The sequence below is a fragment of the Uloborus diversus genome, chromosome 1 (genome assembly GCF_026930045.1).
Source record: "Uloborus diversus isolate 005 chromosome 1, Udiv.v.3.1, whole genome shotgun sequence".
Lineage (NCBI taxonomy): Eukaryota > Metazoa > Arthropoda > Arachnida > Araneae > Uloboridae > Uloborus > Uloborus diversus.
In genome coordinates this window covers 256,946,910-257,018,998 of record NC_072731.1, presented here as the reverse complement: position 1 = coordinate 257,018,998, position 72,089 = coordinate 256,946,910, and the positions used below count along the sequence as shown (strand labels likewise).

The 72,089-nt window shown below is 32.7% G+C and overlaps 1 protein-coding gene across 2 annotated transcripts; it reads left to right on the top strand.

The window, feature by feature from the left end:
* The first annotated feature begins 21,202 nt into the window (after positions 1-21,202).
* On the top strand, positions 21,203-67,124 carry LOC129234243 (methionine synthase reductase-like). 2 transcript variants are annotated; one of them, XM_054868224.1, is made up of 14 exons: positions 21,203-21,366; positions 24,334-24,484; positions 32,670-32,727; positions 35,782-36,076; positions 38,614-38,757; positions 41,152-41,237; positions 43,465-43,618; positions 46,967-47,147; positions 47,958-48,000; positions 49,806-50,007; positions 53,027-53,148; positions 53,227-53,319; positions 63,135-63,370; positions 66,987-67,124. In XM_054868224.1, the coding sequence occupies exons 1-14, from the start codon at positions 21,214-21,216 to the stop codon at positions 67,064-67,066; spliced, it is 1,998 nt and encodes a 665-aa protein (XP_054724199.1). In that variant the 5' UTR covers positions 21,203-21,213; the 3' UTR covers positions 67,067-67,124. The 2 variants fall into 2 exon arrangements, with proteins under 2 accessions (XP_054724199.1, XP_054724198.1); XM_054868223.1 differs by having other exon boundaries at positions 32,670-32,787.
* Positions 67,125-72,089: the final 4,965 nt, after the last annotated feature.

The window sequence follows — 72,089 nt, the reverse complement described above, 5'->3', positions numbered from 1 at the left end:
TTGCTTTCAACTTCGAAAACGTCATTTTTGAACTGCTTTATACCTAGGCTTGCTAGATTTCAGAAATGTTCAACCGGGACACCAGAATGCCCCCCCCCCAAACGTCGCTATTATTCAATAGGGTACACACCTGTGGATGATTTTTGGTACATTCTCAATGCTATGAATAAATGATTACTAATTATAAACTTAAAACAAGGGTAATAAAAAATGACATAAGCAGATAAAATTTTAACATTTCACTTTTAACCTAAGATATAAATATTCATATTTTATTTCAGTTTAAAAAACAACACTTTGAATGAGGAATAAAAAATTGAACAATATCTAGATAAACTTTTCATTTTAGAGGGCGCTTTCATACAGCCTTTTTTGGTTTCAATCTTATTGTAAAAATCCTCACAAGCTAATATGGTATTAATTTACAAGTGAATGTTACAAATGATAAAGTTTTTATCCTAAATAATCCTCCGCAATTCATTATTTTCAGATCTTTGTGATCATTGGTAATCAAATTTGTCTTTTTCCGGGACGTGAATTAAACCGGCCGGGGCCCAGAAGTTTTGTCTGAAAACCGGAACGTCTGGCAAGCCTATTTATACCTCAAAGATTTAGCTGTTTACAAAAAGCCTACAGTTCTTTCTCTCTCTCTCTCTCTCTGGATAACTAATTTCTAGAAACAATGCATTCAAATAAATAGTGTAAGATAAGACTACGCAAACTGCTGCTATTTTTAACCCCCAACACACGAAGGAAGGGGGTCATAAGTTGGACGTGTCTGTGTATCTATGTGTCTGTCTGTGGCACTCAAGCGCCTAAACGGAAGGACCGATTTTGAAAAAAAAAATTTCGAAAGGAGAGTTGATCGAGAGTGTTCTTAGCTAGGTTGCCGTCTTTGGATGACACTAATTAACGAAGATATTCATTAAAAACCTCTAAAAGGTTTTTCGCCATTTTTGCGATGAAAACATAGTTTAAAATTTTTTAATTTTATGCCAAAATCAAGAGAATTTTTTTCTACGTCTGATAGAATGTGTTTGGAACTTCCATGTTTCATACAATTCGAATTATAACGGTTTTTTTAAAAGCAGATTTTAATAACGGCTAAGCCTTTATTCACGCGATTGATCACCCGAATTCATTGTTGGCCGACAAGGAAACAAAACGCAATGATTTAAAATTTTAATCTGTTGCCAGTTTCTATTTGATAGCAAATAAAATACTTGCTATTGATTTTTAATTATGTAAGGCTTTTAAAAGGATTTTCAATTTTCCCTCTTGATTCTACAGTTGCAACTCAATCGGGGTTTTTTTTAATTTTTAATTTTATTGTTGCTTGTTTGAATAATTAAATTAAGTGCATCCCCCCAAAAGAACATTTTACGTTGTACACCTCCAGATTTCAACTAGATAACGATTTCCCCCCCCCCCCCCCTTGTTTACTATTGAACATAGTCGGTTTCAGTTTCTCCTTCCTCCCGCCTTGACCAATGAGAGCATTTTCCCACTGCTGATTGCTCCAATGAGCGTTCTCCCCCTTCAAGTTCTTAATTTGTTAGTTATGCTTATTGATACTGATGTTCTGGGCACTTTGACGAATGTCTTTGCACTTTTCTTCCGGCTTTGCCTTCTCATAATGGTTTGTTTTAAAACATGGGCCTAACCCGTGCTATGATGATTTTTAAGTATTGGACTGTGCAGTTTAATATTATAAAACCTATCCATGAAGTTCCTATCTGAGACCAGGTATAAGAGGTATCCCCTATACTCCTAATGACGGCCGCCTGCGGCGGGCGCGCCATCCGAATGAAGTCGGTTTCAGTGAAATAATTCCTCATACCGAGTGCTGTATTACTCAGGAAAAAATATTTGTTTTAACTTACTCACCTTGGGGCACTCGCCAAAAGAAAAGGTTGTTCGAAACCAATTTGCGTTATGTTTACAGTAAAAATCAAATCAACTACAGCTCATACTGCTTATGAAATAGAATTTGAAAATTAGAAACTTTTCCAATGTTTACTAATTTGTGCGAAAATAGTTTTTTTAATGAAATAAAAAGCGCATTTAAGCAATTTTCAACTTTCACTAATTCCTCACTAATTTAAACTTTACAAGTTATAATCAGTATTTACTTAACGTTATCACGTTTATTTCTTATCTTCTTGATCTTTTTCATTAAATATATTTATCTATTTTATTAATTTTAATTTCCTTTTCCATTATTAGAAAATGATGCAATTGTAGGATAACAGGAAATATCCAACGTTGTTTAGCACAAATAAACAAATTAGAGAATACACGTGTTTCGGGTTTTTAAGGAACCCCTTTTTCATTTCAAAGGTGTGAGCTTCTAGATGTAAAGACACCTAGTTTTTACGGAGTTTGCTGCTTTATTGCAATTGTAGAATGTTTCAAAACAAAGGAACCATCAAGATATCAAGCTTTGTTCGTTATAATATATGTCAACGGATCGCGCCTATTGTGTCACTACCCAACATTGTAAAAAACGAGCTGATGTGTGCATCACATGACTTCCTTTTACTCCAATTTAATGTCATTTCCCCATTATTGGCATTTTTAATGTGATTCAACAGTTTACTCTCTAAATATCACCAACAATGGTCAAATTAAAACCAGATTTTTAAAAAAAATCGCCAAATTTGTCACCAATTTGGCGACAAAACTTGGCGACCGAAATACTGGCGATGTATCGCCAAGTGTCGGCCAAATGATAACACCACTTGAGTTTACATCGAAATTAAAAATGATTTCCCCCCAAAAGGGGGCAAAAGACCCCTTTAGAAACACCCGAATGCAACCAAAAGGGAAGGTGCACAACTAGACCCCACTAGGAGTCTACGTACCAAATTTCAACTTTCTAGGACATACCGTTCTTGAGTTATGCGACATACATACGCACATACGTACATACAGACGGCACGAGAAAACTCGTTGTAATTAACTCAAGAATCGTCAAAATGGATATTTCGGGTGTCTGTACGTTCCTAGGCACTTATCCACGTGTGGTCGAGTCGAAATAAACTCAACATTCATTCGGGGGTGAGTAAAAGGAAATTAAGATCGATTTTTGAGTGAAAATTTTTTCGCGAATACAATACTTCCTTTTACTTCCTTTTACAAAAAAGGAAGTATTGTATTCGCGAAAAAAATTTCATTCAAAAATCGGCCTTAATTTCCATTTTGCTCACCCCCGAAAGAATGATGAGTTTATTTTTCAACCCGATCACACGTGGATATATGCCTAGGAACGTACAGACACCCAAAATATCGATTTTGACGATCCCCGAGTTAATTACAACGAGTTTTCTCATAACTTCTGAATATACGTAAGTATATGCGTATGTGTGTATGTATGTCGCATAACTCAAGATCGGAATGTCCTAGAAAGTTGAAATTTGGTACTTAGACTCCTAGTGGGGTCTAGTTGGGCACCTTCCTTTTTGGTTGCGTTCGGATGTTCTAAAGGGGATCTTTTGCTCCTTTTTGGGGGAAATCATTGTTAATTTCGATGTAAACTCAAGTGGTGTTATAATTATGCGGAAACTTGGCGATATATCGCCAGTCTTTTGATCGCCAAGTTTTGTCACCAACTTGGCGACAGATTTGGATATTTTTTTTTTTAATTCTTTTTTATTTTTAAATCTGGTTTCATTTTGTCCACTGTTGGTGATATTTAGAGAGTAAACTATTGAATCACATTAAAACTGCCAATAATGAGAAAATGACATTAAATTGGAGTAAAAGAAAGTCATGTGATGCACACATCAGCTCGTTTTGTAAAAGGAAGTAAAAATGTGTTAGGTTACCCGTATTAATGGGCGTAATGTTACACGAATTCTGAAGTGTTTAGCACCATTGTTTTAAAAATTGAAACTGTTAGAGGAACCTGAGACTATGGTTTCAGTAGAATTCAAAGCGCATGCGCAGAGCAGATAAACTCTTTTTAGCAAAGCAAAAACTGTCCTGGTGGTCGAGCGGTAAAAGCGGCCTTTTCTGTAGGACTCGCGTTGCGTTTTCGGACCCTATTTGGGTCATTTCCTCTCTTAGTGCAATAACAATGTCTCGTTTGTACGTCAAAATAAATAAGTAACTGGTGTATATTGGTTGTTAAAAAGCATGAACTTGATAAATCCTTCAAGAAAGTCAGATGAAAGCTTAATTTTTACTTGTGTGTAACCTTTCAAGCGATTTCTCTGCAAGCATACAGAAAATACTGGTATATTCCTTACGCAGAAATGAGTGAGACGTTAAGCTATAGTTACATTACCATGGTGTAACCTTCCACAAACAATGTGTAACTGAACACCAGTTATATCAGTTAAGTTACTCCAGATCACTGGAGGCAGCTAAGCTGCCACCGATTTTATGGAGTAAGGTTACATAAAAGTTTTTATGTCCTTTTACAAAAGAAGGAAGTATTGTATTCGCGAAAAAAAATTTCACTCAAAAATCGGCCTTAATTTCCATTTTTCTCACCCCCGAATGAATGTTGAGTTTTTTTTTTCGACGGAATCACACGTGGATATATGCCTAGGAACGTACAGACACCCGAAATATCCATTTTGACGATCCCCGAGTTAATTACAATGAATTTTCTCGTGACGTCCGTATGTACGTATATATGTGCGTATGTGTGTATGTGTGTATGTATCTCGCATAACTCAAAAGCGGTATGTCCTAGAAAGTTGAAATTTGGTACGTAGACTCCTAGAGGGGTCTAGTTGTGCACTTCTCATGTGGTTGCATTCGGATGTTCCTAAGGGGGTCTTTTGCCCCTTTTTGAGGGGAAATCATTGTTAATTTCGATGTAAACTCAAGTGGTGTTATAATTTGTCGGACACTTGCCGATATATCGCCAGTCTTTTGTCGCCAACTTGGCAACAAAGTTGGGGAGGGGGGGTGAGCAATCACGATTGCTTATTGCTTTCACTTGACTGTTTTTGGCGTGCTATCATTTTATTTTCCCACCGCCAGCCTCCGCACCATCACCGTCGACCGGCTCCTCACGATGCTGCTCCTCTAGCGAAAGCCGTCTCCAGGTTGCATCCATGTCCTACACACACGCGCATACATACACAACTACACACGCACACACACACACACAAACACACACATACACCTACACACACATACCACATACATACAGACACCCACACATACACACACAAAAACATACACACAGCTACCCACACATTCATGCCTGCCCACAGACACAAACACATATGCCCACATACACATACCCCGCCCCCACGCACACACATTCATACACACAACTACCCACACACTTATGCCAGCACACAGACACAAACACACATGTCTACACACACATACACATACCCCCTACACACAAACACACATACCCCCCCAACCACACACAAACACACACGCCTACATACACACACTCGTGATTGCGAAAAACATAATTTGAATTCAAGATGTCAAAATTCAAATTAATTTTTCTTTTTTTTCTTTAGCTTATTTTTAATTTGGTTTCAATTTGGCCACTGTTGGTGATATTTAGAGAGTAAACTATTGAATCACATTAAAATTACCAATAATGTGGAAATGACATTAAATTGGAGTAAAAGGAAGTCATATGATGCACACATCAGCTCGTTTCAGTGAATTTTGGATCGCATAGGTTTAACGAGCTGATGTGTGCATCACGTGACTTCTTTTTACGCCAATTTAATGGTAATAGTGCCTTAGAGTAAGTAAGGAAACACTAAATATTTTCGCCCCTAGTATCTTGCGAACCGGAGCAAAAAAACGTTTGACACAGATTTATTTCCCCATTATTGGCAATTTTAATGTGATTCAGTGGTTAACTCTTTAAATATCACCAACATTGGCCGAATTAAAAACAGATTTAAATTTTTTTTTTTTAGTCGCCAAATTTTTCGCCAAGTTGGCGACAAAACTTGGTGGCCAAAAGCTTGGCGATATATCGCCATGTGTTTGACAAATTATAACACCACTTGAGTTAGCATTGAAATTAACAATGATTTCCCTCCAAAAAAGGTGTAGAAGAGTAGAAGACCCCCTTAGGAACATCCGAATGCAACCAAAAGGGAAGGTGCGTAACTAGACCCCACTAGGAGTCTACGTACCAAATTTCAATTTTCTAGGACATACTGTTTTTGAGTTATGCGAGATACATACGCACATACGTTCATACATACGTGCATACGAACGTCACGAGAAAACTCGTTGTAATTAACTCGGTTATCGTCAAAATGGATATTTCGGGTGTCTGTATGTTCCTAGGCGTGTGTTGCACGTGTGGTCAGGTCGAAAAAAAACTCAACATTCATTCGGAGGTGAGCAAAATGGAAATTAAGGCTGATTTTGAGTGAAAGTTTTTTCGCGAATACAATACTTCCTTTTTTGTAAAAGGAAGTAAAAATGAGTTGCGGCTGACAAACACTTGTGCAGATAAAAATTCATAGCTATTTCTTCTGTAGCTGCCTCCCCCCTTCCCACACACACACACACACACACACTTTTTTTTTTTCTTTTGTTTATCTCCCTCTGCAACAAAACATTCTCAATTTCAGCACATTTTTACCCAAGTAGTATAACTTTCATGTTCTATACCGGTTGGGACAGGCTACCGTGCCTAATGAAATTTCTACACAGTTTAATATATTTCTAACTTGTTAAAAATGAAAGAACACTTCCTTTTCAGAAGAAAGAAAAAAAACTCAGACGAATCACCATCCGTAACTTTGAGACACCTTGATTTTCAAATTTACAAAATATGAATCTTTCGATTTAAATCCATAGATTTCGAAGTAAAAAAGAAAGTACGACTCTGTTCTTTTCGATGATATCTTCGCTTCGAATTGCAGCTTCATTATTTATTCTATTCTATTATATTCAATACATTTTTTTTTCGGCTAATGTATTTTCATTTTTCTTTCGCTTGGCTTTTATCATTTTGAAGACTGATCAGGAAGATTTATTTCCAAGAGGTTCCAGGGAAGAAAAAAAAAACGTTTCCTGTGAGAAAACTTATTTATTTCTTGAAAATGAGAAAATTTCCACTGAGATCAAAACGCAAAATATCTAGGATTTAATGCTCTGTTCAATTACTTTTGTTGATGTTTGAAAAAAGAAATAAAAAACTTTCCGTGAAAATTCAATCTCTTATTATAGCTGCAATAAGTTGCAAGAACTTAATGTATAATAATATTCTTAGTATTCTTCGGAGAAAACGGTTGTAGTTATTTTTAATCCTCGGCGCAAAAGAAAGGGGGCTATTATTCTAAAATGATAATTTTGAACTTCATCGTGGAAGATAATTTTTGATTTTCATAATTATACATCTTTTTGATTTATTTCCGAGAACTTGAAAAGATAATATTTCCAGCCTTTTTTTTTTTTTAATCAGTTAAACAAGAAGCTCTGTCTAGAACTATACGAGCCTACTTTCCCGTATACCCATACTACTTTCTAGTAACTGATCAATATTCTCAAAAATAGCTAAAATCGCAAATTGTTTCAAACATATTTTTGCTAATTTCTAGGAATAAAGTATTCCTCACACATCTAATAAAAAAAGCACCTTTTAAACAAAGCAGCTAATACACTTTTTTCCATTAAATAAAATTCTTTAACAGCTTTCAAAACGAAAAAATAATAATTAAAATAATAAACTTATTAAAATAAATACATCATATGAAAAAAAAATCTTTTCCTTTTCCCCTGTTGCCAAAAATAATTTTTAAATGAATTAATGCAATTACCAAAATAAATAAAAACAATAAAATGTCAACTTAAAGAAATAATTTTCATTGTCAAAAAGAAAAAAAAAATCGTCTGCGTATATCTTTATGTAGAAACATGAATGACTTCGAGTTTATTCGCAGAAAACTGAATGCCTAAATTAAAACTTTAGCGTCATATCAACAATAATTATTTCACAGTTAAAACAATAGCTGCGGAGTCGGAGTCAATCTCATTTTGGGATAAAGGAGTAGGAGTCGAATGTCCAAAAATCGGAGTCAGTCATCTGTCCTCCGTGTATAAATTTTTGACAAAGCTACGAAGTCAGAGTCGAAGTCGGGGAGTCGGAGTCCGATTAATTATCGGGCACAGGAGTCGAGTCGGAGTCAGGTGCCCCTAAGTTCTCGGAGTCGGAGTCTGGAGTTTCGCGTCAAGAGCTGTTTCCAGCAAAATTTGTTTGAAGTAAATCCGCCTTCAAGTACGGAATCTACATTGCCTTTCAGTTTCCCGTAGGCGCTAATGTTATGGGATTTGAACTGTTCAAAATTGAACGGAAAATTGTTCAAATCAAAAAGATATTTTATATACAAGTTTTTCATCAAAAGTTTTTTCCTACGAAGTTTGTTTGAAGCAAATTCGCCTAACAGTTCGGAATTGCCTTGAATTTCCCCGTAGACGCTAATGTTAAGTTTTTTTGAAATGTTCAAAATTGAACAAAAAATAGTTCAAATCAAAAAGTGAAATATGGCAATGAGGTGTACTTGCCGAGATCTTTCGAACAAAAAAAAGTTTGTTCGAATCGGACTATTCATTCAAAAGTTATTCGGGGGGGACAGACCGACAGACAGACAGACCTACAGACCGACAGACATTTTCCCCCATCTCAATACCATACTTTACAATTTTTAATTTTCCAATATTTATTTAATTACTTTACTTATTTTTTTTTTTATTTATTTATTTTTTTTTTCGCGATATTTTTAAGATGCATTAAGCCTTCTTTCATGCTTTTTTCTTCTTTTTCTGACTTTTACTGGGAAAGTAGGCTAAAAAGTACTCGACATCATTCCAAGTATTTTCAGAGAAGAAAAAAAAAAAATTCCGACAGAAAAAAAATGTAAAAAGTAATCGTATAAAGTAAGAAATATTTAATGATTAAACCATTTCTGCGAACTAAGTTCAGGTTTAGTCGGGCAGGTGGCAGGTTACTTTTGTAAATATTTTCGTTTTTGTACTGTTGGGTCTTTTTCGCGAATTTTAATAGACTGTGTTTAGTTCTTTGGTGTTTTAATGCAAATTTTGATTGTGTATCTTAATGTACTTCGCTGAAAAAATTTACGCTTCGTTGTAATTTGATTTTTCAAGCTCATGTGCATATGGGGCTAATTCGCAACTCTAGAGCTCAAATACGCTACCTTGCGGTGATTAACAGTACTAAAGAAAAAGGTAAACATTCCATTCCACGTGTTTTCTTTGAGGTAAATTACAGGCTTCAGACAGTTTGTGGTACAATGTTATTTCAGAAGAATAGAAAAGAAAGCTTCTCACAAACACGATGAAAAATTGCTGTCATTCACAGTTGCGGCATTTGTTTGTTTTAAATTTTTCATGAGCCATTAGACAGTGGCTGCAGCGCCCCCTACAGTTTATTGGAGTTGCGAATTGTCCCTTTGTTGTGGGGCAAGTTTTTCCGAGGAACAACTTGTCCCAGAAAAAAGGAGTAGCCTTCGCCAAGGAACTTCTTACTCCTATTCATCTGTATCAACAATGCAGTTAACAAAAACACTAAATGTATATATTTGTTACCGTGAACGACCAAAATTGGTGAATGTCGACTTTCACCGGTGATTCACCTCAAATATTCGGCCTTTCTCATATAGACAGATAGAGAAATATGAAACTTTAGACGATCAAAATATCTTTCATACTTTGATATCAAATTGTGAAATTTTCAAAGGATCATATTTTTTGTTCAGAGCTTGATTACGCCACCTTGAGGTGGTTTGAGAAAGTAGCCAAAGAGGCAAAACAATTCAATTTTGCTCAGCAGATGTCTCATTAGACAGATTCAATTCTACGCAAATGGATCTAACTGTGCTTTAGCTTTTCAATTTCCATTAACCAGAGACTGCAGCTCCTCCCAAGGGCGCCCATATGCAAAATTGTAAATAGGGCTCAGATATTTCCCCCATGATTTAGCAGGATATTTTACCATGAAAACTGATTTCAGTACAGATTAGAGTTATTAAAATTTGACATTTTTACTAAATTATTCTTTGACGGCTGAAGAAGAAATGTTTTTACATTTTTGCACAGAAAAAAGTACTAAGAGCAAGAAAGTTCTGAATTCTAGGGGGGGTTGAGTCCCCACTTGTCCCCCCCCCCCTATAGGTGCCCTTGGCTCCTCCTTTTCGAGTTTGGCCTTGTTGAATCTGTGTGGGGCTTTCATTGTCGGAGGTATAAATTAAAAATGCAATTAATCTTCTTTTTCGTAATCTAGAGAATGATGGTTGCAACAGTTGCTGAAAATAGGAATTAGAATATCATGCATGCACAATAAAATTCCAATTATCTACGGAATAGGATACCACTGTAATCCCGGAATAGCGAATTTCGTGGATTATCGTTTGATATTGCACAATAGGTTGAAAAAAAAAAGAAACTAGTACATACAAAAGCAAGGAAAAAAAAAAAAAAAAACAGGAACACTGACATATATTGAAATTCTCGAATAACGATACAAGAGATTAACGTTTAAACCAGTACACTAAAAACGGTAACTATACGATGTAGAGAATGTTCGTAAATGCAAAAAAAAATCGCTCATTATTGCAAACGGACCCAGAAAACCATGCAAACAGATCAACTAAATCAAATACAAGAACTTAATTAAAATTAAAAATTAAAAAAAAAAAAACGACTGAGCACCACCACTCTAATGTGGCGGTGGACTGAGTCGCAAATGAAGAATCAAGAGGGAAAATTGAAAATTCTTTTAAAAGCCTTATACTGTTAAAATTAATTACAAGTATTTTATTTGTAACAAATAGAAACTAGCAACAGATAAAAATATTAAGAGCCATTGTTTGTAAGGATCAGGCAGGTTGTGATTGTTGGGATTTTTAATTTTCTTTATTTTCACATAGGTTGTTTCTTGTCATGAATGTAATGTAAATCCGAAATTTGAGCTTTGTCTGAATCACCGTTTTTGAGAAAACAATTTTTTTTTGTTTAGGGGGCGGGGGCGTGGCACATTTTTGCTGGTTTTTCAAATTTGCAGATTTTAATGTGCTTGTTGCTTGAAGCGCCCTTATAATGACATGGATTTTTTAATTCCATATTACTATATGGTCTTGTTAGATACTGTTATAGCTGTCAAATCGGTGACACTACGAGGGCGACGCCCACAAACTTCGTTTAAAAATGACCGAAAATGATTTTTTTTCTATATTCAAGGCCAATTTTCTCAAAGCGCCTTCATGATGACACCAACATTTTTAGATAATTTTCTAGCCACACTTACATACATCAAAAATATGTATCAAAATCAGTGTCACTATAAGGGCGCCAGAAGATATTGGAACTTTTATTCGATAAATTTCACAAAAACACAAATATTTAAAATCTAACTACAACTGTCGCCCTCATAGCAGAGATCTGATATTAAATTTGGTTGATAACCAACATGTTTGTCTAACATTTGCACAAAAAAAAAAAAAAAAAAAATCGGTGCCACTCCTATTATTTTTGGAAATATAATCGTTCAAAGTTAGTACCTTATGGCGTTTTTTATATTTATTTATTTAATCTTTTCACCCCCAGATAGATTTTTTGAAAATATTTATTTTTAATTTAATACAAAAATGTGTATCTTTTAACATAAATAGCTTTGGGCAGTAAGAGCGTCTTTTTCTTGAATAGAAAATGCCCGTTTTGATATAGGTACAGGCGGATGTATTGTGCATAATATATCTAGATTATCATACCAATACTCATCTTGTTTTTTCAGCCAAACAAATCTATTTATTCCAATTGTTCTTGACATACATTTGACCTCAACTTGCAAATGGATTTTATACGAAAGATGTATAGAGAGAAGCTCTTACAAACATCTTATATAAATGCTTCAAATTTTCAACTAATAAATACCCCTGCATTGCTAAAAGTTCAATTTAATGAAATTGGATGGTCCCTATCTTTACGAACTCAGTTCAAGTTCACTTCAAAGCAGAAGGAGTATTTATAAGAACAACTTACGATTGGTGAAAATACTGGGAAAAAACAACATCCCTATCAAGTTGCACACTAGATGAGAAATGCCGTTCGTAACGGGGAAAAACTGTTCGTTGCTTCAGAGTATTGTACTATGAAGCAAATCCTATCCCTTTTTTTTCGATGGAAGAAACAAAAAAACGAATGCATTCTCAATACATCAAATGGGAATATTGAAGAAAGCGAACATTCAGAATCTGAAACTGAATTTGAGGATAACGTAGACCAAAACGAAGAAAACAGTAAGAATCAAATCAAACCAATTTCAGAAAGACGGTCATCTCTTATTGGAAACTGCTAATTTTGTAGCACTAAAGCATGGGAAAACATGGTATCCCAGAAAAATAGTAGAAGTTGACCATTTGGCAAGTTTAGGTCAAATGCATGTCAAGAACAATTGGAATAAATAAATTTGTTTGGCCGGAAAAACAAGACGAGTATTGGTATAATAGTCTAGACATGTTATGCACAATAGATCCACCTGGTACCTATATCAAAAAGGGCATTTTCTATTCAAGAAAAAGACTCTCTTGCTGCCCAAAGCTGTTTATGTTATAAGGTACACTTCTTTGTATTAAATTGAAAATAAATATGTTTAAAAAAAAATCTGGGTGTGAAAATATTAAATAAATAAATATTAAAAAACGCCATAACGTACTAACTGGGAACGATTATATTTCCAAAAATAATAGGAGTGACACCGATTTTTACTTTCTTCTATATCTAATATATAGAAGAAAGTATTGGATTCGTGCAAATTTTCGAATTTCGAATTTTGACGGATTCGAACGTTTTGAGGTGTGCTGAGTCCATTTCGACCATTTTTGGAAAATGTCTGTCTGTCTGTGTGTGTGTGTGTATGTATGTATGTGTGTGTGTGTGTGTATGTATGTGTGTCACGTCTGTGTGTGACCAGTTTTTTGTGGCCGCTCTACAACAAAAACTACCGCATGAAATCGAACGAAATTTTGTACACATATGTGCCTCTATGTGAACTTGTGCCCATTAGTTTTTGGCGCGAATTCCTCCAAGGGGGGTGGAGCAATGGGACGTTTTTCGAGTTACGCGTGCTTGCTATTCCTCAGGAAGTAACTGGCGGAATCAAACAAAATTTGGTCCATATGTTGGTATTAACAGGAACAGGTGCTAATTCAATTTTGGTGTCAATAACTCCAACGGGGGTTGAGCTATAGAACGTTTTTTGTCGTCAATTGTGACTGCTGTATCTCAAGAAATAATGAACGGAATGAAAGAAAAATTTATCGGCAAGTAGCCCTTAGTGGGTATATGAACTGATTTTATTTTTGTGTCAACAGCTAAAAAGGGGGGTAGCGCAATCAATCACCCGTTCTTTTTTTCCATTTTGAGTGCCCTATCTCAAGAAGTAATGCTACGTTCTGGTTGAAATTTGGAATATATGTGAATCCATATGTAAACAGGCTTTGGTTCTATTTTGACGCCGATCGCTCCAAGAGGTGTTGATTTTTTTTTTTTTTTTGAATAAAAATAGCTTTATTAATGCAACAATAAGAAAGATAAATCGTAATAGATTGTCGTCTGCGTATTTCTCGTGATTTTAATTGTATGGAAATGATCGGAAATATTATCTCAATGATTTAAAATTTTTAACTGTTGCCATCTTATGTTTGTTAACAAATAAAATATTTGTAATTCATTCAAGCAAGGCTTTTAAAATAACTTTCAATTTTCGCTCTTTGCTTTGCTTTTGCAATAATTCAGACATTGGGATAGTCGTCAAGTTTTTGCATGTGTCATTTTGTTTTTGTTGGGAATATTGCTTCCTCGTCAAGCATGGGGAGGGATCAGAAAAAAAAAAAAAAGAAAAATATAGAAGAAAGTTTCGTGATGGCCACAACATACTAGTAATTGTATGGAAATGATCGGAAATATTATCTCAATGATTTAAAATTTTTAACTGTTGCCATCTTATGTTTGTTAATAAATAAAATATTTGTAATTAATTCAAGTAAGGCTTTTAAAGTAACTTTCAATTTTCGCTCTTTGTTTGTTTTTACAATAATTCAGACATTGGGATGGTCGTCAAGTTTTTGCATGTGTAATTTTGTTTTTGTTGGGAATATTGCTTCCTCGTCAAGCATGGGGAGGGATCAGAAAAAGGAAAAATATAGAAGAAAGTTTCGTGATGGCCACAACATACTAGTTTTTTGTGCAAATGTTAGACAAACATGTTGGTTATCAACTTAATGTAGTACCAGATATCTGCTATGAGGGCGACAATTGTAATTAGATTCTAAATATTCGTGTTTTTGTGAAATTTATTGAATAAAAGTTCCAATATCTTCTGGCGCCCTTATAGTGACACCGATTTTGATACATATTTTTGATGTATGTAAGTGTGGCTAGAAAATGATCTAAAAATGTTGGTGTCATCATGAAGGCGCTTTGAGAAAATTGGCCTTGAATGTAGAGCAAAATTCATTTTCGGTCATTTTTAAACGGAGTTTGTGGGCGTCTCCCTCGTAGTGTCACCGACTTGACAGCTGTAACAGTATCTAACAAGACCATATAGTAATAAGGAATTAAAAAATCCATGTCATTATAAGGGCGCTTCAAGCAACAAGCACATTAAAATCTGCAAATTTGAAAAACCGGCAAAAATGTGCCGCGCCCCCTAAACAAAAAAAGTTGTTTTCTCAAAAACGGCGAGTCAGACAAAGCTCAAATTTCGGATTTACATTATATTTATGATAAGGAACAACATATGTTAAAATAAAAAATATTAAAAATGTCAACAATCACAAATGCTTTAAACTGCCTGATTCTTACAGACAATGGCTCTTAAATCATTGCTTTTAATTTCTTTGTCGGTCAACAATGAATTCGATTACCAATCGCGTGAACAAAGGCTTAGCCGTTATTAAAATCTGCTTTAAAAAAAACGTTATAATTTGAATTCTATGAAACACAGAAGTTCCAAACACATTCTATCAGACACTTAAAAAAATTATCTTTATTTGGGTATTAAATTTTATAATGTATAACTATGTTTTCAAAGCAAAAATCGCAAAAAACCTTTTAGTGGTTTTTAATTAATATCTTCGTTAATTAATGTCATCCAAAGATGCAACCTAGCTAAGAACACTCTTGATCAACTCTCCTTTCGATTTTTTTTTTTTTTTCCAAAATCGGTCCATCCGTTTAGGCGCTAGGGTGCCACAGACTGACACACAGATACACAGACACGTCAAACTTATAACCCCCTTCCTTTGTGTGTCAGGGGTTAAAAATTAGGTTACAACAAAATTAAACTAAACACCAGGCTATTTTTTTTTCGAACAAAAACTGGTCCGGTCACTCGTTTACAGGCATAAAGAGTGTAGATGTGAAAATTGGGTTTCAAGTACTCAGTTTTCATTAACATATTAAAGTTAAACGAATCTGCAACAACAATATCTGCCTACAGATAATCGGGAGTTTGTCGTAATGATTTACACTAACTTCTTTTATGGATCGTCTGCGAAATATCGTATCATTTATAATCAAATATTTTTTTCTGTTATGATTGAAGACTGAACTACTTATTATAGCGTATTAGCTACTGAAACTGTCAATTATTGCATGTCATTTTATCATTATTACTCTATATTTACTTTATTTTACTGTGCTAATATGTTATAATGTTACTATACTTATTAAATGTCCCTAAATATCTGTATTGCTATTTAAAGGGTACTAACTGAACCTTGAAATACAATTTATCAATGCTAAAACGTAAAATAAGTTTAGTTTGTTGTAAGTTTAAGAGAAACATCTGATTATTCAAACGATATTGTTAATCAGTCTTTAAATAAACACTTGCTTTATTAATTTTTTTTATCTGAAATTATACCTTTAACAAGTTACTTGTCTCGAAACATTGTTAATCTTGAAATCATCATCGTTCGCCATCGTCGGTTTAATATCGGAACAACTTGCCCCAAGGCGGGGCAAGTTGTTAGTTTTTGGTTTTAGGTACTATAAAATTAATTATAAAAACATCTCGCGAAATACAACTCAAAAAACAATCTTGAAATCTTAACATCAACGGGCATATCATACTTTAGTTTAATTTCGGAGAGATAATTCTAGAATCATGTTTCCATAGCAAATTTTGAGCTTGTTTGATAAACGGAACTTTTAGCCCCGCTCTCCCCTACGCAATAAACTTTTTTGTTCAGTTATTAAAAAGAAAAAAATATGTCTTTCTTTAAGTGAAGCGAGACCTAATTCCAGGCTCGGCGACAGGATTCTCGGGCCCCTGTGCAATTAAGAAGTCCAAGCCCCTAGCAATACAAAAACTAGAAAAATAAACCAATCACAAAAGAACATAAAAACAGCACTTAAATGCGAGCTTGAAAGAAACAGGCTTAGCATCGTGTTGTTTACCGTTCAGTAGGATTGAAACCTGTGGAAAAGGACGGGGAAGGGGTATTGAACGGTACGGGCCCGTGAGAAAGTTAGCGACCAGCTGTAGGCAGGCACCATATTGTTCATGGAAATTTGTCACAGCCGCGCCACCACTCTCAGTTTTTACAATTGGTTAAGAATGAATAAGCTAAAAGAATCATCTTCTGCACATAAACACGTCACGTTGATAAAAAGAGCAGCTGTAAAGTATTCAAACTTAATCTGTCATTTTAATTTTAACAACGAGCACACATTTTAAACAATAGAATTTTTAATTTCGTCGGCCTCTTTGAGTCCGGGCCGCTGTGAGTCACGGGCTCCTATGCATTTGGCCCCCCTGCTACCCCCCTTGTCGCCGGTCTTGCCAAATTCCTAGGAATAATATATACACATTTTCAAGCCTTTTCCAAGTCCGTTAACAAAGGGGGGGGGGGGGCGCTGCTCGCCTAATTTCCAGAAAAGGGGCTGATATTAGTGATGTAAAAAACGTTTAATCTTTGCGTTAAAAGAAAAAATATAAAATGAACAAACGAGAAGGGCAAAAAGTACTTTTTCTGTTTAATCTAAAAATGGGATGTAGCTTTGAAATATTATTTCGGAATATCTGACACTTTTTTGCTAAGTCTTAAGATTACTTTACTAAGGACCGCCGAAAGTTTAAAACATTTTTTAACGAAAAAAAAAAAGTGTATTCAGCGCATAAAAGAAGCCCAGAAAAAAATAGAGGAATAAAAATGGCTTCATATACAGCTGCCGATATATTTCCATTTTCTTCTCCAAAATCAAAATATCGCAACTAAAAACAGATCAAATGGGAGAAAAACACATAGTTCTCTTAAATACATTTCAAATAGAACAATTTTTAAACGAAAGAGAGATTTAAAACATCGTGATGAACCAGTGGTTCTAAATGTATGTAAAAACAAAAGAAAGTTTAATCAAGATATTCAAATGACATGTCATTAAAAATAAAATAACGTGGAAAAAAAGGACATATCACTGCAAACACTGTCTCAGTTAAAAATTTTGTTAAGTTTTACCCTTTACCCACCTCCATCTAAAATGTTAAAGGGTTTTTCTAGAACAGCAGAAGTTTGCATTTCAATTAATTAAACTAATTGTGTGGACATTGAAATTTTCATTAGAGAAAACCGAACAAACTAAATGTTTTTGAAAAGGAAGTTTTTGGTAGGACATAGTAGAGTGGAAGAAGTTACCAGAAACCATAAGCTAGTCCTCTTCTTTTACGTCACCAAAGATAACCTATTTAGCACCTCAATTTGGAAAATTACCGCAAGGAGACTCTTAACATCAACGAAGATCGTTTAAAATTTCGTTTTTGGAACCTCAATTTTTAAAAATCGCCGGGGGAGAGTCCCCGAACCCCATTTATCAAAGAAAAGTTGCATTTTTAAGACTTCAATTTCAAAAAAAATCCGGGAGAGAGGACTTTTGAACCTCTCGAACCGTCTATGCAAATTCTGTGAAAAATGTTTAAAATTTTGTTATTCAAGGCTTCAATTCCAAAAAAATCACGGAATTGCGCTCCCGAACATCATCTCAGATTATCTCCGGGCACATACAGGAAAAATTTACGGAAGAAAAAAAAAAGAAAGAAAAGGAAGGAAGGAAAAGGATTACACTACACATGCTGTCTTAATATGTGAATTGGAGAGTAGAGACTTTATTTTCATTTCTCTCATCTGAACCCTACGCCGTAGTGCTTAATTGAACTAAAATGAAGTTTCATTGTTTATGAAAATATCGAAGAGAAACGTGTGTGTTTCGAGAGAACATAAAATTTCATAAATGTGAACTTGATAATGTGATGTATTTATGAGAGATCAACTCTTCAATGTAATCTCAGAAATAATATTATGCATTATAATATGCTATAAACGCATGCGAGAATTTCGTGGTTTCAAATTGGAAAATTGTTATTATGTGTTAGTTGGTTTTTTACATACATTTCTCTATTTTACAGATACTTCTCTTTTGAATCATTCACATGCAACTCTTAGGGATTAAAAATATAGTTTAATTTTTTATCTTCAAATTATTTCAGACGATTACTGGAGAATTAGTCTTACATTTGAAATTTGTAATCTTTTATAAGTGCATGAACTAAAATATATTTGAATACATTTTAATTTGGTTTTTATGGTTAAATTACAAAATATTTTATCAATTGTACATTGATTGTATTTTTATTCAGTTTCATAAACATTATTGCAACACTTCGGAAGCCAAAAAGGCTTTTTTTTTGTTGCTTACAGTAGTGGTGTCAACCTTATTTTGACTGAGGGCCGAATCTTATTTTAAAATAACTTCCACAGCCAAGCATAGCATAAAATTTTATTAAAAAATTGATTTTTTTCCCCTTTAAATTTCATGGGAAAACACGAAAGAGCAAGGAAAGTTATTTACTGAATCATTCTTGTCATTACTACATGCTTATTTTATCAGTACGAAGTTTCCACATGAATATTTTAGAAACCAATTTCTGACCATTAGGCTCCAAATTCTGCAACAATCATTCTTAATACCGAATAAAAATTAGTTGTTTTTGGAAGGTTCCAGGGTGTATTTTTTTATTTGTAAAATTGAACACAGAAACAGGCCACAGGTTGGGCCCCAGGTTACAGAGCTTGCAATTTAACTTTTAGAAGATAAACTACAGTTTTTTTTCTAGAAGTGCACTAATTTTTTTTTTTTTAAACAGCTCCTTGTTTTTATTGAATTATTGTTTGTTATTTTGCAATTTTTATTTTTTTTTTAATTTGTGTCACAATTTTTTCCTATGCAGTTTTATTATTTTGTTTAGGAAAATATGTTGGAAAATTCCAGAGTGAGGAAAATGGCCCTCTCCCTCACCCCTTGCTGAGTGTTCTAGAATCTCAGCCATTACAAACCAAAACTTCATGTGTTAGATTGATGTTTGACTTAATTTATCCTGATTTGTTGTGAATAAAATTGAAGTTCAGTCTCTTCCCTCAGAAGGTAACTTTTGATGTTCCTTAATGGTCTACTTCATCATCCTTGTGAATGTTTTATAACTTTTTTTTTTGCTTCAAAACTAATATTTTTTAGATCTTTCCTTATAAAAATGTAAGCTTTTCATTTTAAAGTTTGTCTCAGCATTTTGTCTCATTTAAATCCCTGTACTGTACGTGACATGTTTGAGTATAAAAGTCTGGCACAATGCTTTCTATATCCAATTTAAATGTTTCTTATTAACTATGTTGGCATTTAAGTACAGTATAGTCTCAAAAATCTAAAGTAATTGGGGCTCATGCCAACACGGATCATCCGGAAAAATCTTCTAAATTAAAACTTGACTCTTTTTTGATGGCATAAGGAAGAACACCTTTTACGTCCTTGCACAAAGAAAAAGAAGTACCTATTGTCTTCACGAAAAATTTATCACTGAAATTTCAACATAAATTTTGCTTTTTAACTACCTCTAAACAAATTTTGACTTTTTTTCACGATGTTAGTACATATTCATGTGTGCAAATTTGTAGGCAACCAAACATGCATTCGACTGTGCCCAAAATCATTTCAATGAGTTTTGTCAAAAGGTCTGTATCTATATGTGTTAGTTTAGTAAGACCCCATTTGGAGTATGCTGTGCAGGTTTGGTCGCCTTATCTGAGGAAAGATATTTGTGTATTGGAAAGGGTTCAGAGAAGGGTAACTAAACTAGTAAGGGGACTTTCAGATTTAGATTATGATACCAGACTTAATAGGCTTAATATGTATAGCCTGGAGCAAAGGAGGATCAGAGGGGACATGGCTTCAGTTGTTTAAATTTATCAAAATGAATGATGTTAATGGATTAAATTTTTACACAGAAAGCAGGACAACGGGTCATTGTTTTAAGCTAGTCAAATCTCAGGCTTACCTGGAAATTAGGAAAAACTACTAGGGCTGTGGGCACTTGAAACAGCTTACTGGAAGAGGTGGTAATGAGCAAGAAGGTGGATAGCTTTAATTAGGCCATTGATCTTTATTGGGGACTAATAAATTGACTAGGATCAGCCTAGCTGGGCCAAGAGCCTGTTGCTGGTCATCACATTTGTATATGTACTTGCGAGCGAATGTCTGTAACTTGCATGACATAAAACAGCTTGTTGCAGAAGGTGTATACGACTTGTGCAGTGTCAAGTTGTGAACCTTCTGTTTTGACTCCAATCAGTTATTCCAAAAGGCATATTTGCATTCTTTGTGGCACATTAATGTAAATTTTACGTATCAAGTTAGTATCTCCAAGGCATCTCTTAATCCATATTTTGTAGTCAATTACTATTACGCGTTACTTAGGGAGTTTTATTGACACCAACCTTTCAATGCATTTTCATTATTTGCTGTATGTAGTTAAATAAGTATAACAGTAGCGAAAGTTTTTTTTTTTTTCTTTTCATTTTTTAATGAAAATCCTTTTTTTTTTCTTTTTTGGTACTAAAAATGTTCCTGAACACATTAAGTAAGCACCTAGAACTAAGCGGAACCTCGCACTTTTGAGACCCTGTTACTGTAATATTGGAATATTATAATGAGAAAAATTCATTGTTTTAATAATTGTTTTAACCCGTGAATGTTGTGATGTCCCATTATTCAGTGTCACATTTTGATACAAAGTTACTTTTGTATTCTGTGAAATCATTAAATTTTATTGTTATAAATAACCATATACACTCACTTCAAATGATGTTTAATAACTTTATTTTTTTCTCTTTTTCAGTAGTGTGCATCCGACTTTAAATGGAATATCGAAAAAAAGCTAAAAATCGCTTCCTCCTTGTTTATGCATCACAAAGTGGCCAAGCCAAAGCTATTGCTGAAGAAATTGCAGACACTGCTCCTGATTATGGCTTAAAGGCAGATTTGTATTGCATGAGTTTATGTGACAAAAGGGTAAAAGTTTTACTCTATTTCTTCCACATGATTCATTATTTAGGAAAAACAAAAATGATTATAAGTTGAGCCAGGATTATATGCAATAATGTCATCGAAAAATGCATTAAAAATTTCTAAAATGTGCACTAAAAATTCAAAAACAAATGCATTAGTAAGTTTTTAGTTGCACAAATTCAACTTTTTCAAATTTAAATAAAAACATGAATATGCTTTCTACTCTTACATTCAGGGCTCAAAATTAACTGATCTGTTAGTCCAGGACCACAAAAACATTTCATCGGACCAGCAGAATATAAATTTTAGTGGTTCATGGAACTAGTGAAGTTTTATTTCATAGACTAATAATAAAAGTAGACCGATCTTTCCCAGAATTGCTGATGAAAAAATTGGTTCATGGATACATCATGTGACTGGTGGAAGGCTTGGTGAAAACTTTGGCAGCATGGTTGCTAGATGGCAACATTTAGTTTGGCACTCGACATGTATTTTAAGACGTAATGTGTTTTCGTTATAATATTTTTTCCAGGTGCAGAGATTGAACTGTGTTTCTTTTAATTATGCATTATTTTTTTATCACAGTTTTCAGTAACTTTTATTTCATTTGGAACTGCTACGTCAGCGTTAGCGTGAACGTAATGGCGTAAACGTTTTGCGTTAACGCAAAAATGTACTAATCGGTATCTTAAATTGAAATTTTAGGTAAAAATCTTACCGTTTGCTGATTCTTCTTGGTCGCTTGCATCTTTAATTGCTTATAGAGTTATTGAAATTGATTAAAGAAAATTCACAATAGGATCTGAACGAAAAACTCACTATATTAACAAAATATTTCCAACTTAGAATAACAAATTTACAAATTGGACTCCATAAAAGATCATTCTTCCGTGTTCCATCAATTCTATTTATTTTATTTCTCGCGGGCGTTGATCGTCTGCTACGATCAACGCCCCCTGTTGCTAGGATATCCACCAGTCACATGGTTTGGTTTATGAGCAGCCAAAGGGTTGCCATAGCTCGGTCTACTCTTATTATTAGTCTATGTTTTATTTGCATACCTGACAACTCTACTGGTTTTTCCAGGAAATTCCTGGATTTTGAGCATTTTTCTTACTGTGCATATGATGCAAGGAGCATTTGTTTGTGCTAAGAAGGGTAATAAGAAATCCCTATTCTTCCTTAAATAACAATGAAAAATCCGTCGTAATCATCTACTGGATTTTTTAAACACCTACTGGATTTTTTCACAGTAGATGTTGGCAGGTATGTATTCTGCCGTGCTTAGCACAAATGTGGTATCTGCAATTTTCATCGAAATTGAGTTACGGTCACCAGGTGGTCCTTTGTCGCATATTTCACCTAAATACAACGTTTTATGGTCATTTGTCAATGGGAAATATTTTTTAAAAATTTCTGAAAAAGTTGCATCCAAATCAAATACATGGAGGCACACAACTTTAAACGGCTATTTCTCCTTTTGAACTCAGATGCAGATACCACTTTTGCGCTTAGCACGGCAGTATTCCTGTTTTCCTTTCAAAAATTTTAAGCATCATCATTTTTTTGAAACTTTTAAGAGAAAATTCGTATCTTGAATTAAAAACTCTTTTCTTGAAAATTTGTATCTGGAATTTGAGGTTTTCTTTGTAAGAAAAAGCATAAAGAAATTTCTACAGTATTATAACATATTGCTTTTGCCAGTCTATTGGCTTTCCCCCAATACAAGAACAGTGATAAGATTTTGTTCACTTAATTCCTATACATAATGGTGAACCACAAGTTGCCAGTTGTTTCCTTCGCTTCTCCATTCACTCAGACATGTCTATGGAAAAATACTAATTTGTCATGTTGATTTTGTTTTGTATATTTTTGCTTCAGTTTGTCCTTATTTTAAACCAAAATGCTAGAATGGACCACTAAAAGTTTGTACATACCAGTGAAATTTTATAGTTACATGGGACCACTGACTTATTTTTCTAAATTTCTATGCCTGCTTGCATTTTTTTTATTTTTGGCAATAAATTTGAATTTTTGATGATAGTGTATAGTATACAAACAATATTATATGCACAGTAATTGCATGCAGAAAAAATCAAGCTACCTGAGAGATATGCACTGGTTGCCCAATTTTTTTCTTCGTTAAAAAACCAAAGTTTTTTTCTTGTTTTTCTTTTATGAAACAGAATCTAAAAGTAAGTAAAGAACCTGTAATATGCAGTTATTTTGAAAATTAATATTTTATGCAGTTATATGCAATAGCATAAGAAAAACATTAATACATATTATGCTTCACAAAATTCATTATGCTCTTTCTTTCGCTACTTATTTAAGGGTTTTTTTTTTTTTTTTTTTTCTAAATAAGTAAAATATTAAGTTAAAGATTGCACTATTCATGTAGTTTCCTGGTAAGCATATAATTTTAGAATTTGCAATGAAAGTGAATTAAATATTTTTCAAAAAAAGTTTTCAGATAATGAGCAAAATATTTAGGTAGCATATATTAGCTATATACATGTTTTCAGATTAAAATATTTTTATCATCTTTCATAGTGTTTTCCCCAGACATTTTTAGGAGGGCATACAACCTGCCCCCCCGTCAAGCTACCTTAGATGCACCCAGTGGCGTAGCTACATTTTCTGCTGCCCAGGGCAGTTTCCCAATTTGCCGCCCTGTGGGAAATAGTTACATTAAAGAGTCAAAAGTTTTTGAATAAGATTTTAATAAAGAAGAAAATAAACTTTTTTTTTTCCTTATTTTTCTTGTAGAAGAAAAAAAAAATTCAGAGCCCCACCGAAAAATTCAAAAAGTTAAGTCAAAATTTGGAATTTTAGGCCAAGTTTTCCTAATTATTCAAACTTTCCCCTTAGCCTAAGTTTAAACGAGTTTGTTGGTATTGAATGTTTATTGACATATTTATTGCATACAGTTGTTATTTTACCTAACCAAGTATTTTTCTTATTTTATAGTTTTGCATTGAAAGAGAAACGTGTGCTGTGTTTGTTGTAGCTACTACTGGCGACGGTGAAGCACCTGACACTGCCCAGAAATTTGTGCGCCGTTTGAGTCGGCATACATTGAGAAAAACCTACTTAGAGAATCTCAATTATGCTTTATTAGGTACTTTTTCATTGACATTTTTGTCTTGATTTCCTTTTTTTTCCCCTTTCAAAAATACTTTTTTAAGTATAAAATTCTCCTAAAGTCTTTTATTTAAGATTTCATTTTAGAACAACAGTATCAGTTCTTTAAATGAAAATCTTTGTTAAATATGTAAAAAAATGTGCTGTGCTAATGTTTCTAGTTTGGATAAAAACAATTTAAAGTTTAGAAAAATAATTTTTTGTATAAATTGTACATTTTTACATTATATATAATTTTTAAAAATTTGTGCAATGGAATCCCTTTTCAACCCGTTTGCATCCAGCGTCATGGTTCGCACCCAGTGTCATGCGGACGCTAAGCAACGATTCCTCTCTTATCAGCCCAGCGGCACTTCCCTGCTATGCGCTCTGATATCGACGCCGATGTCCCAGCGTCACCTATTTGCTTTCTCGAAATGGAACAATTGAATTGAATATTTAAACAATAATAGATGGCGCTAAATGGCTATAACTCTGATCATATTCGAGTCACATGGTATTTGACCTTCATGTGTACAGACTTTAGTTTCTTATTTGGGTCTCTCAATGGGATAGATTTTTTTATCTAAACAACAGTGAATCACTGCTCTGTGCATATGATTTATGAGGTCTCAATTGCTCTTGTTTATATCTTTGCTTCTCTTTTTTTTTTGTTACGAGTAATTGAAAGAGATATACATCTAGCTGAATAAATTATGGGGGAGGGGAGGAAGGTTAAAATATTTTTGCCTATGTGTTCCAGACTTTTGGGATTCCCCATTCAATGAGAGTACAGGAATGATTTCAAGCGGCACAAAAGTTTATGATTATTTTTGAATCCTTTCTGATATTTTCTCCTTTATTTATTCTTTTTCATTTGGAGACTGGAAGACTGCAATAAAAATGGTTAGCGAAGTGAGTGAAAGGGAATGTTTTCGAGTGAATTATGAAGCAGTTTTGAGACTTGTCGCGTGGGAATTTAACTAGTTTAAATTCGTTGACCTAAGTTGTTTTAATTAAAATTACATAAGGAACTTATCTTTTTGCTATATTTCTTTTTCTTTGATGGCACACTCACAATGTCTAACTCTAACTTTGTTTTTTTGCACATATCATTTAACTTTGTGCACATAGTTAAAGTTTTAGTATTCTACTTATTTCACTCCCTTCTAATAATGTAATAGTCTTTATATTAATAATTAGTAATCAGAAGTACATTGTTTAAGCAAAATCAAAATTTCAAGCAATTATTTTGAGATGCTGATTTTATATGAATATTTTTGTTCTATGGCTGTTGTTTATTGGCTTAACTGCTGTAAATGCTCTGGCCGATGACGGTGTTCCAATTCGGAACGTTCGGTCCCGTAGCTGCGTTTCGTTCGTCAAGAGACTAGCAAAATCATTTCCCTGTAACAAAATTTTGTTCGGTAGCATTAGTCCGCATTTTGATATTGTTCGTACGTAATTTGAGTTGGGGATTACCAAAATCTTCCCTGAACAGGGATTTGACTGTATTGTATACCACCTAAACACTTATCAAAGTTGGCAGTATTTGTTCATTTATCAGTAATACCATATCAGATATTGATTCTGTGACAAATTGACAAGTCAAGATTCCCATTAGAGGGAGGTTAAATGGCTGAGAAACTCACCCGCTGTTGAATTTAGAGTGAGATTTTTCAAAATGAAGTGACTTTCGTTTATTTTTTTGATTTTTTTTGTTCCACAGAAGATTACAAGAAACGGCAAAGTATTAATACCCCCTATTTTCTTGCATTAGTGAAACTTAGTACAGGGCTCAGATTTTAAAAATGACAAACTCTCTTTTGGCACGAATTTGAAGAGAAATATTTTTGAAAGAATGAAAAAAAAGTGTAAAGAACATCGCTTCCAGCATTCATTTGAATTTTGACATCTTGAATTCAAATTATGTTATTTTGCAAACAGGAATTAGAATAGGACCTGAGTCTTTGGGTTTCTTGTTTCTACAAATGGAATGGAAATGGCAAAGAAATTTGCACCTGTCATATTATTACTGGTGATTTTCTGGAAAAAGGTTATACAAGATAAATCCATTTAAGAAGAAATAGTGATAACAATGTGGTAATAAAGATAAAGATTTTATGGCCGATATCCACCATTACACTTATCATAAAGATAATTTACAGTGTATAACAATGTGTATTTTTATTTCTTATTAATCTTAAATGATGAGAATTAGTAATGTGGAAATTTTGTATTTAGGTGAAGTTTTGCTGTTGAAATTCATCTATATGTGTGTTTTTTCCTGAAAAAAAATAATTTTTCACAAAAAAAACTATTTTATAATGTAAAGTCTGGGTTAAGCCCTAAACAAAATATGAATGAAATCAAGCAGCAGACAATTTAAAACTCTGCTGACGAAAGTTTCTCTCTCTAAATAAATATTAAAAACAGCTGTTGTCATAGCTATCTGAAAAATCAGAGCAACATCACAAGTGAGTCATGTGAGGAAAGTAAGCTATTTGTGATTGCTCAATAAATAAATTTAAAAAACAAATGTACAATTTTTGTACTCCTGTGTGATCTGTCCTCAGGGTTCGTACGCCCTTGAAAAACCTTGAAAAGTGCTTGAAAAAAAAAGTTCATTTTCAAGTGCTTGAAAACCTTGAAAAAGTTTTAAAACCTTGAAAAAGTTTCTTAGTGCTTAAATTCTCTCAAAAATCAACGAATTGTGCTTAGAAGTTTTAAAAAAGTATTTCACCAATGCAATTTTCTGAACATGTGTTCAGTATGCAACATCGCGAAAAATTGCTTCCGTGTTTGGGATTCCAATCCTTTTGCATCTTGTAAATCTTTTGATGTTTTTTACAACCGAAAGATATTTTGACATATGGTACCTTAGATTAGTTTATTTTTGTTTGATTTCATTAATTAACAAAGAAATTAATTTTTAAACCATGACAACATTGAACTTACTCGGGTTTCGCGGAAAATTGCTCTTGTGTTTGAAATTTCAATCTTTTTGCATCCTGCAAATATTTAAATATTTTGGCTAATCAAATGTTAGTTTCGCATATGCTACCTTAGATTAGTATATTTTTTGTTTAATTTTAATAAAAAACAAATAAATTTATTTCATGGGAAACATGCCACGTCGAACGAACTCAGACTTTGCGAAAAATTGCTTCTCGTGTTTGAAATTTCAATCTTTTTGCATATTGCAAATATTTAAATATATTCACTAATCGGATGTAATTTTCATATTTGCTACCGTAGATTAGCATATTTTATGTTTAATTTCGGTAAAATATAAGTTTATTTTATGGGAAACATGACAACATTAAACTTAACTCAACTTCACGAAAATTTGCTTCCCTTGTTCGAGATTTCAATCCTTTTGCATTTTGTAAATATTTTTATATTTTTGGCAATTAGTAGTTATTTTGACACTGCTACATCTGATTAGTCTATTTTATTTTTTATTTTAATAACTAAAGAGTTAAAGAATTTATTACCTTGGTCTTGTTTAATTATTTGCTTATTTATTTTTGCAATTTTGAATCATTATCTTTACCTAATTTTTGGTCATAACAGATTTTTTTTAAAAAAATTTAAATTTCAGCAGTTGAGCACCTAACAAATTAACTTGAAGTTTGTATTTTAAATATAAAGTTGATTTATATAATTTTATTTATAAGTACATCATTTTTTTTATGTCTGCTAAAATAAGGTGTATAACAGGGGTGGTTGTGTTATGATTATTCACTTGAAATCCAATAGTGTTCGTTTTTATGCTTTTACCTCCGTATATCTCCAATTTTCCCCTTTTCCTCAAATATTCAAAATTACTACTTTATTAAGGTTGTGGATACTTGGAGCTTACTGAAAGAGGCTTTAATCAGCAAAGGGGTAGATAGCTTAAGGAGGGTCATTCATCTTCATTTGGATCTAATAAATTGACCAGTACCAGCCTAGCTAGGCCCAGTGCCTGTTGCTGGTTATCAACAGACACTGGGCATGGTATTTCTATGCAGAATATTTTGACTTAAACTATTTTATGAATTGTATGCATAGCAAAAGTTATTGTTGTACATATGTATATTCAAGTAATAGGGGTCTTAGTTTTAAAAATTATTCCCCCCCCCCTCGCCCCATTTTGCTCTTTGAAACTTTCAGGTAATGAACCTGAATATTATTGCCTTTCTAAATTTAAATTCTAATTTCAACAATAACCCATTTTTTCCCAAAATAAAACTACTTTTGTCATAATATATGTCAAATTCTTGTGAATCTTTTCAATTTCGAAATATGGCTCTATAAATCTGAACTTGCACATTTATTCTCTATTGCAAGTTAATCAATGAAAGCTGAATAGGCTCAAGTTTGCATTCAGAGTATTTATCACTGCTTAAGCTGCTTTTGTATATTTCGAGGTGTAGAGACTGGACTGTGGACTTCATAAACTTTTCTTACTTCCTAATTTTTAAATTTACTCGAGGACAGTTGAAATGCCTTATTGGCTGAACAGCTAATAAATACATACGAATAATTGATTTGCATACTTATAAATGGTTTGCAAACCTAATATTTTTAGAACTTAATAGTGCAAACTGAAATAACTTTCTGGGTAGTGTTTTTGTCCTAAACGCCCTTATATTGTAATAAACCACTGTATAGATATTGGAAATAAATGTTGGAACCGGGCGGGGGGGAGTGACTTCAAAAACTCCTCTCTGGCAATGCCATTGAACTTGGGTATTTTAGTTTCTTCCCATAAAAGTTAAAAGCAGTTATGAAAGGTTTTTTTAATTTGCTGATTCTAGAAAATATACAAACCTCTGACTGCTGCAAGCTTTGAAAAACCTCAAAATTAAACCTCTTGGTATCTGCTTCTCTTTATGACCAAACTTTTCAAACATTTTCAGAAAAACTTTCAACGCAGTAGATGTTTCATCAAAGCGTCTCTTGTTGTAGAAAAAGCATTTTTGTTTTAATATACTTTTTTGTATTATTGCCTTATTTCCATGTGTTTGTAGTAAATGAAATCTGCATACAATATTTTTAGTACAAATTTATGATATTGCCTTGAAAACAAAATTTTTTACCTTGAAAAGTACTTGAAAAGTGCTTGAATTTTTTTCTGCCTAAAGGGTATGAACCCTGGTCCTGCTCATAAACTGTTTTATAATTGTAAAAATCCTCATTCCATTTGAGGTTTTGTACCTGCATTTGCAATTCTTTTTATTTTACAACTAGATCTTTTCAGTCCGTCAAAAAGAAAACTGGTATGAGTGTTTCTTAAACTAGGTACTTTTGGGATAATTAGAAAGCGTAGCAAGTCCCTTTTATTTCTGATTGGACTAATTTGGTACTTTATTTTTTCATTTCGTTTTAACACTTTTTCTTTTTACTTTCTTCTATATCTAATATATAGAAAAAAGTATTGGATTGGGGCAAATTTTCAATTTTCGAATTTTGACGGATTTGAACGTTTTGAGGTGTCTATTTCCATCATTTTTGGAAAATGTCTGTCTGTCTCTCTGTGTGTGTCACGTATGTGTGTGACCAGTTTTTTGTGGCCGCTCTACAGCAAAAACTACCACATGAAATCGAATGAAATTTGGTACACATATGTGCCCCTATGTGAACTTGAGCCCATTGGTTTTTGGCCCAAAGTCCTCCAAGGGGGTGGAGTAATGGAACGTTTTTTTTGAGTTTTTGCGTGCCTGTTATTCCCCAGGATGAAACTAGCAAAATCAAACTAAATTTAGTCCATATGTTGCTCCTAACAGGTACAGGTGCTAATTCAATTTTGGTGTCAATAGCTCAAACAGGGGTTGAGCTATAGAACGTTTTTTATTGTCAATTGTGACTGCTGTACCTCAAAAAATAATGAAGGGAATCAAACAAAAATTTATTGACAAGTAACCCTTAGAGGATATAAGAGCTGATTTTATTTTGGCATCAACAGCTGAAAAGGGGGGAGGCGCAATCGAATGTTCTTTTGTTTCCATTGTGAGTGCCATATCTCAAGAAGTAATGCAACGTTCTGGATGAAATTTGGAATAAATGTAAATCCATATGTAAGCAGGCCTTGATTCAATTTTGGCGGCGCCAATTGCTCCATGGGGGGGGGGGCTGACTTTTTTTGTGTGTGTGAATAAAAATAGCTTTATAATTGCAACAATAAGAAAGATAAATCGTAATAGACTGTCATCCAGGGTTGGTCAAAAAAACGGTTTTTTTTCAAAAAAAAACCCCAAAAAAAAACTTTTTTTGGTTTAAACCGGGTTTTTTTTGGTTTAAATACTATTTGCGAGAAAAACAATTAATTTTCCGAAGGTAATTAAGGTTCCATGTAATTAACAGTTATTCAATAGTCACATTATACCTAATTTCTTGATGAATTAAAGAGATTAGAACAAATCTTGTAACTAAATTAAATAATTAAAATAGCTTTCTGCGGGGAAATATTGATTGAAATGTTTGACTTGATTAACATATTAGTATGCATAGACATTCTTTTTAAAACAATATGAGTAAGTAACTTTGGTAAACTGCACAGGTTAGCTAAGGCAAAGCAAATACCAAAATCCCAATTCCAATGAATAAAAGGGGGGGGGGGAACTAAGAATTATCTGCACCCAATAGTCATAAAGCAGCATAGGTGTATAGCCAATCAAAATCTTTTGAGCACACAGAATCAAAAAAAAAAAAAAAAACACCAATGGAGAGTGTAGTTTATATGTGAAGATTTATATATTTCTCAATCAATTTTTACACATACATTTGCATTTTGTTCTGGGAATTTAAAAGTTTGTCTTTTAATCTTCCTACATTATAATATAAGGAACTATTATGTATCATAATATGAAGTATAAACGTTTTTTTTTTAATTTGATTCAAAAAATATTATTTGTGTTCACCTGCAGAACAAATCTTAATTTTTAGGTGCAAACAATTAAGTTAGACTGTTGATTACCTTACAAGTCAAAGTTAAAATTCCAGGAAAGTGCAAATAAATGGGCAAAAATGTCACACCCCTGCAACAGGAGTGAGCAATATAATGGATTGCATCTACAATAAAAGATTCAATCCTTAGTAAATCTTAACTAATCATGCAAATTAAGCATAATGATGGAAGTTGACTGAAATCTGCTTTATGGCACATATATGAAATAAAAAATACATTAATATTTTTTTTCGATTAAAGCTTGTAATACATTTTGAAGAAGCGACTTTGCAATTTTAGTATTTATCTCTGCAACTTAGCTAGGAACTTAGCATGAATGGAATTTTACATTTTTCAATGTGTGGGGAAATCAATGTAATCCTGTAAAATGGTTTTTTTTTGGCTTTTTTTAAAACCATTTAAAAAAAAAACGCATGGTTTTTTTAAAAAAAAAACAATTGGTTTAAACCATGGTTTAAACCAACGTGGTTTAAACCAAACAACTCTGCTGTCGTCTGCGCATTTTGCGTGATTTTAATTGTCGGAAAATAACCAGAAAATCGGGAAGATTTTAAATTTTTTATTGCCATCTTGTGTTTAGTAACAAATAAATGTTTGTTATTATTTAAAGCAAGATTTTAAAATAACTTTCAATTTTCATTCTTTGCTTTGCTTTCAAGATAAATTGAGAATTGGGATGGTTGTCAAGTTTTGGAGTGTGTCATTTTGTTTTTGTTGGAAATATTGCTTCCTTGTCAAGCATGGGGAGGAATCAGAATTATAAGAAAGATATAGAAGAAAGTTTCATGATGGCCAGAATACACTTAGTTTCATTATGTCTATAACTTTTTATTCGTTTGAACTCAGCATTAAAACCTTGTTTCTTGTTGTTGTTTTTTATTATTATTTTTTTATATTAGACCTATTCCATATTAAATTTTGCATTGTATTCAGCTCTTTTGCACTAAGTCTTATTACATTGTTTGCATTTGTTAGTCTACCATTCTCAGACTTCCTTACATGAAACACTTAGTTTTTTTCTGTGTTCAGTAATTCAGTCTTTCTTTTTTTTTTTTCTGCATCCTTTTTGCACATAATGCATTCTTAAATTAAGATTGTTGGATGAATTGGTTTTATTTCATTTTTTTTTCAGAAAATATATGTCCTTTTTTGCTCCAAATATGCATTTTAAATTATATATTTTTTTTCCCTCTGAATGACTGAACTTAAGCATTGTTTTTCCCCCTAGCTCTTGGAGACTCCAACTACATAAAGTTTTGCCTTTTTGGACGTCTTCTTGAAAAAAGGTTAAAAACTTTGTCTGCTAAGCCTTTCTATCCAACTGGTTATGGAGATGATGCATTCGGGTATTTATTTTACTTTTTCAACTACATAAACTAACATGTCATTGAAAACTCTGCTTCAGTTTTGTATTCAAACTCTAAAATGTTCCCTCTGTTTAGTTATATATATTTTTTGGAATATTGATTAAGTTGATTCCTAACTTGGGAATTTATATGTCTAATTAGTTTGAAATAAAAATTTTAGCCTTGGGTTATCTGGAGTACTAAACAAATTATTTTTGATTCTGTAATGTAAAGAATAAATAACTATTTTATTGCTTTCCCAATTGCAAGAAAGATTCTACTCAAAACAGAATAATTTTTCTGGAGATGTCCTGAAACTTTTTAACCATTATTTTGTAATTAACTATTATTTTATTTTTTAAATCATTTTATCACACTAATAGATGTTTAAGGTTATGTAATCTTATTAATTTAATGTTCTTTTTAAATATATGTACAGTTATGTGCAATTAGTGTAGGATTTTAAAATACAAAGCACAAAAATGACCGCCAACTACAGGCGCTCTACCCAGCTAGGTAGGTCATAGTCAATTCATCAGTCCCTTGTTAAGATCAATAGATGTGGTAAAGCTATCTACCCCCCTTTGCTCATTATAACATTTCTACAACCTGAGCTTACTCTTGGTTATTTTATGGGAAAAAAAAAAATTTTTTCTAGATGTCTTACATTTGTTTTATGTAAATAAACAACTAAATTACTAACGTGTAATTCGTAAGGATTTTTTTTCTTTTTTTACACGGTTTTACACATAGCAAACTTTTAGATTTTGATTTACATAATTTAGGTTATTCATCGTAATAATATAGTTTCGAATAACTGTCCTTTTCTGAACCTTTTTTTGGTACATTGCAAATCTGTATAAATAAAACAAAGATTATATGTGTGTGTATATATGTGTGTATGTTCCTTACACAAACCCACAGTTTATATCGGATCTCGACCTAATTTGGCAGGGAGGTACTTGGGCACTCGAGAAGGAATGCAGAAGGATTTACAAACGTCAAAGAAGTGTCAAACTGTTTGAATTTTAGTTTTAAGACCCAAAAATGGCATTGTTCTAATATGAGGAAGAAAACTGCTTGCAAAAATTAGAATAAAATATCTATAAAAACCCCTAATTTATCTTCATCAAATAAAATTTGTTCCAATGTTCCAAGGTAGTTAGAACGAGAATTATAACTGCTTTTAACTAATTTCCTGCTAAAATATAGGTGAGCCTCAATTAGAAATTCATTGTTGATCACGGTTTTTGTTGAACAAAGCTTTTATTAAAATTTGTAGCGTGAAGAAAATTCAAGCACTGGCTTTTGTTTTGAGGCTTTTCCTGTAGTCTGGAGGATTTAAAATTTTTCCTTTTTAGTTATTTTTCTGCAATCTGTCTAAAAATTTTAGTTTTTTTTCAAGCCTGATTGTTGAACACGCATCACTCAACATAACTTTTATTTTCGAGGTAGACCGTGCAAAGCCGGGCAACACAGCTAGCAATGAAAATATAAACAATAATCCATTTCTTTTACTCAGTTTAATACTTTTTGTGCCAGAGCAGCCAATTTTTCAGTGTTATAAGTTCATTTTTATTATTAAACTAGTATGTTGTGGCCATCACGAAACTTTCTTCTATATTTTTCCTTTTTCTGATCCCTCCCCATGCTTGACGAGGAAGCAATATTCCCAACAAAAACAAAATTACACATGCAAAAACTTGACGACCATCCCAATGTCTGAATTATTGTAAAAACAAAACAAAGAGCGAAAATTGAAAGTTACTTTAAAAGCCTTACTTGAATTAATTACAAATATTTTATTTATTAACAAACATAAGATGGCAACAGTTAAAAATTTTAAATCATTGAGATAATATTTCCGATCATTTCCATACAATTAAAATCACGAGAAATACGCAGACGACAATCTATTACGATTTATCTTTCTTATTGTTGCATTAATAAAACTATTTTTATTCGCAAAAAAAAAAAAAAAAAAAAAAAAAAAATCAACACCTCTTGGAGCGATTGGAGTCAAAATTGAAGCAAAGCCTGTTTACGTATGGATTCACATATATTCCAAATTTCAACCAGAACGTAGCATTACTTCTTGAGATAGGGCACTCACAATGGAAAAAAAGAACGGGCGATTGCGCTACCCCCTTTTTAGCTGTTGACACCAAAATAAAATCAGCTCTTATACCCACTAAGGGCTACTTGTCAAAAAATTTTTGTTTGATTCCGTTCGTTATTTCTTGAGATACAGCAGTCACAATTGACGACAAAAAACGTTCTATAGCTCAACCCCCCCTTTGAGTTATTGACACCAAAATTGAATCAGCACCTGCTCCTGTTAATGGCAACATATGGACCAAATTTTGTTTGTTTCCGCCAGTTACTTCCTGAGGAATAGCAAGCACGCGTAACTCAAAAAACGTCCCATTGCTCCACCCCCCTTGGAGGAATTCGCGCCAAAAACTAATGGGCACAAGTTCACATAGGGGCACATATGTGTACCAAATTTCGTTCGATTTCATGCGGTAGTTTTTGCTGTAGAGCGGCCACAAAAAACTGGTCACACACAGACGTGACACACATACATACACACACACATACATACACACACACATACATACATACACACACACACACAGACAGACAGACATTTTCCAAAAATAGTCGAAATGAACTCAGCACACCTCAAAACGTTCGAATCCGTCAAAATTCGAAATTCGAAAATTTGCACGAATCCAATACTTTCTTCTATATATTAGATATAGAAGAAAGTAAAAAACAGGGTTTAATTTCTAACAAAAGAAGCGCAGAAGCCCTATATTCTTCTGAACTTATTTTAATGCATAAATAGCTTAAATTCTATCTAATGCCTGAAAATTCACATCAAATTGAGGGGTAGAGGAACCTGAACTCCCAAGCAAAGCACTGTAAAAGTATGATGAAAAAATCGTAAAACCACTAAAGCTATAATTTGATACTTATTCTCTCTTTCAGAATTGAAACAGCTGTAGACCCTTGGATTAGAAATCTTTGGCCTGCCTTGCATCAACAATTGGGTTTAAATTACAAAAATGAATCAAATTTTACAACATCTGAAGATTTTATGAGCATCATTGATCAGTGTAAATCCATAAGCATGTCTTTAAATCATCAAATACCCCACAGTTGTTCTGATGACTGTAAAATTACTTGTACTTTATGTACAGTCATAAAGGATTTCAATCCTGAAAAGGTTCAAATTCCAAAATTCCCATCTCCTAGCCTTACTGTTACATTTGAGGATGATTTGGTAAGTGTTCCCTTTTAACTGAAAATGTAGCAATTTTTAACAAATAAATGTCTGTTATACTTTTTACGTTCAAATTCAGAAGAAGCCATTTTAAAATTTAGAGGTTTAACAACTGCCATCTTTGAGCTAGATTTAGTTATTTCTCTGCACGTATTGAAATCTATCATTATTGATATTTAAATAAAACAAGAGTTGTTGGTTTTATTGTGTGAGTAAAATCAGGGTTTGTACGCTCCTTCAAAAAACTCCTCCAATACTCCTTCCTTTAGAAATTTTTTTGGAGGGCCCTTCAAACTCCTTCATTTGTGTTTTAACTCCTTCAAAACTCCTTCTTTTTTAGTTCAAGACTGCATAAATGTTCCTCTATAACAGTAACATAAAATACTTCAACCATCGACAACTTAAGGGTCGATCGGTATAAGGGTGATTTTAATGTAGTAATTTCATATATTTATTTTTTTTCATCAAGGGGTGATTTACAAATTGATCATAGAAGTCATAAAAGTTGAAGGTAAAAATACTATTAAAGGACTAAGACATTTCATAAGTGAAGTAAAACATGTTTAATTGGTGCTTGGCATTTTTTTCAAGTTTTATGATTCCTCCACCACACTCTCAGCAGCAAAAGTCAGTTTGTCTAATTATTATTCAAATGTTTAAAAATACTTAAATAGATGTACTATATTAAGTGATCGTGTCAAAAAAAACAATTGTTTAATTAATTAGCAGTTATGATATTGTAAAAAGGGTCATCCACAAGTGATGTCATGCCTTGAGGGGGAGAGTGGTTAATAAAATTGTGACAAGGAGAAGAGAGAAGGTGACAAAAAGGGACATCACACTGTTAGTATAACAGTGCATTTATAAAAATTATGACATGTGACAAGAGGAGTAAGTTAAAGTGTGATACTTTGTGACAAAGGGGGAAGGGGTCAGATGTGTCGAAAAAAGTGTGATATCATCACATTGTTTCTAGACAGCCCATTAGCACTCCTTCAAAATCTCATTTTACTCCTTCAAAACTCCTTCATTTTATTTATAAAATTGAGTATGAACGCTGAAAATATTCTGTTTCTCTAAAAAAATAATGTTTCCAAAAAATATCTAAAAGCAAAAAATTGACCTAGGTTTCATCACAGCTGTTATTTTATTTTTATGCACATATTTTCTCGTTTTTTCAGGTGCATAGATTATGTTTTTACAAGCATTGTAGGGTGAAATATATGCAAAATACATTCAGTCTTAGATTCGTCTCACAACTTCCACCCATATATTTAATGATACTTTCTTAGCTGTTAGCGTGGTGTGAAAAAATTAGCTACTTTGATGTATTGATTGTGTAAATAGAATTCGGCATGGTGTAAAATTATAAAGTTTTTAAGTAATAAGAAGAGAAGATATTAATAATTAGGAATTTGACGATCTCTATCAATTGGCGTCAAATTTCTGTCCCTCTGTTGGATATTTTAGCTTTGCATATGTAAAAAAAAGATTAGGGAAGTAACATAGTCCCATAGGATTACCAACAGAGGATAAAGGTTTGCCAAAATAAATTGTTATTGCTCCCTATTATCAAAATACCCCCAATTAAAAAATACTATTTTTGGCTCTTTGGAAGGTGGGGGGGGGGGGGGAGAGAGAGAAGAGTTCATTTTATGGGAAAGAAAAGAAAATTCATAAACAAAAAATTAAATATTTAAATGGTGTAATTTCAGTTAGACCAAACTTTACAATTTTTATATATATATTTTATTGTTGCTTATTTGGTTCATTTATTTATTTGTGCTTGAGAATATTTTAAGAGATGGGGTTTACTCATATTAGTGTATCAAAATATGTTGTCATTATTAAGTTGGCTGCAAGGAAAAATTATATTTGTGCACTCTTAGTATTAATTTTGAAAGTGATATGTGTTTAAATATGTTTCTTGTATTTTTTCCTGTAATAAAACATTATATTTTGTGTAATCCAATTTTTTACCATCCTGTGGTTGCGCAAACTTGCAGCTTAAATGAACAAAATGAGATAACAAAACAAGGTACTAAAAGAAAAGAAAATATTTCTGATTTTTGTCTTATTTAACATTTTATTTTATCTTTTGTCAAAAAATATACTTCTAGCATTTTAGAAATCCCTATCATCACCATAATTATTGCTGTTATTTGAATTGCTGGTTAGATACCACACCAGCTGGTTAGATTACCACAAATTATCTTTTTTTTTTTTAATTTCTATTTATCAATTTTGAATCAAAAACCAAACCCAGTGGCAAGCCCATGGGGGCCAAGACTGACTGTGCCCATCTCAGTCTTCCTGACCAAGGGCTGGATCACATAGAAAAGCTAAATTTAAAAATTGAAACAATTTCTAGAATCATTATTTTTATCATTTATGGTTCTTAAATTTATATAGTAAACTATATGTTTAATTATATACCTTTCTTAATACCCTATTTATCTCCTGAAAAGAATTTCATAACCATATTTAAAAATGATTTTAGGAAATTTTTTAAGCACAATGTTTACTTTGTTTTGCAGGAAAATCTAGTCGAATTCGTTCCAGACGAAAGTGTTCTGGTTTCATCATCGTCGGGTCTTTTAAAAGCTGATCTTATTTCTGCAAAAAAACTGACTTTTGGAGAAAAGGTGAAAAGAACTCTTGAACTAACATTGGAATTTCAGGTACACTATAATGTTACATATTTATTAGACATATATGTGTATATTTTATGTAACATCAAGGTGAGATTAACATATTGAAACAATTATTTATAAGTTTAAAAAAATTAAGCTATTAAATAGCTGCTTTGAGACTGGTCTCATCAACAGTGGAAGTCTATAGTACAGCTGTCGACAACCGGTCAATCTCGGGCCTACTTTCAGTCGATCGTGACAATATTTCTCCCTTGGTTTCCCCATTTTCTGAAACAAATTTAGGTTTAAGGTTCGGACTATATGAAACCTTTCCAAACTTTTATGGTCGCTATTTTATCAATTTTAAAACAAGCAATATATTTAGAGGTGAAAATATTTCTATGTGAGTTAACAATGTTCACGTAACATTATTTTATCAAATTGAAGCAACTATTTAATTAGTAGTAAAGTCTATTTTGATAAGATTTTGCCTAAAATTTGAAGACAGCATAATCTCAATTTAACCGTGAATGCAACACATGAGTATTTACCCCCCCCCCCCTCTCTCCAAGTCGATCTTCGTATTCACCCAACTTGGAAAGTAGATCTTCAGTCAATTTAGGTTGCTGACTGCTGCTCTAGTACATTAGTACTAGAGATGCAACATCAGTTATAAAATGTTGATGCTTTGAAGCATCAATGATATCAATACTGCTGTGCTAAGAGCAAAAGTTGTATTTGCAGCTGGGCTCTAACAAAGAAACTGCTATTTAGAGTTTTACTCTCCTCTATATATTTGATTCAAATTCCACTTCTTCAGAGTTTTTTAAAAATATTTCCCCTTCACAAATGACAATAAAATATTGCATATAGGTAAAACATGCTATAAAGAACCACCTCGTGACAGTAATTTAGTTTTAACAAAAAGTGTAGGTACGACTTTTGTGCATAGCACGGCATAATACATTGTTCCTAAAACATTGATATTTTGAAATTTGAGTTCTGTAGCACCACCCTTTTTATGTATTTTTAAGCCTTATTACAACTTAAATAAATGCTTTTGTGGGATAAGTAAATTCGCAGCATAAATAATATTAATTAATAAATAACATTTCCCAGCAATCTGAACAAAGTAGATGATAATAATAATAATGGTATCTTTTATGAGTTATTAAAATCACCTTATTTTCAAATCAAATATTACTTAGGAATAATTAGCTGATGTGTATACAGTGAAACTTGGCTAAGTCAAAGTTGTGGAGACAGCAAAAAAAAAATTCGTGCTATCAAAATTTCGGCTTATTGAATACGAAACCAGATTAAAATAAAATACTTTCACTGAAACTCATTAAATTTATAATATGGGCAAAGCAGTGAAGAATAATGTAACAAAAATAATAAATACTTTTCACAATCAAGTTATAATATAATTATAAAAATTGAAGAGTTTGTATGGGTTGGAAACAAAATTACATTACTAATATAGAATGTTAAAAAAAAAATTCACTTATCCAAAAAAGAAAACATTATTTAAAAAAATATTTATATGTAATCAAAATTCCCTCTGAGAAAAAATTTGTTCTTTCTTTAAATAATCCTCTGATACTTATAAAACATACCAAAGAGGCTGTAGGGAGCATTCGGGCGGGATTCTATGAAAATATGCATCACATCTGCTGCTCTTTTTGCTCTGTTAATCAAATTATTCGAGTTTTTTTAAGTTGTTGAAAGTGTCCTTGGATGCTCACCAAAATTCAATACAATTTCCTTCTTTGCTACACCAGAATCAAATTCAGCCTTTTCTCACAAGCTCAAAATGTTTAATTTTGTCTTAGCCATGTTTTAAGTTCTATCCCATACGTTCAAGTAAAATTGAAGGGCTGGGGGGAAGACTGTGATATGCTATATGATATGAATTTTTTTGTTAGGTCAAAAACCAACTTTAGAAAAATTCTACAAATGTTTTTTATAGGTACAGTGGCACTTGCTAAAGTGACCACCTTGGTAAAGTGTCCATCTTATTAAAGTGATCATCTTCAGAAGAAGAATAAATTACGTTACATACATTATTTAATGTAAGCAATGTATTTTAATATGTTAAAACATAGACTTCATCTTGATATTGTTAGGAAATATTTTACTAATTACTTAATGTCTTTTGTGCACTCTAGCACATTGACAAATGATTTTTCATCTGCCAGTTTTTACTTTTATTTGACCTTTGGCTTGTGGCAACCACCTATTTATTTGCCCTGTAGTTTTGTCCTGTTTTGTCGTTTTCTCTGTTAATGACAAAATGGGAATAAAGAGCAATCTAAAATTAAATTTTGGTGTATTTACATTTTTTATAATAAGCCTTTATTGTAAACATTTTCCTTTGTGTAAAAGTGAAAAAGAGGACTGAAATTTATAATGATTTTGTGTTTCTAATTAATTTTTAAGGAAGAAGCTATATCTTATCAACCTGGAGACTCCTTTGGTTTTATTTGTCAGAACTGTGATACTGAAGTAGATGCATTGATTGACAGGTATTATTTATCTTGTTTCCGTAGTTAAGTTAGCACTATAACTTTAGCACTGTTATTTTGCAGCGTGTCCCTGTCTACCTGCAAGACCTTTTTTTTGCAACGGTTAATCTCACATGCATACTTTCAATTGCAAAAATGTCAAAATAAGGTTAAGAGCTAAGATATTGAAAGTCTGAAGCAAAGAAAAGAAAATTAGTGATATACAAAATCTAACTTTTTATATGAACTTTAGTTCTCCTAACTCAGCGTTTCTCAAACTTCTTTGATCCGCGGACAGACAAGAGCTTTTGAAAAAAGTCGCAGACTGCTGATGATTTTTCTTCTTTTATTTTGTTTATTTATTTATTTATTTAAAAAAACTTGCATTTGTGGATTGTTAATTATATGAATTTTTAACAGACCACTGAGGTTTTTTCTTTTTTTGTTCCTTTTTTTAGCAAAAAAAAAAAAAAAACTTTCGACTCAAGAACTCTTAGGAAAATTTTTTGTGAATGGCTGAGATTTTTTTTTTTACAAATATTAATAATAATAATAAATGAATTAATAAATATACAAACAAAACTTTACTGGGTATGAAAAAAACTGTTGCAGAAGAGAATTTAATGTTAAAAATGAAGTTCGTAATTATATTAATAGTTATTCATAAGTACTAAGCACTGCTGAAAAGTAACTTATACTTTGAAAATCAATCACAAAACTCACATAAAAGATTCCATGTTAATATTATGAATAGGGTTTTCTTATTTTGAAAAAAGAAAAAAAAATAACATGAACAAGCAAAAATCAATGTGGACCATCATATTTTTTTGGGGAACGGTGCCGGTCCGAAAAAAATTTCTGCTTTAACTTATATTTAGGAAAAATATCTCCTTTGAAAAATAATTCCTACAAAGGATTTAAACATTTGCAACTAAAACTCAAAGATAAATTAGATTTGAAAATTTTAATTGACCATGCAGAAAGTGAGAGTGGAACTTATCGCTCTTTCAGGAGAAAAACAAGCTAAAAAAAATATTTATATTTTTCACTGCTATTGAAAAATTGATGCAAATGTTGTGCTTTGATGCATAAAAACTCTACAAAAGTATGTGCAATTTGAAAAAACACCCCTATGCATACATATAATTGTATACCCTTGTTAGGTGCTATATTTGTTTTTTGTCTTAGTGAATGTTGGACTAATGTCAGACTTTTTATGCTGGTCATTTTTCAATGAAGAGTGTTTCTCTAAATGTAAGTTTGGGGACCTAGGATCCATATAAAATATTAGATTTCATATTTTTTCGCCAATTTTCCTTTTCGCTTCAGACTTTCAATATCTTAACTCTGCTCCGAAGTTTGACCATTTTTGAAATTGTAAGTATCCGTCTAGAACTAACAATTGGGAAAATAGAGGTCTTGCAGTTTAAATGGAGACATGCTGTATAAGTAAATTATTCATTTAGGTTTTGTATTGCATTCTAAATTTGACTACTTTAAAATCAACTTTTCAGAGAAATTCAGTTTTGTGTGTGTAAAAGCTCAAAATCATTCAATTGAGAGAAAACTGATGAGATTAAGTAGCAATTATTTTTTTTTAATGTAATGGGATTAATGTTTTGCTCTATATTCTATATTGATATATAAATAATAACACTTATGTTACTGTATCATGTATATATTATCAAGCATATTTGTGATGATTCAAACAAAAGAACACTGTTGCTCTTTAAAATGATTTCAACAATTATGTGTCTGAAAAAAACTATATAAGTGCTTTATTTATTATCTTTAAACTTTCCAATACATGTATTAACCTTTTCAATCACTACTGAGATACAAAAATAGTTTTTCTATGCTGGAAAACTTTTGTAAAAAGCTCTATGACCTCATGTTCTTTAAGCAAAAACAGTTAGTATACATATTGTCCTAGCCATATAAAGAAGGTTAACATTTTTTTTTCCAGCTACAAGCTTAAAATTCATTAATGTTCTGTGATTTATTCTGTAATTTTATGAAAGGTTGCTTTTGTGTATGCGTATATGTTATTTTTTCTTCTCATAACCAGTTTTTTCTCTGTTGCTTCTTTCTATGGCATATAAATTTTATGTATGTGCTATGTACACTTGTTTTTTTTTTTTTTTTACCACCATTAAAAAAATATCTTCTTAATCAAGCTGATACTAAGCAATAATAATAAATTTTCTTGTTCTTATCACTGAATATATCTTGTATTTCCCTTCCATAGGTTAAAGTTACAGCAGTATTCTAATTGTTCTACCAAAATATCACTGCATCCTAATTGTACCAATAAGAGGAAACTTCCAACTCATATTGCATCACAATTATCATTGAGAGATATATTTTTGCATTGTGTTGAAATTCGTTCTGTCCCTAAAAAGGTACATATTTAATTCATTATCATTTTCAATGATCACTTACTCTTTATTAATGGTTAATTTTTTTTAAATACTTTTAATTTGCAAAAAAGAATTTTAGGCTCAGATCTAATCATTCTCTTGGTATTGAACTTTGTTGATGTTATATTATTGTAATCAGGGGCAGGGGCATCACAAATGACTTTTCTGGGATCCCCTTCATATTGTTTACCCTTATATTTCACCCCTAGTCTTAAAAATATCGGGCCCCCCTTCAGACTCGAGCACAGGCCAGCAAGTGTCACTTCTCCCTCTCTGTGCACGCCCCTGATCAGGGGTGCTCTCAACTTAAATTTTTGGAACGTACGTAATTTTCAGTTTACCAAATGAAACTCTTTAGTTTTACTTAGAGTGCCTTGAATGATCAGAGTGACGACAAGCACCCCCCCCCCCCCTTGAGAAGCGGGGAAGCGCCTCTGTCCGCCAGAGGGCATCTTGACGAAAGTCTCGTAGACTTAACATAGGAAGATTGGATGGGTCTCAGAAAAACGCTTTTTTTGTGAACAATCAGTTTTGTACTGACATTTCACCTTATGTCTCAAGTGCATAAATGTATAGGCTATCACTTTTTATCATTTTTGGAACTCTAAGAGAGAAATTGATTTAATTATAGAGCATTGATCTTAGGATTTTGGATTCCTATAGTGTTGGCAGGCTTTTTGGCTTCACTAACGTTGCGGCAACCATTCTCCGCTTCAGGAACGTTTGATTTTCAAGTTTTAGAAGTTGGTGATGCTTGTAAACGGTAATATTTTTACTCAAATGAAATAATTATCTGAGAATAAAATGCATCTTGGTTGTAAGAAAAAGAAGTATATATTAGTTATTATATGGAAACTATTTAAAGTTTGTTCTATGAAGCTGCTTATTATTTATGATTCATTATAGAGAAAATTGAAACTGGTGCACATTTTTATTGTTTCCACACAGAATCCATACGGGAGAAGGGGAATATGAAACTCGATTCCAATAACTCGCAGTGTGAATGCTCACAATTAAATAAGTTTAAAATTAATTTAAATCATTCATATTCATAGTGTGGGGTATATCTTAAAGTACGCAAATTCAACTCAGTATTTTTCATACTGTTTCGAAAAAAACTCAAGGAATTAGTATCTTTTCATGAATTTAATGCATCATTAAACCACCATTTCGTAAAACATTCAACTTTACGCAAATTTGCAGTTATCTAGTTGTAGCATTCAGCTGACGATATACTTTTATTTTTTCTAATTTCTTCGGAAATAAAAGTTTTTTTTTTAAATATACGTTGCGATAACCATTCGAAGTGAATTGTTTATTTTGTTTAGAATTTGTCTGCATTTATACAGCGGAAAACTATAAATGAATTATTTTATCAAGAATTCTCAATTCAACATTTTTAAAACAGTACATTTCAGTTATCTATAGCTAATAGTTTGTTATGATCTTTTCAATTCTTATTTTCGTAAAAATTGGATAAAGCAGAAATTAATTAAACTTATTCGTATGCATGTATCTGTACCTGGGAGGGAGAGGGAATTTAGTCACAAAAACAAAGCCAAGAGACGAGTTAGAAATTTTTCTTTTCTGATAACTTTTATTACTCGATTGGATTGCCATTTATGAGCTTATAGGATGAAAATTAGTTCATTGAAATCTTCGCATATAATTTCTCTTGAACTTCTAAATAGATTTTAAAATGTTGAGTAAGATAGTACAAAAATCTCGATCTTGAATCGGGTGATTTGCCTTGAACCGCCCAGCTACAGATATATTATGTTTCCTAATTTGCTTCAAGAGGAACTTTTTTTATTGCACGTTACAATAAGCAGTGGAAATTCATTATTTATTTTTCGAATTTTCTCTCGTTGTAAAACAATTATCATAGCTTTTTTTTTTCAAGAAGACTCATTTTTAACCCCGACAAACAATGGAAGGGGGTTATAAGTTTGACGTGTCTGTGTATTTGTGTATCTATGTGTCTGTCTGTGGCACTCTAGTGCCTAAACGGATGGAAAGATTTTGAAAAAAAAAAAACTTGTTCGAAAGGAGAACTGATCGAGAGTGTTCTTAGCAAGGTTGCATCTTTGGATGACATTAATTAAGGAAGATATTAATTAAACCAGTCTAAAAGGTTTTTCGCAATTTTTGAAGTGAAAACATAGTTTAAAAAAAATTTAATTTAATACTAAAATAAAGAGAATTTTTTTCCCACGTCTGATAGAATGTGTTTGGAACTTCCATATTTCATAGAATTCGAATTATAACATTTTTTAAAAGCAGATTTTAATAACGACTAAGCCTTTATTCACGCGATTGATAAACTAATTCATTGTTGGCCGACAAAGAAATTAAAAGCAATGATTTAAAATGATATTTTAATATGTTGCCAGTTTATATTCAATAGCAAATAAAATACTTGACATCGATTTTTAATAATATAAGGCTTTTAAAAGGATTTTCAATTTTCCCTCTTGATTCTAAAGTTGAGACTCAGTCGGGGGTTTTTAAAATTTTTAATTTTTAAAGTAATGGTCTTCTTCTCTGATTCGTTTCTCTTGTAAAAGTTAAAATTTGTCATTTACTTTGTTTTCATTCACGCACACATAATATGTAAAGAAAATGGTGATGTTGCATATCATTTTCAATTCTTTTTCTTAGAAAACTTATGTATGTATTTGTTTTTGGCGGATAAGTGAAAAGAAAGAATGGAGAGCAACTCAGTAGCCTTTGCGAAATGCTTCAGAAACTGAAGTCACGTCAACTGCCAAAACCGCGATAACGATTCACACTTGGTGGCAAATCCCCAAACTCAAAATTTTCTCTCATTGCATCTGGACAAAAGTTGCGGCTGTGCTTGCGGGGGGGGGGGGGAACACCGCTGTTGTCGCCTGTTGTCGCCACTCTGTTCCTCAAGGCACTCTAGTTTTACTGAATGATCAAATATGACCGTGTACGCATACATACTTATATCTAATTTTAAGAGACCTTTCAAAGAATAGCAATGTCATCCAAATTTCTTGAATCATAAGACAAAATTTGCCAAACAAGGAAAGTTCTGGGAATGTTTAGGAAAATTAAAAAACATGCTAAAACTTATTTCTTTAATTTTATTATCTTGCAGTTTTGTTTCTGTAGTTATTTATGAAAACTGCTTTGTATTTACTTTCCCCCCAATGAAATGAATGTCTTATTTTGTATATTTAGAGATTTTATTTATTTATTTATTTTTTAATTCAGTATCATTAATATATTTTGAGAATCACTTTGCATGAATATTAAAGTGGACAATTCCAATTTAAAGAAATAAAATACTTCTCAACATTCCAGATACTACTTCGGATATTAGCTGAATATACTGAAGATGTTCAAGAGAAACTGTGTCTTCTGTATATGTCTTGTGCATCAGGTTCTCAGTTTTACTCTGATTTCGTCAGGAAACCTTCATTATGCATTCTGGATATTTTGTCAATGTTCAAGACATGTTACCCTCCTGTTGACAGGTTGATAGGTAAATACGTTCTTATTCTTCAATGGAAATTTAATTTTGAATGAATGTAATAAAAAGCAGTAACTATATTTTCCTGCACATAATCCACGGATTATCTATTTAAAAGTGTGAAATTAATGAGGTGCGGATTATACACTGCTGCGGGTTATCTGTGTTTTTTCCCCTCAATAGCAACGCATTGAACCTCAATATTTACAGCTGTAATTGCCAATAGAGATTGTTACAGTGCCTGTATGTTGTTTATTTTACATAGCTTGAATGTTCTTACTTGATTCAGGCTATGTAAAATAAACAACATATAGTAAAGGAAAAAGCCTTCATTGCACAAGATTAGACCATTTGCTCCATTCTTACTTTTTGTCTTCAAGTAATTAGCGTACTATAATGGAAATTTCGAAAAGAAATCATTATTTTTTATACTAATTTTGAAAATACCTTAAAAGTTATTACTTTAGTTGCTAAAATTGTATTTCAAATCAAAACTTCATTTTTTTGCATTGTATTACCCACGGATTATATGAAGTTTTTTTCTTCAGGACAATTTTAGGACCTACAGAGTACATGCCGCCATAGATAATATATAGGAAAATATGTACATCCAATATGTTTCTTATATTAGATAAACTTATTCAAATTTTCATAGATATCTATAATATTTTGTAATAGCTGTTTTTAACAATCTACAATTTGTATTAGGTAAAAATTTGTTTTTCTTGCAAATCCTTTTTGAACAGTACCAGACTTAATTATTATTATCATTTTATTTCCAACTCATTATTGAAATTTATGATAAACTTATTACTATTACAGAACACCTTCCACCACTAAAACCAAGATTTTATTCTGTTGCCAGGTAAGATTATAACTATTGTTTTTCTTATTAGTAATGTAGGGCCTCTTTGAAGTCCTGTAATTTTTGTTAAAGATTTCCTAAGACTTCTAGTTAATAAAAGTATATTAAAAAAATATCTGAAAATTTAAAACTGCAGTGAGCAACTGGCAGATTGCGCCCAGGTCTGGACTGTGGAAGGTCAAAAACTGCACCACCAAAAATGATTTGCAGGTATAAATTATGCAAATAAATTATTTAAAAATATTTTTACTTAGGCAACAATATATTTAGGTGCTACTTTTATCAAGTTTTCTAGTATTATGGTAGTAATTGCCTGACTTATTAAGTTTTTAATGGTTAGTGTAGAATATGAGACTTTTTCTAGACCTCGAAAAAAATTTAAAAGTATCTGGACCCCAGCTTTAATTACTTGCCGACCCCTGGTTTAGAATATATCTGTCTACTATTAATGCAGCCGAAGTTCACTTTCTGGATTATGAAATACTGTGTTGGGATTAACAATTCATGTGTTAAAACAGAGGATTCTGGGAGTAAGGAATCATTGAAATGAGAAGAATCCATAAAAATGTCTGTCCCACCTGATTCACAAATAGAGGACAAAAAGATGTTAAATCTGATCCATTTTTAAGCTAATTTATTTCTTTGTGGCAATAAAAGCAAAGGTGGAGAGGGCTGACATTGCAATAGAAATGGAAAGATTGTCTTCTTCCCTCTGATTTCCAGTCTGTGCTGCTGGATTTAAGTTATTTTAATTTGTTAAAAGTAGAATATTGCCATTTTTGTTTAATAGAAAATGATAAAGAAAAGTATTTTTTCACTTCAAGACTAATGAATAGTTCTTAAAATCAAGTCCTTGTCTGTATATACATACATATATGTAAATATTATCATACATATATATATATATATATATATATATATATATATATATATATATATATATATATATATATATATATATATATATATATATATATATATATATATATTATTTATTATGACCATTGTATTTATATTATAACTGTGCCCTCGTAGTTTATGTGATAAAACTAAACTTGACTGATTTTAATTGATTTTTCAACTGCAAACTCTTGGTTTTTTTTTATATTTTTTTCATTAGAATTTTTGTTAAATTTATTTACAGTATAACTTTGATTTAACAGTACTCGATTTAATGATTTCCTCAATTTACTGACACATTTCATTAATACAGATTTGACTGTATTAAATGTCTATGCTCCTCGATTTAACAATATCCTTAATTTAACAATAACTTTTTCCGATTCCTTGACAATCGTTAAATCGAGGTTATACTGTACAGTAGAACAAAGATTATCCGAGCTAATTAGGACCGCTAGTGCCTGGGATGTCGTAAATCTCGGTTAATAAAAACTTTGCATAATACTTACCAGGATCGCAAATTTTTTTCATGAATTAACTAAAAATACAATACAAGTTTTTAAAATAATGAAAATGAACACAAAAATTAATGCTTTACAGTTAAAACACTAGAATAAGAGAATAACTTGTATTAAATTTTTTAAAAAATAATTGACATTTCTTACAATGCCAAGTAAAATATTGAAAGATTCATTTAAAAAAAACACAAATTCCTATAAAATGTTTTTATTTTTAAATTCAAAATTCATTATTTCATAAAATTTACATTATTTTTTTAAAAAATAAACTTTACTAACGGTTCAGTTAACAGAGACCTCGGTTAATCAAACTTCTACTTTTTTTTTTTCCCAAGAAAATTTTTTTACTATTATTTTATTTTTTATTTATTTATTCAATTATTTCAGTTCTCCGTTAGAAAATCCTCAGCGCTTCAAAATAGTGTTCAATGTTTTGGAGTTTAGTAAAAGTGAAGGCAGAGCACAAGAGAGACATGGAGTTTGTACTGGCTGGTTGAATAAATTATCTAACAAGTTTTTGACAAAAGATGATTCTTCCGTTATGTCAACTATAGTAGATGGTGTTTCATCACTCTCATTGGACAACCAGGTTATTTTTCACATGAATCCCTTTAAACTTTTTTTTTAATCCTATTTTTTGTAAGAAAAAGCCCTTAATTGTGAAATATAGGCAATTCAAGTATTAAGTGATATATTTTACGGCTATGTAACTCATGAGTTAGTCTTACATCAGTGATAATTAAATGAAAGTGATTAGAATGCAGTAACTGCCACTAATACCGTATTACCCCGCAGTATCCAGCATGCCGCAAAACTCGGGGATCACAAGATTTTCAATACCACTTGCCTGGTCCTTTCTGGCGTACCGGAAAAATTGAGGTTAGGAAAAGAATAATACTATAAAAAATATATATTAGCTTAAAAATGAATATTTATTCCATACATATCTTATTAGTATTAATAAGTAGTTTTGTAAAAATATTTTTTCTAACAATAGCATTAATATTTTTTTAAAAATTAAATTAAAATTAAGTAAGCAAACATTTATGCAGTAAGTTACCGCTCCTCAACCAGTGCTAAAGAATTTACCATACTGCCGTGCTAAGCACAGATGTGGTATCTGCACATTTTATCAAAATTGAGTTATTGTCACCAGGTGGTCGTTAGTAATTTAATTTACCTAAATGTCAAGTTTTTTGGCGATTTGTGAACGCGAAATATTAAAAAAAGCTTTAAGAAAAAAGTCGTAACTGCAAATTTGCTTAGTTTGCTAAGGCAATTTGAACGTAAGTGACAAATACTAAGCCTTTAAAGTGGTATATGCGCAGTTACCACTTTTTTCCTTAGTAATTTGTAGATACGACTTTTATACCTTAGTAAAGCAGCATATTTAATAACGTAGCAGTTTATTGTAACAGAGTACTAAAATTAGTTTTATCATTAAATAATTGATACAGGTTGATAATAAAAACTAATACAACTTTGCGTAATTGTTAAAGTAAATAGTCAGCTTTTTCTATATAAATGTTTATTTAAAATGCAAATTCTGAAAATGAAATGCATAGAATATCTATCTTCATATCTAATTCTTTCATGCAAAAAAAAACGCATTTCATTCTACGGCCAGTAATATTTTTATTTAAGTATCGTCTGCTGCCAAAATTATCTTCATGCTCGGTAAAAATAAATCTAGAAAATAAAACATTATAAAAAACATTCTTTGAATACAAAAAACAGAAAATTGTTATGGGTTACAGTTTTAACTGTCCGGAGTTTTGAAAATGGTATCTTTCAGAAGGTAAATTCTGTTAGCTGTTTCGCTTTATTATGTTAATACAAATCTAAGTCCAAAGAAAGCAGATGTTTTCAGTATTATTTAATGATACATTGAGAGCGTTTGACTAAGCTATTTTTGTCGTATCTGTGCAGATACCCCTAAAACTGCCTAGTAATTGTCACTTACGGTGAAAATAGCTTAGTATATGAAAAGGTTTTGAAAAAAAAATTTGTCGTAACTACATTTATTAATATTGAATTAAGATTTTTACAAAAATACTCTCTTTCCGTTTTTAGATAAGTTATTAACGAAACAACTACCGCAAGTTGAGCATTTAATTAAGTCATAAATCAAAGAAACGAGTTGTAAAACTTTAATCATCAATTTCTCATTTTGAGCTCTACTGCAGATACCACATCTGTGCTTAGCACGGCAGCATAGCTATTCAATAAATAAAAATTAAACTTACGTCACTAAAAGGAACCTAAAATAATTTATTTTTAAAAAAAATTAACAAATCACTGTAACGGCGATTGCTTCTGATTTGATTACTTTATTGGCATATAATTAAATCCATTAATATTGACCTACCTTAAATAACAAGCATATATTATATGCAATACACTTTTTTTTTTTTTTTTTTTGAAAGAAGGTTATTTTCGGGATTTATTCGTTTTTTCCTTACAGAAATTAGAAAATTCGAATTTCTGGCATGCTGGTCAACCTCGCTTTTTTCCGGCATGCCAGATAAAACTGGGTAATACGTTAAAATCACTGGATTATAAAATCAGCCGTTTTGTAAAATCAAACTTTTGGAGAGCATATCATTGCCTCAGAGCAACACTAAAACATTTAAACCCAGGTATAACAGTATCCTACTCTTGTTCTGAAGTGACGATATGTTAAGACGGAAAATTTGAAAAAGATCGCTTGTTTTTCTTTCTTGTCTGAATAGCACCAGAATTTTCTTTATTTTTGAAATTTGAAAGCAGTGTAGCACTAAGATAACAGATTCCACATGAACAAAAAAAAAACTTCACATGTGGATTGCAGGTTTTTTCAAAGGGATTGAAGGAAAAGAAAGGGAATGAAGCAGCCAGTGGAGAACTGTGTCAGAGGCTTGTTGGTGCTGACTGTTTCTGCTTGGAGACCTGTTTTGACTTGCAGCCCTACTCACTGACCACCAAGTTTCAACCAGTTCACGCTCTTTCTGCTATGAGAGAGGTTGACAGTTCATTTTTATATTCATTTTAGTTCAAATTGTTGGCTAGCAAACATGCCTAAGTGTCAGATTCAATCAAAACTGCTTTATTAGAATGGCTCAAAAATGCTTGTGAGCGTAAAATTTCCGTTTCACGTGGAATCTTATTTCAGCAAGCTTAGAACTTTGCTAAATCTGTTTGGAGATTTGAATTTTAAAACAACAGGGTAATTCGATGGAAAGAGCAAAGCAACATTGTGTATGTAAACAGCATGGCGAGAAAAAAGATGCAGATTCTGCGTCAGCTGCGTATTGGATAAAAGATTAGTGGCCAACACTGATTAAAGATTACTGCTGACTTTTTGGTGCCAAGCAGTGTTGCTCTTGTAATACTTTCTCATGATCATTTAAAGAAAAAGCCAAGTTCCAGTAAAGATTTAATGTCAATAAATGTAAGGTTATTTATTGGTACTAATTTAAGTTTTACTAATTGTTCGCTTAATGTTAATTAAATCCAAATTCCTTCATAAGGTGGCAAATGTTACTAAACATAGCATAAAATTTATTTTTCATTTTCCTCACTGTTATTTTGAAATTCTAAACATGTAATACCATATTCTTTTAAAATAGCTATTGTATGTTTACAAGCGAAAAAATGACCATTTCCAACTTGGAAGTAGTATAGAATGCCCAGTTATTATGGTTGGCCCTGGAACTGGAATAGCACCTTTTGTTGGATTCTTACATCATAGGTACATAGTCATCTATTATTTCATTTTGCAACTTTATTTTTCTTTCAGAAGTTTTTATTTAAAATTGTCTTTTTACAGACAAAAGTTAAAGCAGCAAGACACAGAGACAAAACATGGAGAAACATGGCTGTTTTATGGCTGCCGTTACTCAGAAAATGACTTCCTTTACAAGTAACTTGAAGTTTTGTTAAATGATTTTTTGAAGAATATAAGAAGCATATGAGGAAATTTTTGCTCATGGCATTTATTGCAGAACATAAACTAATTTAAATGCTTTACATGTAGCCCTTAAAGAACGCTATCAATTGATGCCATGTTATTTGAACCTGTGGCGTTTGATAATACAAACGTGCTGATGTGTGCATCACTTGGCTTCCTTTTACACCATTTTAATGTTATTTCCCCATTACTTGCCATTTTAATGTGGTTCAATTGTAAACGCTCTAAATATAACCAACAATGGCCAAATTAAAACCAGATTTAAAATTAAAAAAAAAAAATCGCCAAGTTGGCGACAAAATTTGGCGACCAAAAGACTGGCGATAAATCGCCAAGTGTCTGCCACTAGAAGTCTATGTACCAAATTTCAACTTTCTAGGACATTATTGTAAAATGGTTCAGTGGGTAAACACTTGCCACATCAAATTCAAAAATCAACAAACACTTATTGAAGGTTAGAAAAAACATTTTAATTAAGAACTGTTAGTTGAAACGTATATACAGTGCAACATAAGTAATTTATATCGAAAATAGGGAACATGAGTCCCATCAAAAGGGGTGACTTTCGTCGCATCGAATTTCTACATTCATCCAAGGTGATTCAGTGGCGACTGAACGCTTGATTTGAGTTCATGTTAGGAAGCGTTGAATGGCTGTTGCCATTCCAAATCAAATAATTTTCCACAACATACTGTTCTTTATTTATGCAACGTACATACGCACATACATACGTACAAACTAGAGCTGAGCGATATACCGATATATTGTCATATATCGATATATAACTATTACCACGGTATCGATATTTAGATTTCTATCCGTCTGATATATCGGTTGAAACGGAAATACGGGACATAATTACGGAGAAATTGAAATACTGACTCAAAAATACATAACTTTTTATGGTTCTGTATGATGGATGAGTGCTTGAAATTTCAAGAAATTAACTGCCTTCTTCAATCAGTTATTTTATTTTTAATTATAGTCCAAGGGAAAATTAAAAGGGCTGCCGAAGTTCAAGGTGGACCCATTGTCAGATTGGTCTCCAGATCCCATCACCCTAAAAAGTTTTCAAGAGCGGGACCATTCTAAGTATTGCGCCCCTAGTTTCTGACTAGGCTGATATGGCCTCTCATAGGCCCTGAAAAGTGAATGCGTGTTGGTTAAAAAAGCATCTTAATGCAACGATTAAAAATTAACCAATGGAGATACTCAAAAGGGAACCCCGCTCTGCTACTGCCATCTTGGGCTTCCAGAGTACTGACCTTTCGGCCGGGGCCCCCTAGACCCTGACGGGAACAAAAATCCATCCACTTACGACTCTAGGCACCGTAGACCCAGGTATAGACCTGGCTCTGTTGGCACCCATTGCCTACTCACTGTTCCACTCGATAGCCACTGGGCAGATACAGATCTGCTCAAGCGTAAGTAAAGAGTGGTAGTTTTACATGCGTGAATGCTACACCAACGCAAAACCCTTCCCATTTACCCGGGCTTGGGACCGGTATAGGGGCGGGCCTGGTCCCCCAAAGACCAAACCCCACCTACGGCTGGGTTAACCAATGGAGGTACAGTGAAACCTGTGTAAGTTGACCACTTGCGGTGCAGTACTTTGGTGGTCAACTTAGACAGGTGGTCAACTTATAAAGGGGGTAATGATTTTTTTTTTTTTTTTTGGAATTCTTGCACCATGACACCTTTTGTAATTCTTACAATTGACGCCTACTCTTTTTGTTTAACTCACTTTCATTGTTTAGCATTACTTTGAAACAATAATTTAAGATGTTATTCAAATATTTTTAGAGATTATTTTCCCAGAATGACGTATAATGTGTCGTGCAAATTTAAAATTTCAGTAAATTGATCAAAAAAAAGCCTTATTGTTTATGAAAAGTTACTCATTTTATATTAATAGTTCCTAAAAATTTATAGCTTCTCAAAAATTACAAATTTTTTGCTTAACAACAGAAGAAAAACAAGTTTGGGGAATAAAAGGAATCTTAGAAGTTTTCCCATGTGGTTAAACTCAAAAGCAGGTTTAGTTATGCTGCTGTTTCATTTAGTTGGTAAAATGCTGGTCTGGCATCAGAAATATTCTTGGAAAGCTTAAAATAATAATAATAAAAAAAATTAATAATTTGCTGAATAAAATTTTTAAAAGTAAACCAAGTGGTCAACTTACAAAGGGTTTTTTACAATACTCCAATCCAAACTTGGTGTTCATTAGTGGTCAAGATAGACAGGTGGTCAAGATAGAGAGGTGGTCAAGTTACAGAGGTTTTCCTTCATTATATAAGATAGGACTAATTCCGTTCCTGACAAAAGCGGTCAACATAGACAGGTGGTCAACTTACAAAGGTGGTCAACTTTACAGGTTTTACTGTATCAACAAGGTTCATAATTCTAATTAAACGTAAACCATTGACATTACGCTGAATAAAAGGTTTGCAAAATGTACTGAACAGAAATGTTTGTATGAAATGAAAAACGAAAAAAAAAAAACCTAATGAGATTAAATAAAATACACCGCCAGCTCAATCATTTCCATCCGAGGTGTCATATCTCACTTAAGCCACTCATAGCTGAATGAAAATAAACTATTTTCATTCATCTTCAATATTAAGAGAGAAAATTTTTATTCCGTTCATAACACGAGGCATTGAACGGGTAATCCAATTTTAAAGCCTTATCGCCCATAACCCTGACATCAGGGCCGGATTTAGGGGAGGGCAGGTGGGGCTACTGCCCTGGGGCCTCCACAACAAAGGGGCCCCCACAATAAAATTTTTACAAAAAATCCTAACTTTCACGGGCCGTAAATATCGGAAATTTGCATATATATCAAAATATATATCAAAGTATCGGATATTTTCAAAAACATGATCATCTTTTCAAACCCTGATTAGGGGCCCCAACTTCTTCGTTGCCCCGGGGCCTCCACACTTCCAAATCCGGCCCTGCCTGACATTACCGCGCTGACATAGTGTTTTTCGTGAAAATTGTATGCATTAAGGAAGATGGAATTGAGTTCTACATTCAGGACATGGGTTCTTAGTGAAAGTTCTACACATTTTCGGAAGAGTAACTAGTACCATGATTGAAAAAGCTGAGCTTGCTGATTGATGACATTTATTGGATGGTTTACCAAGATTCTCTAAAACTGTCGGATGAAAATAAAAAGTAAGTACAATTTTTAAGCATTTTTTTAAATTTACTAATATAACATAAGTAAATAATACATAATTTGTGGATTTTAAAAATTATGAAAAATTTCATTCAAATAAAAAAATGTCTTATAGGTTATTTAAAAACGCCAAAAAAATAAGTTTACTGCATTAATTTTGATAATATTCAGATTTAACTGCCCAAAAGCGTAGTGGCAACAGTTGGAAATGACGCAATGGATATAAGGCAGTACGAAAGAGCTAAAGTTTCCCTTTTTACGCATATCATCTCGCCTTGCGTGCGTGGCTGAAACAGCCTCTCGAGTTTCGTTAAAATGGTGAATGTGGGGATGGCCCTTTGCAAGGTTAAGTGCAGATGAATGTTCCTCGCTAAGATGTGAAGTCTCGGCATCACATAAGTGAACCAAGAATCTATCAGAGTCTTCTGCCAGACTAAATTCATCGCTGTGTCGGAAGTGGAGGCCCCATGGACCAGACCTGGGAGCTAATGAACGCATCGGATGGTTGGAAATTATAAGTCTTGTGGCCCGTGAAAATGAATAGCAGGAATTGGAGTTCGGAGCTACCGGCAGCGGGCGAATCCTCAAATCATTCAGCCTACGCTAGATCTTTGAAGCAAGGTCGAATTGGTGCCTTTTGTACAGCGTGTGAGATTTTTAGTGTTTGATGCCTCGTCGTAGAATTCAACCCCTGTGAAGTAATGTTTTAATGTATTACATGAGAACTTTTTAATTTGTGCAAATTGTGGTATTATGTTGTTATAGGCTAATGTTATTTTAATGTGTGTAAAATGCAAATTTCATATTAGTTAATTTTAAGCAGACAGTTATTTGGGCTTGGTGCTTTTGTAAATATGTATAGGCGGAAACTCTGGCCGTGTAATAACTAATGTATTTTAACTTTTATTGGGGGTTAATTTTAGAGTTAGTATTTGATCAAGGAGTAGTTTTAAATTCTTTTAAAAGCACTATTCTTGCAATTGTATTTGTGTTATAATGCTGCATCTTAACCATGCCACCTAGTAAGAATAAAGCTGTTTCTTTCTTTAAAGAATTGTAATTAATGTGATCTTGGGTATGTGTTTTGGTGTTTCGCGTACTGTACGTTTCGTCAGTACATTTTCAAAAATATGATCATCTTTTCGAACCCTGATTAGGGGCCCCAACTTCTTCGTTGCCCCGGGGCCTCCATACTTCCAAATCCGGCCCTGCCTGACATTACCGCGCTGACATAGTGTTTTTCGTGAAAATTGTATGCATTAAGGAAGATGGAATTGAGTTCTACATTCAGGATATGGGTTCTTAGTGAAAGTTCTACACATTTTCGGAAGAGTAACTAGTACCATGATTGAAAAAGCTGAGCTTGCTGATTGATGACATTTATTGGATGGTTTACCAAGATTCTCTAAAACTGTCGGATGAAAATAAAAAGTAAATACAATTTTTAAGCATTTTTTTTTATTTACTAATATAACATAAGTAAATAATACATAATTTGTGGATTTTAAAAATTATGAAAAATTTCATTCAAATAAAAAAATGTCTTATAGGTTATTTAAAAACGCCAAAAAAATAAGTTTACTGCATTAATTTTGATAATATTCAGATTTAAAAAAAATAAATAAGTAAATATTTTTTTTAATTTTCCCCCCCGAAAATATTTAAGTTACATATCAAATTGCAGTGCATTTATAGCCGCATTCTTTAAAGATTTATTATTAGTATTTTACTTAATCTTATTCAACTAAAAAGTAAATAGTCAAAAAGCAAAGGCTATTAAGTGACTAAAAACAAACTATTTAAGACATCAATACGAAATATAGTTCAAAGTACATACATATTATTGAGACTGCTCAAATTGAAAGATTTAAACAAAGTATTGAATTGAATATTTAAAACTTTTTCGTTGCGAAGCCTTTTTGTCATGCATTGAGCTATACTATTGAGCATGCCCTCCCCCCCCCCTCCAGGAAAGTTTTGAATTAGAGAAATAATATTATATTTGGAAATGTTTTTTGTTGTTTTTCGATCCTTTGCACCCCCCCCCCCCCCCAGAATGTATCGATATATCGAAAATATTGATATTTGGAGAGCGATGTATCGCTGTATTAAAATTCTGATATCGCCCAGTCCTAGTACATACAGATGTCACGAGAAAACTCATTGTAATCAACTCGGGAATCGTCAAAATGGATATTTCGGGCTTCTATATGTTCTTAGGTACGTGTGGTGGGGTCGAAAAAAACTCAACATTCATTCTGGGGTGAGCAAAATGGAAATTAAGGTATATTTTTGCTTGAAAATTTTTTCACGAATACAATACTTCCTTCTTTGTAAAAGGAAGTAAAAACAGGATTCTATTTATGTTGAAAGAACAAAAGTAATAATGCTATGTTTTAAGAAAAAATTTAACCTTATTAACGGAGCTTATAATAGAACTATGTTGATTATGGTTTGGGGTCAAAATGTCGCCACCGAAATGTCGCGGGACAAAATGTCGCGGCCAAAATGTCGCCGGACCAAAATGTCGCCTGTCCAAAATGTCGCTGGTCCAAAATGTCGACGGTCCAAAATGTCGACGGTCCAAAATGTCGCCGGGCCAAAATGTCGCCGGGCCGAAATGTCGCCGGTCCAAAATGTCGCCGGGCCGAAATGTCGCCGGTCCGAAATGTCGCCGGTCCGAAATGTCGCCGGTCCAAAATGTCGCCGGTCCAAAATGTCGGCGGGCCAAAATGTCGCCGGGCCAAAATGTCGCCGGGCCAAAATATTGCCGATCCAAAATGTCGCCGGGGCAAAATGTCGCCTGTCCAAAATGTCGCCGGCCCAAAATGTCGCCGGGCCAAAATATTGCTGATCCAAAATGTCGCCGGGCTAAAACGTCGCCTGTCCAAAATGTCGCCGGGCCAAAATGTTGTAGGTTCAAAATTCGTTTATTCAGTTGGTGAGAAATATTTAAATGTACAAAAATGATGTTTAACCCCAAATTTGCAGAATAAATGGTTACTGCCTTTAATGAATGTCTCCGTTAAAAATGGGACTGGACTAACTGAGTTTCATGATAAATTCTAAAAAGATTATTCCGTTTTGATTCGCAACTCTCGGCTGTTTTTCAGCAAACAAATAAAATACAAGCGTTACGTTATCTTATTTCTTGTGACTCGCTATCTACCAACTGTAAAACGTTCTGACGGCGTTCAGTTCTGACGTTCGCTAAATTATTTTAAACTTTTCTTCAAGAATAGTGTGCGTTTGTATGTGACCGATTTTTCGGGACATTCTACGTCAAAACCTGTAGTAAGAATTCAAACGATACCCGCAAGTAACCATATATGATTTAGGGCTGCGTGGTTTTTTGCGTCAATTCGTTCAAGATAGTGGAGTAACTGAACGTTTTCATCGATATGCGTGACTGTCATTGCTCAAAAAATGATGAACGGAATCAAATAAAATGTTAGGAAGCAGCAGGGGGACAGATTTTGGGCTGCATAACACAAGAGGGTGGAGCAATCGAATGTTTTTTCCTTTCTTTTTTATTATCTGTGATTGATATATCTCAAAAAGTAATACAGTAGACCCTCGTTTTCAGCGGGTTTATTTTACGCGGTTTCGATTATACGCGGTTGAAGATTTGACACCTTTATTTTATTTACGCAGATGAGTTTCGGTTTTGCACAGATGCGGCAATGCAAAGAGGTAACATTTTCCTCTCTTTCAAAACCCAAGCTCCTAAAGATTGCAGATTACACGTAACTAACTGCATTTTGGCGTGCTAATAATCGAACTTGGGTCCTTGGAGACATTTTATGCGATTGGTTCCAGAGCTTTTTCCATCAGAAGTAAAGTGATTAAACTCACACAGTTCAGAACTCACTGGAAGAAGAGCTTTTAGGAGTGACAAAGGAGGCCAAAACCAACGCGGATACCGACTCCGGTGACACACAACCAAAAACGCTCACATTGAAAATTTTCGAACCATCCGTAGACAATAGGAATGATCTTTCTGATTTGTTAGTAAAAGAAGATTCTATCATGGAAATGACGCAAGTGATCATGGATGAGTTAATGCTAAGCAAAGAATTGGAGGAAAAATTCTTAATGACTACCAAAAAACTATCATAGTCAGCTCTTCTTCATAAACAGAACACGAAATTAGTTTGTTTTCTTTACGCATATTGTGCATAAAAATTGATATAAGTACACATTAAGCTTATTATACAATTAGTCATCACTAGAATGAAGTAATTTTTTTAATCTACGGAACCTAATTCCTATTTTGACAATAATATTAAGTCTCAATTTACGCGGTTTTGATTTACGCAGCATTTCCGTGGAACATAACCCCCGCGTAAAACGAGGATCTACAGTACAAGGGTTAAGACAAAATTTGGTCTACAGGTATATCTTAAAGGGCAAGTTGTTCATTTATTTTTGCTTCAGTCATCCCAAAAGGATGGATCACAGAATAATTTTTATCGTTTTATGTGACTGCTATATCTCAAGAAGTAATGCGAGGATTCATACAAAAATGTAGTATACAAGTGAAATTAAACGAAAACAAGCCTTATTTTCGTTCTAAGTTGAGTTTCGTAATCGTTTACGTGAGTCAGTGTAATTAAATAAACAATGAAAAATATACTAAATTTATATATGAGAGGTTGAGCATGATATCAATAAAATCTAAATTAGACGTGTATTCCTCTCATTTTTGTAGCACTTTAACTAGCGTGAGTGTTAAATAAAAACTGAGTTTGCATTCTTATATAATTTGCGTAGTAAAAATTCACTAATCAAAACAGCAATTTTTTCTGAGAGAGAAAAACTTATTTGTTTATTATTATTATTATCAATATTCTTTTCTTTCTGAATTACCAAGCTATATTGAGCTGGAACTATTACTTTTTGAAACTCATTTTAAAAATAAGTCTAGGTCAAAATTGATCTGAATAATCTCATTGATATCAGTTATTTCACCCTACATTATGAAATTTTTTCTTTTCTATTTAAAATTGGAAAATGTGATTAGCTGACAAGCGCTATTTCGCATGCATGAAAGTATCCTCTTGAAAACCTTCAATAAAATAGCTGTTCTGAAATTGTCCCTTGATGTTCTATCGAATATATAAATTTCATGAATAATGAGAATTGAAAATATTTGTCATCGCGTAGAGTCGTTTTTCAAAAATCTGAGTGAAAGACACCTGTTTTAGCAGTTACGGGTTTCATTGATTTCAAAAGATTTGACGGTGAACATTTCGACGTAATTTCAGAATTTTACTCATAAGAGATGGGAGTTCCCACGGCAGTTTTGATCTTACTTTAACCAACGTATATCTCACTGAAAACATAGTTTTTTTTTTCTTTACAGTTCTTAGGGTAATGTTGATAAATCTATGAGAAAATTAAATTTCATTAAGATACTTTTCTACTTTATTTCCACCCTGGCCCGTGATTTCGAATTTTTCCAGTGAAAGGGGAGAGGGAGGATAACGGGCGTATGTATAACCAATGCAAATTTCATAGGATTGCTATAAAAACCACTCCCACTTGTGTATAAAAAAAAATTCAAAGTCGAGGGCCATTCCGGGTGATCCCCTAAATGACTGACCTGTCGCTACCGTAATAATATGCTAGAGTGAAGGAGTTATTTGTTTTTACTTCATTACGCCAAAAAATACAAACCGCCTATTCTCTTGCCATATTCAAATTGCGCCTCACTATTCTTTCATTCAGGTTTAGAACAGTTTAGTTTTACTTCCATACCAATTTTTTGTCTGAATCCTTGCGTTACATCTTGATCCTTTATGTTACATCTTGAGTATTATTATTAATCAGATTAAACGAGAAAGAGAATTCCGCTGGAAAGCATCGACGTACATTTAAATTTTTCGTACAAATTGAACTAGCGAATTTTAGGCCGGCGACATTTTGGACCGGCGACATTTTGGACCGGCGACATTTTGGGCCGGCGACATTTTGGACCGGCGACATTTTGGACCGGCGACATTTTGGGCCGGCGACATTTTGGGCCGGCGACATTGTGGACCGGCGACATTTTGGACCGGCGACATTTTGTACTGGCGACATTTTGGACCGGCGACATTTTGGACCGGCGACATTTCGGGCCGGCGACATTTTGGACCAGCGACATTTTGGACTGGCGACATTTTGGGCCGGCGACATTTTGGGCCGGCGACATTTTGGGCCGGCGACATTTTGGCCGCGACATTTTGTCCCGCGACATTTTGGCCGCAACATTTTGGGCGTATACCGTTGATTATAGGCGTCGTGTAATACCAAGTTTAATCAAATGCAATATGTATATAATCCTTTTTCAAAGGAATTACTCCAAACTCGTATGCTTCAAAACTCTGTAATAAGGTAAAATGTACCCATGTTCTTAAAAACTTATGCTGTTTGGAGTTACCTGTATTCTTTTGTTATAGATAATTGTTTTTTAATTAAAAGAAAGGGGTTTTTTGCTAGGACATACAACCAGAAACTGTTGTAAAAAATGCTTAAATCTTAAACATTAATGTACTTAGTTAAGAATTGAAATTTAACTTTTGAAATCTTTTACATATAGGGATGAACTTCAAAAATTAGTGGAAGAAAAAGTACTGAATCATCTTTTACTATCATTTTCTCGTGAATCATCGGATGCAACAAGATGTCGTTATGTTCATGAAAACATTAGGAAGAATGCAGAGGATGTCAATCGCCTTATTGATGCTGGTGGTAAAATATTTGTTTGTGGAGATGCAAAATATATGGCTCATGATGTACAAAAAGCATTTGTTGAAGTCATTCAATCATGCAGAGGTATGTTTTTGTAATGTTATTAATATTTAGTAACTCTTGTTAAACATTGCACATGCATCTCTATGTTTCATATGCACACATAGAGTGGTTATTTCAAGTTCTTTTTCAATGTTCTATTCTTGTGGAAACCTATTTAAATTTTGTAGAAACAATTTTTAAACTTTGGTGCCATCTACGAATGATATCACCCTTTGAGGGCTGGATGTTCGTGAAGTTGTAGGATGGGGGTAACAAAATGTGTGCCACCACACATTTTATTATCACTGTATGTTTATCAAAATAACATTTTTTTTTACAAGTTGAAGTGGTAAGGTGAAGTATTACGCTTTTTGACAAAGGAGGGGAGGACTCAAAAAATTTTTTAATTGTGATATGATTGCTGGACAGCCCCTTTGTAAAATTCAGTTTTTAAAAAAGAAAAAAAAATTCTACTATAATGACAATAAAGAATACTAATTCTAAGTTAATTTAAACAAAATGAATTTAAAAGTTTAATTATTTTGCCTGTGGCTATCTCTAAACTCCTTAAGAATTCAGAGTTTTGTGAAGAGTCCGTTTTTTAAATTCAAAATTTCGTGAAAGGTCCTTTAAACCCACTCTTCTTCTAACTAAACCCTTTATTAGATTTAACATTTGCATTTCATGTCCTTCTTAAGTTAATGAATTTGTCCCTTTGTTTTATTTTCTTGGTTCGATTTTTTTTTTCATTACAAAAAATATTTTTTAATGTTTTTTTCCCCTTTGTATGGCTAAAAATAATTTTATTTACAATTCTCTTTGTTGCTTAATTGCTTGACAGGTAATTTTATTTTTGTAAAGCTACCAAAATAAAATTGGCTATTTATGTAAAATACAATCAAGAAAAAAATCAAATAGCTCACTGTTATACTTAACAACAGTGGGAAACAGTGTTGCTTGAAATAATTCATTTAGATATATTTTTGGTTTCTCATGGTAAACAGTGAATTTAAATAAGTTGAATTTAATGCTATTTTGTTCGAAAATTTCAATCAAATAGTGATCACAATGGTAAATCTAATTTTCATATTGAAAATAGCCTTTTAACATTTAATACATTAAATGTAATAAAATGCAAATGTCATTTGTGTGATCGGAAAATATTTATGGGAGCAGAGATTTTGCTCCTTTGAATTCCTTTTTAAATCATATAAATTTTTTTTTTCAGAATTTTCATACTTTTGAATGCTAGTGCATAAATTTTGAATTAAAAACAAAAGAAAGAAACATTTTATCTTAAAAGTAAAAAATAAACAAAGCAGAGAATGACATACAGTCAACTTAAACTGCCGCACCAGTCAATTTCCTGTGAAATTGACTGGTGTGGCCATTAAGGAAAGTTTATTTGGCGGGTAATCCACGACACTTTGGAAATAGATATCAAATGAACAAAAATATGCATTTAAGTAATTTACTCACACACTAAGTGATATAAGCATACTGAGAAATAAGAAACTTATTCGCTGTTTACAAGCTTGTTGATTTATTTCTTAGAAAATCGCTCAAAGGATTCAACATTTTTTATTGAATCACTCTTATTTGGGACTTGTAGAACTACAGTAAAACCTTGTTTATTCGGATCTCAGGTTTAACCAGGTCAAATTTGAAGTGTTTTAAAAAGTTTTATGTTCATTCACATAATAGTTTTAAATTATGATAGCTACACTATCAGTGTGCCAAACATTCGCTTTTTATTTTGAACTACCGGAACCCGCATGGCTTTGCCCGTAGTAGAAAATTAAAAGATTATTTGGTTCGCCTGTATATTTACAAATAATGGATGATGAATTTCTCGCCAATTTGCTACGTTCATTTGCTCTCCCAAGTTGTGATAATTTGCTCGTCCACGTTATGGTAATTTGTTCGTTCATGTTATGGTAATTTACTCGTCCATGTTATGATAATTCGCTCGGTAAAATGTTTTTAAAATTAGAATAGAAAAGTAACAAAATCGAGTTTTCGAAAAATCGCTTTGAGGTGCACACCTTTATGCTAAGAATTAAATTTGTGCCAAGTTTCATGAAAATCAGCCGAACGGTCTAGGTGCTATGTGCGTCACAGAGATCCAGACTTTGAGCTTTATTATTAGTAAAGATATAGATAAAGGTATAACTCCTGCAGAGAGATCACGCAATAAAATATAGCAAACTAACAGGTATCATGGCATACTTGGAGTGTAAGTCTGTCACCACTGCAGCTGAACTATAAATGATAAAGTGGATTGTGCAAAACAATCTTATATATGTTTTCAGTAAGTTACCACTCTATAGCCAGAGCTTAGGCAGAAATACATGAAATACCCTGCCAGTAACTTACTGGAAATACCATGCCTAGCCTGCAATCTTCAAGTTGAACCGAACCATTGCTTCGTTCACTCGTCTGGTCCATGCTAATTCTATATCAGCTACCACTCAATTTGGCACTCTTGGCTTCCTTAAGAGGTTTTCCATCTCCAACTCAGTCACTTCCTATGCCGGGCTGATGAGTGCTAATAAGCACGAAACTGCAGTCCTCGGCTGGAATGACTGAGCTGGTGGTGTATTTCATGTAATCCTGTATAATTTGGTTACACAGCAGTCTTTTTTCAAGCAGTGTAATGGAGATTGAATCAGGAGTGAAAATTTAATTCCCTATAACCAGGTATTTGGTTGTATTGGTATTCATTGTAACGAGATTTTACTGTACTTCATTTTATTATTAAGTGTATCATGCTGAATATGGTCTCTAACATGAACTAAAGCTATGCAGTGTCCATCTTTTCATCACTTTAAATCTTTACCTAACACTTCTTGTACCATTTGTTCATTAGTTACACTCCAATGCTGGATCCAGGGGTGCCCATACCCCCCAATTCAATAACGCAAATCCCCCTCCCCATTTTTTCTCAACCCTATTTCCTTTTTTTATTTTTTGTTTTAACCTCTCTTTTTTATTTTATTTTTTTTAATATTTTTATTTATTTATTGATTTTTATTTATTATTTTATTAAAAAAGTTCTGTGTACAACACCAGTGACATACCTACACACAAACTCAATAAATAAATGAAATGAAATATAAACAGAATAAAATAACATAAAATAAATAATTTGATTTTTTTTAAATCTATAAATAAATTTAAATAAATAAATAATTTAAAATCCCCTTCCCCCAAATTTTGATAGCGGAACTTGCGCCATAATCCCCCCTTGCGGGCACCCCTGGGTTGGATCATTAATGTCACAATCAGTACACTCAATGATTTTATCTTCACCGACATTTTTTCTACCAGCAACTGATTTCGCTTGGATTGGAAAATTGGAAAGGAATTTGTGTTTAGTAAAAAAAGTCAAAAACCCAGCCTACATAGTGGGAATAAATTCCATTTGAAGAGTGGGAATTCGGGAAGGAAAGAAATTTAAGCTCCCAGAGATTGTGAAACTGTTTTTAGAATCGTGAATTTACTGTTCTTCAAACTAAAAATCACGATTTCAATGTTCAATTTTTAGTGATTAGGATTCCAACATTAATAAAATAAAAGTGGTTCAAAACTTTAATTTTACAAATGAATGGGCTCATTATGAGCATTGCAAAAAATATTGCATTTTTATTTTTTTCAGGCATAAGAGAGTCGGAAGCTATTTCTTTTGTGGAAAACTTACAAAAGCAGCACAGATATATCAATGATGTATGGACATAATGAAGCTCACTTGTAATCCTTGTAAAGAAATTTTTTTATAATAAATGACTGTTGACATTATCTTGACAACAGACTGTTGACATAATCTTGACTTTTTTTTTTAATTCGGGAAACAAACCGTGCTTTCTTTTTTCATGGTTTCGTGGGTTTTTTTTTTTTTTTTACTATTTTCCAAAGATGAAATTTTTTGAAGTTGTTAAACCCTTGACGATCGAATAATTTCATGAAAACTCATAAAAGTGCCTATTTTTTTTATTTAAGAAAATTATATAAAAATAAAGGTATACAAACAACATTTTCATTCAATTTTTAATTTTCCAATTTTTTAGATTAAAATTTTAAAAAATTAAAATTTTATGAAAAGTCAACATTTAGGCTTATTTTGATTGAATGTTGGTTTTCCAGCAAGCAGCGAAAATTAAAAAAATACGTCTTTTAAATATTAAAAGAAAATTTTATTAATCTTTTGTGTATTATAAGTAAAGATTAGTAAATTTCAAAGCATGTACAAATACCAGGGGTCGTATGCTCCTAATAAACTCCTTCTTTTTAAGAAAAGAAAATAAGGGCCCTTAAAACTTCTGAGTTTTGCTATTATCTCCTTACAAACTAATTATTTTTTTATTCTATATGACCTTAAATATTTTCTTCTACCGCCAATCTGATACAAGTGATTAGGTTATACCGAATTTTACCAAAATTCCGGATTTTTTTCATCTGTTAATACCGGAAATCCGATTTTTCCGTTAGTCTATTTTCTTCCCCACATAAAAATTTTTTTTCCTCCAAATTTCTGACAATTATGTTGATAATTATTAATAGTATAACATCTTATAGACTTGTTAAAGTACCATCCTTTTTTTTTTTTTTTTTGCTTTAATAAATTCTTTTTTTTGCCATTTTTAGACTTTTGATGCTTTTATTTTGATTAAAGCTATCTCTTTGCATCCGGTATGAGAATCGAATTTTTCTGATTTTCGATGCTTATTATGCTTTTTTGGAGGGCAAATAGGTGAAATTTATTATTATTCCTATAAAAATTAAAGTTAAAATTTTCAAGCCAAATTCTGTGTCCTTTTATGAGAGTTAAAAAATTAAAATCTAAATTGTGGGATTAATTTGATTTTTGCTTCAATTAGGATGATTGTTATTAATAATACATTTATTTTAGGGCTCTAAAATGCAATTCTAAAATAATTTACGTAAATAAATTCTTTTATGTGCCGTTCTTTATACTTATGACACGTTTACTTAGAAAATCGCAATATCTTTGCAACTGCCATGGATATAAGATTTTTTGCACTTCTGATGCTTACTATGTCTTGTAAAGAGGCAAAGAAATTAAGTTCATTTGTAATTTTATCAAAATCATTAAATTGAAAAGTTTTTAATGAAATTCATGCTCTTAAAGAGTGTTGAATGTTAGAAAGTTAAGTACAGAATCGCTGGTAGAATTTTTTTTTTTTTTTTTTTTTCAATTTCTTAAAGAGTTTTAACACATACATAACATCTGTAGTTGGCAAAGTTTTTTGGATTTAAAAAGGAAAGAAAAAAGAAAAATCAGACATTTTTTATTTGACTCGGTTATTTTTTTTTTAATTTGTAGATATTAATTACAAAACATGAATACACATAACATATCTTTTCAACAAATGAAAAAGCAACGTAATAGCTAAACAGTGATACCACTATTTCCTAGAATTATAATTTTCATACTTCTTAAAATTAGTCAGTTTTCTATGTTTATCTGCGCACACAAAAGTTTTAAAATGGTCTGCAAAATTTTGATCAATTTTGAAGATTAAAATAATTTGTGCATTTTTTTCAAAAGGATCCCTAATGTCTAAATTGAATTTTCTGTATTTCAATCTCGTATGAATAACCTTATGTTTCTATGGCAAAATTAAACGCAAGCTTTTTGATCCCGTATTTGAATTTAATTCGGAGATGGCTCAAGTCCAAGAAGCAGTAAATGCATATTTTACTATATATTAGTGTGTTACATATTTTTTCTGAAATACGTTTTAAAAAATGCATCTTTAAACAAGAAACTAGTCCTTAAAGAGTAAAATGATTTCCTGCAAAACTTCTTGAAAACTCCTTACTTATAATTTTCAATGTTGAGTATGAACCCTGAATACATGTCACAAGAACACATATTTGGTCAGTGCTACATCTGGTGAAAAAAAAATATCTGCAATTTTGTAGAAAGTTACCGCCCTAAGCCAGGGCTAAGGCAGAAATACTTAAAATACACCACCAGCTCAGTTATTCCATCCGAGGACTGCAGTTTCGTACTTTTCAGCACTCATCAGCCCGGAATAGGAATCACATGAGCTGGAGGTGAAAAATCTCTTAAGGGAGCCAAAAGAGCCAAACAAACTGGTAGCTAATGTAAGAATTAGCACACCAGATAAGTGCCCACAGCAAGATTGATGACAAAGCAATCGTATTTTGTACTCTACATGAATAATTCTTACATTAGCTACCAGTTTGTTTGGCTCTCTTGGCTCAAGAGATTTTTCACCTCCAGCTCATGTGATTCTTATTCCAGGCTGATGAGTACTAAAAAGTACGAAACTGCAGTCCTCGGATGGAATAACTGAGCTGGTGGTGTATTTTAAGCATCTGCAATTTATTACATTTAAAATTGACTGGTACTGTCATCTGGTGTATAAAAAGAGAAATAAAATGCATTCCAGGCAAAAGAAATGAATTGATTTTAATTGTTTCGTCGCGTTAATATTGCACACCCCAGCACGGCAATATCACGGGCAAAAGAAACGTAGGTAGAAACTCCAGCCCATCATTTTCACAGAAGCGAGAGGGAAGGGGTTTAATGGATACTGTACGAAATGACATGCTATTCTGGTTTTAGTGTTTGGTTGTCAACTGCTCTGGAATTTTTCCTGTAAATCTGCTTCTTCAAATCACATGTTCATAAAATTACATTGTTCCCCTTTGCTCCACTTATATACAACTAGTGGTACCCGCACGGCTTTGCTCACAATAGAAAATTAGAAGGTCTTTTGGTTCTACAAATAATGTATGCAGGGCTGGATTTGGAAGTGTGGAGGCCCCAGGGCAACGAAGGACTGGAGGCCCCTAATCAGGGTTCGAAAAGATCATCATAGTTTCGAAAATATCCGATACTTTGATATATATCCTAATATTTTGATATACATGTATATATCCGATATTTTCGACCCGAGAAAGTTAGGATATTTTGTAAAAGTTTTATTGTTTGGGCCCCTTTGTTGTGGGGGCCCCGGGGCAGTAGCCCTGCCTGCCCTACTCTAAATCCGGCCCTGAATGTATGATGAATTTCTCGCCAATTGGCTTGCCCATGTTACGGTTCCACACACTGGCGGCTCGTGCCTTGAAAAAGTGGGAAGGCCAGATCAGGGGTGCATTCGCATCCCCCCCCCCCCCCCCCCCCCCGTTTTTGAAAAGAAAAAAAAATTTTTTTTTAAATATTTTTTTTATATTTAATATTTTATAAAATAATTATTTGTGGCAAAATATTTGTGTTGAATTGGTGAAATTAAATTCATTTTAAACTCTAAATCATCATCATTGTACACTAATTACTTGAAGGTAAAGAGTCAAGATAGGAGCAAATGGTCTAATCTTGTGCAAATAAAAGCTTCTTCCCTTACTGTATGTTGTTTATTTTTTTACATAGTCTGAACATTCAAGCTATGTAAAATAAACAGCATATAAGCAGGGTAACGGTCTCTGCAAATCCTGCTGTAAATATTGGGGTTCAATGCGTTGGTGTAGAGGGAGAAAAAAGAACAGATAATCCGCAGCAGCTCATAATCCGTACCCCATTAACTTGACACTTGTTTAACAGATAATCCGCAGGTTATGTGCAGGAAAAGACTACAATCCTTTTTTTTTTTATTTCAAGCATGTGCGCACAAAAAAAAGAGAAAATAATTAAAAATATAAATTATTGTTTAAAAATAGTGAGGGGGCCCAGGCAGGGCCGACTAGAGCTGATAAGGCCCCCTCAGTCCGAGAAACCACGTGATGTTACGTCACGAAGAACGTCTGATTCGCCTTTCTGCAACGGTCATTCCTTTCTTAGTCTTTGTTGACATGACATATACTTAGTGTTTTCTCGTTATCTTATTTGTGTACAGAGGTTTCGTACGCTCCTTCAAAACTCCTCCAATACTCCTTCATTTAGAAAATTTTTTTGAAGTGGCTTTCAAACTCCTTCATTTTGGTTTCAACTCCTTCAAAACTCCTTCTTACTTCAAGACTCTATAGCTATATAGTCTTCCTCTATGACAGTAACTTGAAATATTTCGATTGACAACTTATCTTCACCACAAGGGCGATTTTAATGTAGTAATTTCGTATATTTTTTTCCTCACAAAGATGTGATTTACAAATTGATCATAGAAATTATAAAACTTGAAGGTGAAAATATTATTAGATAACTAAGACACTTCATAAATGAAGTAAACCATGCTCAAATGGTGCTTGGCTATTTTTTCAAGTTAAATGATTATTGCTTTTCGCTCCACCCCACTCTCAGCAGCAAAAGTCAGTTTTTCTAATTAGTATTTAAATATTTAAAATACATAAGCAGATGTACAATATTAAGTGATTGTGATAAAAAAAACAATTGTTTAGTAAATCGTGGTTATGATATTGTAAAATGAGTCATCCACAGGTGATGTCATGCCTTGAGAGGGGAGACGGGTTCATGAAATGTGATAAGGGGAAGGGAGGGTGAAAAAAAGTAACATCACACAGTTATAACAATATGTTTTTAAAAATATGACATGTGACAAGAGGAGTAAGATTGAGTGTGACACTTTGCGACAAAGGTGAAGGGGATCAAGCATGTTAAAAAAAAAGTGTGACATCATTTAAGAACAGCCACTAGTACTCCTTCAAAATCTCATTTCACTTCTTCAAAACTCCTCCAAAACTCCTTCATTTTATTTTTGAAATTGAGTACAAACCCTGGTACAATAATGATTTAAACCTTTTTGACAAAAACAAT

Bases quoted from the DNA above. Each gene is read 5' to 3' on its own strand.
- LOC129234243 (XM_054868223.1), top strand. From the start codon at position 21,214: ATGGAATATCGAAAAAAAGCTAAAAATCGCTTCCTCCTTGTTTATGCA. The intron at 48,001-49,805 runs GTAAGATTATAA...CAATTATTTCAG, and splicing joins AGATTTTATTCTGTTGCCAG to TTCTCCGTTAGAAAATCCTC. The intron at 53,320-63,134 runs GTAACTTGAAGT...TTTTACATATAG, and splicing joins GAAAATGACTTCCTTTACAA to GGATGAACTTCAAAAATTAG.